Raw genomic sequence first — 70,360 nt, 5'->3', positions numbered from 1 at the left:
AGAGGCTGCACAGCAAGGTGTCCATGCAGAGACAGTCCACCCCTTTCCTCTGCTAAATGCAGAGCCACAGCTAGGGCAGGAGAGCTCCATTCTGCACAACCCAAATGTTCTGTAACTCTTCAAATGATTTCCTGTACCAAAATAATTTGGACATACATATTCAAGCATTAAAAATAGTGGTTCTGTTGTCTTTTTCCACACAAAGTGGAAGCTTGAAAACATGTGTGTTGTTTTTTTAGACAAACATCAAGGAATTATTTTCTTTTTGCTGAATTTTAAATTCAACAGCCAAAGTACTCAACCAAAACAGCAGAAAATACTAAAATGGATGTGAAAGGACAGTGCAAACCATCTCACCCTCCTTCAAGGCCTACTCGTGTGCAGTGACTCTGTGCTATAAACACGCCGTATGTTCCAGCCTCAGTTGTCAGAGCTCCTCGCTGCCTGTGCTCTGGAGACATGGGAGCAGATGGTGCTGGAGCTGTGCCATGGACGAGATTTGCACATGCGAGTTTCTAAACAGAGACAAATCAGCTGAAAAGGGGAGTTCATGTTACCCGTGGCTGCTTGGTGGAATTCTGCAAGAACTTCTTCAGGTGTTTGCAGAAAATGAGGCTTTTACTCCCACTCTGAGAGCTCTGAAAAATTTCAAGACACTTGTGAAACCTGAGAATAACCAGGAGTTTGGTATGAAATGAAATGATGTCTCAATCCTAAACTCATTCATTGTTGCAAGTCCATCAAATGGCCATTAAGGATTCTGCAATGAAATCCGATTCTGCAGTGAAAGCCAGTAGGAACAACTTCTCTGAAAGAAAATAGCTCTGTGTTTGCTTTCACCTTTGGATACAGTTTTCTCTAAAGTGAAAAGCAAGAGTTACACATTTTTTACATTTCATCTTCTTGCATGACAGAGCAAGTTTTTTAAGAATCTTTGGTGAAGGATCCCAAGAACAGCATTTGAAAATGCATGTTCACTTCCCAGGGAGGTTCATCCCAGTGTCCTCAATCCTGACATGAAATGATGGTGTTGATGCCTTGAAGTATGCCTGGGCATCAGTGTGACCAGCTTGTAGTGCCCACTGCTCCCCACATCCAAAAGGCCAGGTTTAACAGGAAAAAAACTTATGACTTTTAAACACCCACAGTTTATGAATGTGATAATATATATTGAACTTAGGTGTTCTGACACCAGGCCTTCTCTGTGATGGTGTGCCATCTCAGCAATTGGAGCTGAAGGTGGTGGTGGTGGTACTAGAGCTTACTTTTATGAATAGAAAGAAGATCAAATTCACAACTGATTAAAACAAAGCTAAAAGCAAAGTTTATGCAAGACTGACCAGAATGAAAAATGAAAGCCCAGTGTCTATCAATTTGCAGTGTTTACACACTGTTAATCATCTCCAGCAGCCAGCAAGAAGTTTTATTTTAAAATCTTTTGTGTGGTTTTATTTAAAATATAAATACGGATGCAATATGTAATGTTCAAAACTTATCTCAAAACATCTGGGAGCCACAAAAGAAAAAAATAGCTCAGTCCTTTTTATAGCTGAGCACAGCTTTGCAAATTGGCTATTGGAAAGGAGTGGCTGGGCTTCCTGGGCCACCCTCAGCAGGAGACCCAGCCACGAGGGCCGGGCTTCGCAGCTCCAGCAGTCTCTGGTCTGAAAGCACTGAACAGGGCATTTAAACCGTTCAGTCTTAAATCTACTGTGGTTTCACAGTACAAACCCTGAGCAACCAAAACAGCAGATCATTCACATACGCGGTAATTTGGATACCTGTGGGGAACGTTTGGACGTTTTCTTAATGCGCTGATAAAATATTCTTTCTTTGTGTCACTTTTAAGGATAAACCAAAGCAGTTTTTAGTTTGGAATTGACTGCAACCTGTATCTTTTGTTCTTTGAAAAGACCTTAGAACCGAGCCCCAGTAACCTAGATCTGGGCACAGCCACTGCCCAGAGCCTTGGCGCTGAGTAACCCAACTGTAATTAATGGCAGAAAATCCCCAGGGTGTGAATTCCCAGCAAGCATGAAGGCATTACAGTCCAGCCCTTGGTGATGGAATGATGGTGTCAGAGTGCACAACCTTTAAACCAATATGGTGCCTAGCAGCAAATCTGTTGATGCAGATATTAGTTTTGCACTTTTGTTGTGTCTCCATGCATACTTTTAACAGGAACATCCCCTCTTTAGTATTGAACTGTTCAGTGTTAAATAAAATTGGTGAATATGAGTATTTTGTACATACAAATTAAGAAAATCAGGATATCAAAAGCAGGAAGTAGCTGGGGTTTTATAAGATGCCTGAGAATTGAGGTTAATGCTGAATATGAAGAGTAATGCAGAAAGTGAGTAAGTACGACCGACAACATATCAGGAATTTAGTCTGGGTGGAGGTGAAAATGATAATCCACAGACTTGTGTGTTTCTTTTGCCAGCACAAAACTCTGCCTCAGCAGGGCTTTGTTCCCCTTCCTTTCCCTGCTCGCTGCTCACTGCCTCCTGGGTGCTTTGGCTGTTAACACAAGCAATATTTACCCAAATGTCACGCCTAATTGCACGTGCTAATGCTCTGTGCATGAGAGATGAGGAGCACAAAGGAGCTTCCTTTCACCTATTCCGACAGCACAGAACAGCTTAAGATGCAACCTACATTTTACAGGGTGGAACTAAGATTAAAGGGCAATTTCTCATGTAGATAAATACGCTTATCCTGTTTTATTCTGCTGACAGCAGTGTTTTCAGACTGGGACATACCTGATTGTATTGGAGTGTGGTTTAGAACATCCCAATATTCACTCCAGAAACAAGCTTTTAGATACCAAAACGCCAACGAGTATTTTTCAAGGGAAGGTAGGAACCTGGAGGCTGTGCTTAACAATGCTGTGCACGTCCTTACACTTAGACTCACTTATTTAAAGCAACAAGATAAAATCCTGGGTCTGATAAGCTCAAAAGGCATATTTTGCCAAAAAACCCAACAATTCAAACCCAAGAATGTCACTGTGGTCTATTTTTGAAAGGCTTGTCTTGAAAATGCCTGATCACCTATTGCTCATAACAGCATCACATTCTCTTTCCAGCCTTGTCTGAATGAAAACAGGTCTGGAAGGGCCTGGATATTTGCTTTTCAGGCAAACCAGCCAAGAATTGTGCTCAGAATTCTGTTCCAGTTGTTAGTACTGGTTCTATTACTGAAGAGTGTGACTTTCCTTCGGAGTGGAAGCACAGTCTCTAAGGTTTAATTTAAAAATGTAAGCAGAGCTTTCAGTAACTCATCCGGCAGACACTGGATGGAGCCCTACTCTCTGAGGATACCCGCTCCAGCTGTACCCGATGTGGCAGCATGGATCAGAGAGGAAAAGCTGCCTTAATGAATCCTTCAGGCGTCTTCTCAAGAAAATGTTGGATCTAAAAATAGTGTCTGGAACAGCAGCTGTGGCTTCCATCCTGGGCAGAGACTGTGCCCAGCCCAGGCAGGACAGGGCCTTCCTCTGGGGCCGGCTGGGAGAGACGGCAAGTCTGGGATTGGGGAAATGCCTGAAATGAAAGGGAGTGATAAAAATAAGTCCCTTCCAAAAACCAGTCAATCTGGGTTTGATTGCACTGGAGAGGGGAGTTCCTCTGGAGCTGGCTGCAAAGGGAAGAGGACTGGAGCCAGCAGCTGAAGCCCCTAGGCACAATGACAACATGTTTTGGAAAGTTCTGGATCAAGTCTTTTGTTTCTTTATTATTCTGTGGTTGAGCGTATGCCTCTGCTGGAAACACAGTTTTGCTTCATCAACCACACTTGCTTATTTATAGATTTATTTTTTTAAAAATCAAAATTATAGAGTAGCTTTGCCAGTACTTATTACACCAAAATAAAGGCAGGACAAAGCCCTTTGAAGCTACAAACATTTTCAGGCCTTTCATTAGTATATCAAGGGTTTAATTCTTAGAAAGAAAAAATAAGCATTGGAAGCAGAAAGGTAAAGTCTCCTGGGTTTTTTTTATACAAGTAAAGGCATTTTTGAGATTCCTAATTTCCCTTTTCTCTTGTCCTGCTTCCCCCAGGCAGGCAGCAGTAGCATCTGGCTCTCGTAAGAGGGGACCCCAGGGCAGTCACTGCCAGGGCTTCGGCCAGCGCTCGCCTGCCACAGCTGCAGGAACTGAACTGCCCCAGCTGGATGGTTCTTTTTCATTGGCTTCAGATTTGGAAGATTGTTTTTAAGGGGCCCTGATATTTTAAAAGTAGCCTGATGTGGTTGCTGCTTGTTTTAGTGATAGACTGGCTGACAGCTTTCTGCTTGTGGTGTTCTCGTTAAATACCAGCACTTTCACTTGGGTCTGAGGCTCAATGTGTAACCTCTTGGTGAGATTAATCTCCTTATATTATCACTGAAACACTGCCAGCCCATTTTATGGAATAGTATCCTTTTATTGCCTGGAGATGTCTTCAGATTTTAAACTATGTTGCAAATTCAAGAGTTGCACAGACACAACAGAATAATCTGTGCTGTGTCCTGTTCTGCATCCAGAGAGGAATGTCTGTGAGATATTTTCCAGGGTATTTGAAGAAAGAGAGTCTCAGCTTGCCTAGTACCACTCTCTTTCCAAGCACTGAACTTCCTGGAGCATCTGGAAGAAGCAGTTACAGACAGGAGTGTGTCAGCCACATCAGGGCTCAGGAGGAAGGGAGCAAGAGTAGATCCGCAGGAGAGCACCAGCTCTGCCTCCCATTCCTGCTCATCCTGAGCTCTGGAAGCATTCCCTCACGTTCAGGATTTAACAGAAAGCTCACGTATTTGCTTTGTCCTCTCCAAGTGCTGCAAAGTGTTTGGTGATGGTGGCGTGTAAAGGAAAGGGGCCCAGAAGTGCACAAAAGCTGTTACAAATTTCTGATCACTAAAAACCATTACATGTGTCATTCCTCAAATTCCTGGTCTCTACATGGGACCTACCAGGAGGCAGCTCAGCTGTTCATCTCCCACCTCAGTGAGACAGTCAGATATCTCTGGCAAACTCTGGATATCTCTTCAAAATAATTTCATTAGCCTAAGTATCTTCAAGTAATTAGATGTAAAAGCTATTACCAGCAATTCCATATGCCGAGCTGCAGCCTGAGTTTGGAAAACATATGGACATCCCAAACTCTAATGAGAAGGGACTGTCTTTAGAGGAGAAAGAAAAGCTGTTTTCCTTTATTCTGCAATCATGAAGTGAATGTTAATCAGAATAGTTACCATTTCAGCTAGTATCCTTTGGGATTCAGGGAAACACAAAATAGCAGCATGTCAGTCTATTCCCGGCTGGGAATACAGTCCAACATGCCACCTGGCAGCTTGCTCCTCTGGGTAGAAGATCTAGGAATATGGGAAGTACTAGTTGTCAGATTTCCTCTCATTCCTTTAGCACATTTCCTCTGGATCTCTGTAGCTGCAGTGCTTGTTGGGACATCGTGTCCTCAGTGGACTCTGCACAGGGATCTTCGTGACAAGCTGAAAGCAGAGCCGAGGCTGCACGGGGTAGCTGTGACCTGCAGTGTCACCTCCCTGCAGAGCAGCTTGGCTTTTCCTGATTTTTAATGGATAATTCACTACAGCAAAAACAACAACCCACGGGATGGCAAGGTGGGAGAGTGTCACGGGGTGGGAATCATCTCTGACTCACTGGGAGGCAGGAAGGAAGGAAGAGTGGGGATCTGCCCTCTGACAGCCCCCAGACTCAGTTCAGCTCTTTGATCAGGCCCCAGCTGAAGCCCCAGCTCATGTTCTTTTTCTGTTGTTCTACTGCTTTCTTCTATTTTTAATCATCAGGCTGACCAAACTTCCTTCTCTGGGAGGCACAGGAACCAGGGCTTCCTCTGTGCACTTGCTGCCCTGGTTTTTATTTCCAGGAAAAGTAAGGTTGATGCGGAAATCCAGGGTGAGATTTCTCATTCACTGACACTCAGTGCTTTTGTCTGTACATTCAAATTCTGTCAGGACCTGCCCAACCACTGTTTTAATTGCTCTGTGGCACATTCTATCCTTAGGGTCTGTCCCTCCTTTGAACTGAGATCACCTTAACCCCATCCCAAGTTTGATGCTCTTCACAGGCTTCAGTGCTGCCACAGGCCAGGATTAGTTCTGCTCTTATTTAATTATTTAATTACAGCATTAGTTCTGCTCTTATTTCAAGTGAAGCACTATCATTTTGTCTTTCATGGCAAAACCAAGCCTGTTTCACCTCACAACATTTTTCTGAAAGCAACTCTTCCTGTTAAGTGAATTGTGTGCTTTCTTCCATCTCCCTTCTGTGCTCAGGAATTCAGTTCACACTTACTAGTGAGTACTTACCTGTACACTGCTACTGCCAGTACTTAACACACATGGCAGATAAGTTCTCATTTGAGGAGTAAGTACACTGGATGAAAACTGTAAATATTTTTGGTTCTATAGGTGTTACTGTCGTTAAAATAAACTGATACTATGACGTACCAAAGGAATTCAGTTGCGTGGCTCCTGTGTTGGATGAATGACCACTCTGATGCTTTGCATCCAGAGGGACGACTGGCCACCTTCAGGGAGCACTAGAGGCAACTGAAGGGTATTTTCAAGCCATAGAACAGAGATAGAAGCTTGTGAGGTACTGTCCTACCTTTGGAGAGGAGCCAAGCACGATGTTGAAAATGTCTGTTTTTCTTCTGGGTACCATCCAATTGCTACAGCAGCTATCACATGAATAAGAGTAAGCAACATTTTTCAAGGTTAGCAGGAGAATAAAGAGCTAAATAAACCTCTCAGTGAATTTAAAGTGAATGCAAGGTGAGACAACAAAAATGCAGAATGAGCAAAGATCTAAATATTCCATCTGGACATTCAAAAACCAGAAGGGACGATGGTTCTGTCAGGGGAGGAGCGGTGTCAAACAGCTTGGCTCTGAGCAGTTGAGTCAGCTTCAGCACAGTGCATTTGTTGGTCAAATCCACGTTTCCCAGTGAAACTCTCTGCAGTGTGACTTGTCTTGCCTGACCAGAATGTAATGAGAACACACTCGCGTGTGGCAGTACATGAGTTTCTGTGCTGCTGTTGACAGCTTCAATGGTTATTTTCATAAAATTGGAAAATAATCATAATGCTGCCCATGTAGAAAGTGGAAATATTCTGAGAAAGCTGAATTGTCTTTGAGATCTCTACGTCAAAGGGATGGAGGCAATGCAACACTGAATTACCAAATTATTCCAGCCATGGAACAGCAGAATCCAGGGCGTGGGAGGAGGGAAAGACAGAGTTCACAGGCACTGCCTGGTAGCCTTTGGAAAGAATATCTTGAAAACCTGTCAAATGTGGCCATTCCTTCGACATCTGCAGATGCAAGTAAACGTCTGAAGACAAGTTTGGGTTCTGAATGGAACAGCTGCACTGTTATTAGAAGATTCATAAAACCTACAAAAGACCTCATGAATTTCTAAAGCCTCTGAAATGAAGAGTGTGCAGAATAACATCTGCTCATCTTTCCTGAGGTCTATTGTTGCATCTGCCCTGACAAAGAATCCCAAAAAATGTGCATTGTTTGTATGTTTTCTAAACACTTTAGGAGACATCATTTCTAACAGCTCATTTGAATCTCCAGGAATATCCTTTGACACGAATTCCCCCTGCAATCAAACAGGAAGTAAGAGGAAAATCTGTTCTTGTTTTACCATTTGAAAAAGAAATCTGCTGAAAATCAAACAAGTACAGTTGCCGGAGGCACTGATGGGAATGGTCAGGCACTGAACGATTGGTCCCTTTCTGTGATTTCCTTTGGTCACACAGAGCTTTTGGTCCCACTAGTGACTGGAGGGAGGGAGAATACACGGGATTCTCAATGCCTGTAAAAACATTAGAGGGCTTTGGCAGTACTGAAATAATTGAGTGATGGTAACAGGAGTGTTAGTGAAGAGGTTATGCGAAAATGTACCGCCTTTTTTTCCCCCCTTCAAAATATTCCAAACAATAACAGATGCAAGACTGGTAAACCTGAAAGAATAATTAATCCCCTGTTATTGATTTAGCTTCTGAACAAGCTTTATTTCCTCATCCTTCTGAGTGTTATCCAGGTCGAGGGTTATTTTGTAAGATGGAAGATTTTCTGTGGAGAAGCTTGAAAAAGACAGTGCTGTAGGATAAGCCCTATAGAATCACTGAGCTATTTGGGGATTGTGCAGGTAAAATAGAAGTACCACTGCTGCTAGAAAAGCAGTTGTCTTTCTTCACTCCATCACCAAGGTCAATGAACAAACAAAGCCTTCATTTAGTGTTAGACCAACATGATCCTGAGATTTAACAGGTTTGAAAGAGGCAATGCGAAGAAAACTTAGAACATTTGAATTTTTCTAACTGGATAATTCTGGCTTCCTTCACTATGACCTTGTGAGTGTCTTGGGTAATCTCAATGAGGTACAGGGAGTTCCGTCTTGACTGACATTTTCTAATTGTTTCATGACCTTTTCTCCTCTCTGTCTCTCTTCCTCACACTCAAGTCAGTGCTTATTAAAATAAATTCCAAAATTTTATGTAATTAATATTGATTACTGTAGGCAGTGGTGCTGAAAATGCAGTTTATTGGCTATGCTGCCTCACAGACCCTCCTGCAGGAGCTGAAATTGTAGATCAGAGTGGTGGGACGCCTTTAGAATCTGCACCTCCAGTCTACTCCAGATAGGTCCAGATGACAGGTCCAGTCTCTCAGATTGGACTAATAGGATAACATTTCAAATATGACAAATAGAGTGATAATTTTAATATAATCCAGATGGATAATATTATTTGAATGGTATTTTTAATGTACACAAATATTATTTCAATGTCATCTCTAAATTAGGCAACAGGCCTCTTTGTTACTTTGAATAATTGGTAATTGAAAAGTCTTTCCCATCTGTTTATAATAAAAAACATCTGCTCAACATCTGCCAGAGAAGAAAAGTCTTTGGTGGGAGAGAATCTGTGGATTGGAGAAAATGGTCTCTGTTGAGAGGGCAGAAATCACTGGGTACACCTGCATTACCTGCCTGTTCCGATTTTAAGTTCACTCACTTCCAGAGATTGTTTCCTGAGAGGAGGAAGGGCTGCCAGCTGTACCTCAGCCTCATCTCTACATCCCCCTCTCCAGCCATTGTCTACCTCTGCCTGGATTTAATTTATTATTATTGCAACATTAATGAGAATCACACATTCATCTGAGAATCACACCACATTTTATTTTTTTATTTAGTAAAGTCAATTTGCACTTTATTTAGTCCATTCATACTATGGAATCTTCTATTCCATCTTCCATTGGCTCACATACATGAAGAACTTTAGAGACTAAATAAACCATTATATTTTCTATAGCACATGATCCCTGTGATGGATTTTCGAAGCAGAATTACGAAGTTTGCATGTTAATCACCTGCAATCCATGATGACCAGAAGGTTGGCCTCAAAGATCCAGATAGATTTGTACTTGGAAGTGTGTAATTCATCATGTTCACATAGAATTTCAGTTTCATCTAGGAAGATCTCTTCAAAATTAATGCAAGGAAAAATTTCATTTTACCAGGTCAGAAATACCCAAACCCTTGAGATCGGGACAGTTTTTCAGTCACCATCACATAGAACTGCTCTGAGTCTGGGTGCTATATGCAGAGTTCACAGGCATTTTAGAGTGTTTTACTTCTTAAATGTAAAACTAACGAAACCCAGAGTGATGATTTTTAGCAGCAGCATGTAAATACTCATCCAAACAGAGAGTTCAGCAGCATTTTGCAGGTGTGTGCAGAGCTGTAGGGATCCTGGGATGCACTGGCACGGACAGGGTGGCTGAGCCGCGGGCGCTGCGCCATCTGGGAGGCGGGGAAGGTGCTGCTCCTGCCCAGCCCGGCCCGGCTCTCCCGGCTCCCCAGGGCCCCCGGCTGTCCCCCTCCATCCGGGAGCAGGTGGGCAGCGTCAGCACAAAGGGAACCTCAGCCATGGCTGCCTCCTCCGGGCATCTCTGCTGGCTTTGTTCTGCCTCAGCTGGGGCCAGTCTGACCTGACATCTGCCATCAGGCATGAATTGCCCTTGGAGACATTAACCTGATCAATTATTCTGTAGTTGTCTTTAATAAATTCTCATTTTGCATTAAAACTGAACCACAGCCAAAGGCAAACCACTGTTGTGTGCAGCTCAGGCCATAACAAACAGTCCATGGAGTTTGTCATGGCCGGTGTCTCTCATCTCCTCTTTGATGATGATATGGACTGAGTTTAATGTGTGTAGGACAAGGGTTGTAGCAGAAAGCTCTCTCTGCAGCCATCCTTCCCCGGTGCACAGTGAGAACCATGTGTCGGTTTGTGCCCTCAAAGCTTGTTAAATCCTGCCTGCATTTAGGTTTCTCTTCATCCCTCTCCTATAGTCACAAATGCTTTTGTTACAAATCAAAGCAGTGAGGAGATGCATCTGTCTGCACCGTGAGAAGACATGCATGTCTGAACCTCTGCCACGCAGCCACATCCTCCTTTGAGCCACTTGGTAGAAAATACCTTCAGCTCTAAGAATCAGGAGTCCCTTCTGCTGCCGAACTGTGACAAAGTTGTGCCTTTAATCAATGTCAGAGCCAAACACACAGAGGCCATAGTGGAGTAAAAGCTTTGGTAGCACACAGCACATCAGAAGGCTGCCCTGGGGCATCTGAGACAGTGGCTGGCAGGTGACTATTTTCCATGGCAGCAAACCCAGGCCAAGTTCATGGCAGGGACACTCAGAAACAGCCATCTACGGCTCCAGGTTATCATTTGCAAGCAGTGAAAACAGTGATATATGAAATGCAAGAATGTCCTGTGAATGGCGTTTGTAGATGCAACTTCAGATCTTCATTTCATTGGATATATCAAACAGCTTGAATAACACTGGCAAGGAATTATCAAACAATTACAGGATTAATTTGCCCTTTCAAAATTTGATTACATGTTTTGTGTCATCTTATCCTGTCACTCAGGGAAATCATAATTATGTTTCCCTGCAGCATAAATGCTAGTGAAATGTGCTGTCCAAGTCAATCAGTGTTATGAAGAAATTAATCTAACCCAGTTCCTGTTGCTAATGAACTTCTCCATTAGCTGCGAGCTCTTGTCTGTGGTCTGTGCTGGTCAGGCAGAGCAGCTTCAGCAGCAGTTTTGCTGCCTCTCTCTCTCCTGGCTCTGTCAATGTGTTCCCATGTGCAGAGGGCATGGAGTGCATGTTTTTGTGGAGAGCTGTGTCCCCTGGCCATGGATCAGAACATGGGCTTTTGGTGTGATGGATCTGCGGGTGTGTTTGGGCTGAGTTAGAATGCGAATACACCAAAATGAGACAGGCTGAGCCTGGCACAGTGACAGCAGCGCAGGGTTTGCCTCTCACAGTCCCGAATTTGACAGGACACTGGCAAAAGGTTTACCTACAAAGCAATTAAAGAACACAAGTTCACAGTGCCACATAATTTTGGTGAGAAATTTGTTTTCTGTGCTGGTTCCTTTTAAACCGCCATGATTTGCTGCCCCAGTCACCTGGACATCAGTGACTGGGGAGTGGTGGACGTGGAGCTGCAAACACGACAGTATTGTCGAGGGGCAAATGCTGAAGATTTGAGAGTCCCTCGCCTTTGTGACTAAGTTAGACAGAGTCCATATTACATTATACTGGTCCTTTATGAAAAGCTGTAGCATAAGTTAAAATTTGTATTATATTTGATAAAATATGACAGAAGATACAATATAAGAAAAAGTGAAGTGCTGAGGTGTAGCCCTGTGTTCCCGCTCATTACCTAGCTCTTCATTCTTCCTATTGTAGTTCCTTTCACACTGTAGTACCTCTGGTTCTGGAATTAATTATTCAGCCATTCCTCCAACAAAGTACTTGAGTGCAGAGACAGTCAGTTGCTTAGAAGATGCTTATTTAGGTGACAACTCTACATGACAGTTAAACATGAAATAAATAATACTGTGGCATCCTCACCACAGCTTCCTGTCTGAGTCAGCAAGGAGAGGGTTGGTCTTTATTGCTGTTTCTCTTTAGCATGTGATCAGTATTGAGTTTCTTTCCAAGTACTTTGCTCATGGATGTTTCATGCTGGAGTTTTGGTTTCCAAGATAACATTCCTCCTCACTGAAAGACAACATAATTTTTCTGACTTGTCTTTTCATCAATTATGCCATGACTTCCCCCTGATAATACAGGGGGAAGATATTTCATTTCCATTTTAATAGCAGAACTCCCTTATGTGCAGTGATGAATGGTTGAGATCCTGACCTGACCTGAAGTCTGCTGAAATCAATAAGTGCCTTCTCTTGGCTTTTGTTGTCTTTAGATCAGGCTGTGGAGCATGATCCTGTCCACTGATGTCAGTGGGAATTCTATCTTTGATTTCACTGAGCACTGATGAAGACATTTAATGAACAGTGCATTTCATGGTGGCAGGCTCTTTCTCTGGTAAAATAAGCTACTTGCAAAATCTGGATTTCCTGGGGACACGATGTTATAGGTGGAGAAATGAAAAGTCAGATGGTCAAGTCTAGAAATTCACTGGGCTTTTCCTCCTGTCTTTAGTGTTTCTTTATGGCCAACATGACAGCAATTGTTGTTCCAGGTATTGTTATGATAAAGCCTCATGTGTTACTCAGCAAGCTGAATACCTCATTCCCCTGAGACATTCAATTGTCACTGAAGAGTCAATCCAAAATATTTTGTTGGCAATTTGGATTTGGAGATTAATGTTAATTTGATGACAAATACAGTTTTTCCTTTCCCTTTCCCATCCAGAAAGGCTCATTTAAAGTTTAGGTACATGAGTTCTGTGAGCCAGAGGAACAGAGAGCAGGTTCTCAAAGCACTGGTTGTTCCCCTGTGCACAGGAACCACCACGTCCAGACCACAGCTCCACCAAAAATGGGGCAGAATGGCTGTAAAGTCCACTCTGCTTCCTCTTCAACATGTGGGGAGCCTCTGGCAACTGAAGACATTAACTTCCTGTGTCTATATTAGTCTTAACTGTCCGCTATGTGGTTACCATATCATCTATATGTGGCACTTGGCTTTGCAGTCAGCTCATTTCTGAGCAGCTTCGTGAGCAGCAGGTCACAGACAGCCTGACCTGGGCCAGCTGCACAGATGAAGTGAACCTGCATGTGTCTCAGAGGAAGACGAAGAGCATTTAAATATGCCAGCTGGAAAGCATGTGCTGTTTCCTTTACTCCTGCTCCGACCCTGACAGTCCCACAATGTGCATCTGTGTAGGAGCGGGAGGGTTGTGTGGCCTTAGGCCTGTTAAGCCATTTTGGCAGCCCTGATGTGTCAATAATCCCCTCCTGAATTAAAGCTGGGCAGCAGCTCCTGCTCAGCCTCTTGGGCACTCCTGCCTGCTCCCTTTGATTTGCTCGAGGTTAGCAATGGCTTCATTCGGGGTGGAATGCTTTTGGGATAGAACTCCCTGGCCAAAGCTGGTGGGAGGCTGCTAAGGATTAGTCCCACCTCCCTGTCTCAGGCAGCATCTCTGGGTAGTGCTTGGAACAGAAATCACTTGCCATTGGAACAACACACAAAGACATAACCAATGACTCCAGTTTATCCTACATGCTGGGCCAGAGCTGCCTGCTCCCTTTGGATGCCCAAGCACTCCTTTGTGCAGGCTGGACTGGGAACGTAGCTGAGGATGGGTTTATTCCACTGTCACTGGAGTTTCAGTGGTGGCTGAGGACTAAGCCAGTCTGTTTTGCACCACCAGAACAGTTTCAATCCAAAAGCTAAACCAAGAGAGGTGGATGTGTGCTCCACAGGTCCGAGTCCCTGGATCACAGCTGCCCTTGTTTTCTGGTTCTGCAGGAATGCACACAGATTTTCCAATTTGAGTTTGCTGGCCCCTCCCAGCTCAGCCCCAGATGTCAACCCTGCTCTTGGCTCCCTGCTGCCCAGGACAGCCCTCACCACTCCAGCTCTGAAGGCCCCTTCATGTGGAATCCATTGGCTTCAGCAGCAGCAAAGTCTGAGCCATGTTTTGACTTGAGAAAACTCCTTGTGTTCTTTAGAAGGTTCATACAATTCCCAACTGCCTAAAAACATGACCAAAAAAGCCCTTTCCAGCTCCTCTAGGGATGTAAGTCCTATCCTATCTCTCCAAATGAGGAAGACACAGCTGCTCCAGAACTTTAGGGGTGGATCTGCATGTTCATTAACTGCCTGGACAGTAAATTGAGTTTAAACATCCAGAGCACTATTCATTTTTATCTTCAAAGCTTTGGAAACCCATCTTGCTCTGTAATGATATGGAGAAAACAAATAAAGCAAAAGGATGCACATTTACAGAAATATAGAATATGTTGTATCTAAAACTACATTTAACCTCAGCTGAAAAATCAGAATAATATATGCCAAGATCTGCTTAATTACTCAGAATGGAAGGATAAAACATTCTTGATACATGAAAAGCAAAGCCTTGTCCAGCTTTGGTCCATGCTGGGAACTGTTCAGCAGTAACAGGGAAGGGCACACACTGCTGGGATGGATGGGAAGCAGGCAAGGTGCTTCAGATTAACATTCTGATGCAACCAGAGGGGCTCAGCACGTCTGAGTAATTGACTGCAAATTGGCAGGTGGCTGTGGTAAGAGGATTACCATGAATCCAGTTAGATGGCAAGGGTAACAAAAGAGTAGCAAGCAAAATAACATTGCTTTTTTCATTCCAGTTAAACTAAGTGAACACCAACAGCTTTGAAGCATACTTGAATGACAGCTTTTGATGTCAGCTCCGAGCTTCCCCAAAGCTCCTCTTCCCTTTCTCATCTCCTATCCTGAGCTCCCCAGGGCTCTGTCCCTGCTGCCTCCACTTGCACCGAGTGTCTGGAAGTTTGCCCTGCCGCATTGGTCTGACAGCACCTCGGCTGCTGGACTGTCACAGGCAGAACTGCCCTTGAAGGGCACCAAGAGAAGGACCTCAACATCCCTTGTTCTTTACAGCATCACCAAAAAGCCTCATGAATGCAGTGTGTCAGGCCTTGAGCCATTCCAGTGTCCCAGTCTCTGAGCATGTGGCACTGGGGCACAGGGATTGTTCACTGATGTGTGTGAACTGAGGTGGTCTGGCACCTCTTCCCTGATCCATTCAATGTCTGGTCCCATCTCCCTTCTGTTACCAAGAGATGGCACAGCCCACTCCAGACAGATCTGAGACAGCCTGAGTTAAGTTTAAAGAGCTAATCTCCAGGTTGGAAGAGAAGGTGGAAGAGAAATCATCTCTTCCTGCAGGACACCCAGCCTTGGGCAGATCATGCCAGAACCAGCTGCTGGTGGAGAGGGCTCTGTTCCAATGGGTGCTATTCCCAGCTCCCCTTCCCCAGCACCAGGTGATCCCATCCAGTTCTTGAAGCTCTTGGCATTTTATTGCACTTCCAACTGCAAGAATGTCAGAGGACATAGAGCTGTAGAACCATGGAATATCTTCCCTGTTTGGGAGGCAAAGGTTGGTAGTTACAAACGAGACATTCCAAAAGTCAGCATGTGCTGGGTGCTGAGGGAAGGCCCCCAGGAGCCACAGTTCCCTCCCTGCTATTCTAACCAAAGGAAGGCCGGTGTGGAAGGAGGCAGGTTGGTGAAGAACAGAAGGTTTAAGGTTTGCTCGGCTCCACAGACCCTGAATTTCACACAAAAACCCAGGATGGCAAAACACCTGCCAAAGAACAGATCTCTTTGGCTCATAAATAAATTACTTGATTTTTCTGTAGAAATTACTATTTAGGTCAAATCATTACCCAAGCAAGGCCATGTTATGTCTCAAGGCAGACAAGTTTTCCTACAGTGCGTGGTGCAGCATGGAGTCTCTTTGTCACATTTATCACCTGCACAGTGCTTACGTGTGCAGTGGTGTCCATGTCACAGGAGTCTGTGACAGAATGAAATAGGTGCAACATGCAGTGGTGCTTCGCTCTTGCCTGAGAGATCTCAGAAATGACAGCCTGCTTCCCTCTCTCCTGGTTGTTGGCCCTTTTGGTTTCCAGCTTAGGACTCAGTCATACCGAGATGGCTCCGTCTGTGTCTCTGTATTCCAATTGCAGCATGGGAGGGTGAGCCCACACAAGGCATCTTCTCTCTCAAACACTTGGGCCATTTTGATGTGCTGCACCCCAGATGAATTCAAAGACGAGCTCATATTGTACAGAGCAACGTGACACATTAGAAGAATGTGATGTGGCATGAAACCTGTGGCACTGTGTTGATGAGCTCTGTTGATTCCTTCATTCTCTCAGTCTCACACTAATTTTAGACCATTTCCAGTAATAAGAGTTTCCCAAGAGAGTCTGGCTTCCCTTTTCCGTCCCTTTTCTCCATTCCCATGTTAGTTCCTTTAGCTCTCACTCCACTGCTTTCCCCCCCAGTCAGGGGGTATTTCCTGGTGACTGCAGAGGGATTAGGTCTGGGAGCACGACTTTGCCTGGCTGGGGTCCCCAAGCCAAGCCCTGATGGCACCACACCACGAGGAGAGCTGGCTCCAGCTCCAGACAGGGCTGGCAGCTGCTGAGAGCAGCAGCACTTCAGTGGCAACAAATCATCCCAAACCAGTCCTGCGATGAGAGGGAGACAGTAACTGCAGGCTGGTAGGGAAGGTTTGCCAGCTGCCCGGGCAGGACTGCTAGAGCCAGCTCTATCTCCAGCTATCTGTAGTAAGGAAGGCAGCAGTGTGAGCCAAACCAAAAAGATAATCCTTGCTGTGGCAACACAGCGTGTCTGCATGCAGGCAGGGGAGCTGGCCTCTGTGAGGATAGCTGCAAGGGGGTAAATTCCCCAGGGATGTACCACTGGCTCCAAACTGCCAGAAACGTGGGACTGCTGGCCAGCAGACAGCTCGATTAAAGCCTTGAAACTGGAGAAGAATGAGAACAAAGGTATCATTATAGAAATAAAATATGTATCATTATATACAGCTTTATCTGACACTAAGATTAATGGAGATCTTTTCAAGAGTTTCTGTGGGCCCAAGCCATTCAGTCTTCAGAGGAAGAAAGTGCTTGAGATCTTGAAGGACTCTTTCTGTTCTTGGTTTTCTCCCTGAGCTGTGTTTCCCTTCAACGGGTGTCTCTGATACTTTGTGCTTCTGCTAAAGCAAATAGATCATTTTGCTTTTTGTTAGTTCAGTTTAGCCAGAAGTTGGGAGAAGGACTAAGCAGAAATAATGCAAGAGGTTTTTGCCACGGAAATGAGGCAGGAAAAGTCCCGTCCAAATGGCTCACGCAAGTGCAAGGAAGTGTCACCAGTTCCTCCTCGGGAACGGATGGCAACTGCTGCAGTGCCACTTTGTGGTGGGATTGAGAAACAGATCCACGGAAAATGCACCTTTACCAAGAACAGTTGAGGAAATGAGGAGCTGTGACACTGAGCTGTGGTTTAACTCGGCTCAGCTCGGGTCGGCTCTGAAGAGAGAAGGGTCACGGTCTGACCTGAGGGTGAGCGACCTCCAGGCCCTTTGTCCAAAGCAAGTGGGTATTCCCAAAACACTACTGACCTCGCCAGGGTGCCTCCCTCTAACCTCTCCAGAGCCGGGACTTGTCCAGCCTTTGGCACTTGAGCATGTCATTGGTTTGATCCTAATCTAAACTTGACTTTGATCCAAAGATCTTTTATGCTGATCAACTCAAGAATCCATGAATTTCTCTTTTTTAAATGTCAGAGGTGTCACTTTTCTGAAACAAAGCCTATTCTTGAATCTGTTTCTCAAACTTGAGCTTTGTGTTTCAGTATCAGAGAGCATTATCACATCAACTCTCATGACATCAAAATGAAATCAATTTACGTTCCATGCATACTGTTCTGACCATGTCCAACAATACTGGTGTGATTTCCCTGGTTGCAGTGGAGCATTACTCCCACCACTTGCATGGAGGCTGGAAAAGGAAGAATATCCTGCTTCTATTAGTACAGACACAGCAGAATCTTAAGTGCGGCCAGTATCTGCACAGATTTGCTGCTATGATACTGTCAGCCAATATTTACATCATTTCTTGCCCAAAAAATGTTGTGTTTCCTTAAAAAACACATTTGCATAGTAAAAAACAAAGGCTGGTTTTACAAGAACTCCTTCTTGGTTCATGGACTGCTAAATGTTTCCAAGAATCACATTTAGACAAGGGTTAAGTGATCTTCTAGTCCGGGCTGAAAGGTCATGAGGGCACATTGTGTTTACTGGAGGTTTATTGCTTGCCTGGTTTTGAGGAAGGAGAAAGGGCCACACAGGGCTGGATGACTCTATGAAGAGCAAAAGAAATAACAACATCCAACATGAGCACAGGAACTGAAGTCACAGATTGCAGGCTGGAAGTTGTGGTTGTCACTGAGGCAGTGACACTGTCCTTGCTGTGGTACCTTTGTGTCATCATCCCTCATGTCATCCACGAGGTGTTTCTGATTTTCCCTTTGAAGTTACAAATCCCAGGCTGCCTCATTCCAGCTGCAGCATGCAGCCCCAAAAGCCAGCATCTGTGAAAAGAAAGCTGCATCCTACAGAAAACAGGATATGCCAAAGAATCTTTGTCCCACAGCCTTGTCCTGTATCTCCAGTGATCTCACTGCTGACCCACCCCACTGCCATCATGTCCAGGGACACATGTGGCCAGCCTGATGCCTTCTCTCTTGCTCTGCTTGGTGGTCTCATTCCCCACCACACTCTCATGGAGCAGCGGGGGATATCTGGGCCACCAAGCCATTGAGGACACTTGTAAAAAGAAGGAATTGTTGGTTCCTATGGCATTGCTCTGCCTTCAACAACCCTTTGGTTTCCTTTCAAGTGAAATCTGCTTCAGAGCAGTTACCATCTCCATGGCTCTGTGGCTTCTTGCATCCCTGTACTCCCCAGCATTCAGACGCTGGTTTGGGGAGATTCAGGGCACCTGAATGTACAAAACAGTCAGTGCTTTGCCCTGTTTTCATTCTTGTCTCTGGGGAGAAAGATGGGGCTTCTTTGAGCCTTTTTGTCTTGTCTCCTGCTAAGTGACAGGAGGCCAACATTAATATTGCTGGTGATTTCATCTCCTCTTGTGTTTTCCTACTGCATCCTTGTGACTGAAATCCAAGGATCTGGAATTCATGTCCTCAATGAAGTCCCACGGCAGAACTGAACTCCAGGAAAGCAAGTCCTGGGCATAGCAGGGAATGTTAAATTGCTGACATAGTTCCACTGAGCTGTCCCAGAGGGAGAATGAGCTGGAATAAAGCAGAAGATGGGTGCTCATCCTCTGGGCTGTGTATCTGTGTCTGAATCTTCCTTGCAGTGTTTCCTACACATCTGCTGATGCTTCTTCCTGCCTTACACATCTTCAAAACCTGACTAATCCTTTGCCAATGTCCAGAGATCATCAGAGGAACTGACAAAGGGATCATAGTTTCCTTTTTCTAATCTCCACGTGAATATGACCAACACCTTAATTCTTTCAAAATTCAGCAAGAAGTGAGGCCATAGGTGCAAGAAACGCCACTGAGTTCAGAAGCTTTAAGCAATAACTAGTAACTGGAAATTGCAACTACTACATTACCCTGGTTTAATGCGCTGGGGTCTGGGCCCTGCCCAGGCCAGGAGGTGGGGCTCAGCCCTGCTGTCCCAGTGTGCAGAGAGCAGGAGCTGCTGCCCGCTCCAGCACCGCTCCAGCCCCGCTCCGGCCCCTCTCCAGCCCCGCTCCAGCCCCGCTCCGGCCCCTCTCCGGCCCCGCTCCGGCCCCTCTCCAGCCCCGCTCCAGCCCCGCTCCGGCCCCTCTCCGGCCCCGCTCCGGCCCCTCTCCAACCCCGCTCCGGCCCCTCTCCGGCCCCGCTCCGGCCCCGCTGCTCCCTCTGAAGCGCAGCAGCTCCGGGCTGCGCACGGCCGGGCTGTGGGGCAGGGATAGTGCCGACAGAGCAAAACCAAGCCGTGCATCCACCGCCTGCGGTATTGTGTAGGAGGGTACGGAACCCCAAGTCAGCCTGGGGGGGTTTCTCTCACCACTAGTTATTGCTGAGCAGGATGTAGCGTGACAGGAGGGTGACTGGGGGAGAGCAGCTCACTGCGGGAAACGCCAGTGTGGGACCAGGGCAAGGACTGACAGAACATAACTGCGACAGCCAGAGTTAGCTGAGTAAGTGAGAAAAAAGAGCCACAGGCATGTTCTCAAGCAACAAAGACATTAACTGAGGCCCTGAGGTGTGATGTGTGGGCAGGTTCAGCCCTGTTGGGGCCTTTGCACATCCTTAGAGGGTCCCTGCCCGGCAGAGGCCGTGACCTGCCTCAGCACTCCCTGCGCCTGGCACGGAAACCCCACCCGAACGCCGGGAGCAGCAGGGACATGAGGCGAGCCTTTGGAAACGCTCCGCCAGCCCTGCTCTGCGCGGATGGCCCGGAGCTGGCTGTGGCTGCACAGCTGCTTAACTCCAACCACAAGGGGAAATCGAGGCTGCAGCTACAGCTGCAGAAATTCCAGAAATTCCTGCTTCGGGTTGCCTGTGATGCAAATCAGGGCGTGAGCCCGGGAGAACCAGTGCTAATGCTGATCTCTCTCTGCTTCCTCACAAAACGACGGCTTGCTTTCCTTTAAAGAAAATGTGGCTTACCTTAAATTTATGAGAAAAGAGCAGATAATTAGATGCTATCAACCGGCACAGCTCCAAGCATTTAAGTTCTGGGTGATTTCTGCATTACCTGGTGAGAGGGACTGAGCAATCCTGCACCAGTCCCAGTCAGGCATTACCCAGTGATTAACTGCAATACTGGGTTTGAACAACCTGCATTGTTCTGATCATTGAGTCCAGTCCCCTGGTACTCCCTGAAGGACTGTCTGAATGCATGTTCCCTACCTGGAATGAAAACTTCTCTGTTTTCCAAAGGTACTGTTGTTTGGGCCTTTCCCAAATTCTAGTAAAATGTCTTTGACAGTAACTCCACAGGCAGGGACTTGTCACAGCACTTTTAGATCTCCAGGTGTATTCTTCATTTTCAAGTTCAACACATACACTGTAGTTGAACCAAGAAAAAACAGTTTTGTTTTTTTTTTTCATCTGTCATCTCTTTATCACTGGCTCTTGGTGAGTGACCAGAGAATTCATAAAGGGCAGATGCAGCTCTCAGCTCCAGTGAGATTATTTACAGTGTGTGCCAAAGCTACACCCTGGCTGCACATGCCAGGCAGTTGTTACAAGCATGTGCCACTTTTCTGAAGGAGTCTGTAATACAAACTCCTCCTGGATTTCTAGCACATCACTGTGCTCATAAATATTTCTGAGGTTAGAAATCAGATGAACAGCTCTGTCTAGTGGCACTTGCAATAACTACATCAGGTCATTATTTCTAACAGAATTCAGTCCATATGTGTTGAATCAAGTGAATCTAAAAATAGCTGATTGGCTTGCTTTTCCACATGGCAAATGCTCCAAGTACTTCTGGAGACATGGGATAAACATGTGAGGCCACACTCTGCCATGAGCTTTCTGTTCTTTTAAGAGCTTTAATGCCTTTATTTAATTTTCACCAAAAGCAATAAAAATCCCAGAGGCTTTGCCTTTCCTAAAACTATGATTGTGATTTGGAGGGCCCTATGCTTCGCTCCCCCTGAGGTGTTTGGTGCTGATGTCCCAAATCCATCCCAGCTCACGAGCCTGTTGTATGGCACAGTCACTTTGGTTTGGGTTTCGGGCGAGTTCCATGATAGTGCTCTGTGTATTCTTAACAAAACCACACAACTGGGGAAATGATTCTGGACCCTGCCAGAAACTGGGGTGGGGGAATTTCTCACTTGACCAGTTTTAAACGTGGACAGGTCCTGGTTCAGGAAGCCCCAGTTACAAACAGGACACCAGTGTACCCCTCTCTGTGTTTTAGCTCCCAGGATGTGGCCAAGTGATGAGTTACCTTTGGGCTCATTGTTTTGTACAGTGAATATAAGATGTATGAAATTGGTTATTCTTTATAAAAGCCATGTGGACAGCTTGCTACAGTCTGAAGTGTTCTAAAACACTGTAAAAATTCTAAATCACTTCATATTGTCTAAAAAAAAAGTCACAAAAGGATGGGAGTTTTTCCCCTGAAATATCAAAATTAATTATTAAAATGTTCTTCAAAAAATTTCCTTTATTCTCATGATTTTTGTATGGCAAATTCATTATGTGATGTATGAAATGGGAGCAGCAGTGCACATAGCAGCTGGTGGCTATTCTGTAACAGCTTTGGGTTTCCTATCTTGAGGGATGCTCTGAGTGTGCACCTCTGGGTGTGCTCAGGTTGGCACAAAGGCAAGAGCTGGTGTTCCACCTGGAGAAAGGGGACAGCAAGTGCTTGCTGTGTTTGCAGATGTCCTGGTATCCCAAGGTTTTGGATGCCAGCACTGCTAGCTTGAGTACCCTGAGGTTCAGGTAAGTGTGCCGTTGAAACCCGCGTGTGCTCCCCTGTGCGCAGTCGGGGCGGGGGCAGAGCTCACTGCTCGGGTGCTCCTCGTTCTCAGCAGCTCCCAGGTGTTAAGGCCTTATCTCTGACAAGTCTGAGCAGTCTGACACCCACCCACAGGCTCTGGTTTTTCTTCTCTGTCACACTGAGCTGTGAGCTCAGCAAGCTTTGGGAGCCCAGAGCAGCCCACCTGCCTCCTCCACGCCCACCCACCCACTCACTGTTATCTACCCCAATTGCTGCTTAGAAAGTGATTCAAGCATACTTGTATGTAAAATGATGATGGTAAAACAACAGCTTTGTGTCAAAAGGGGAAAAGGATGTGAAGGGAGAAGGTAGTGAAGTTGTTTGGATTAGAACTGAGTGGTTTGTGTTGGATGTGTGTGTGTGCCTCCGTGCGCAGTGCAGTACAGCTGCCTGTGTTACCTGTGTAATCAAAATTAGTGAGCATGAATAATAAAGAGATTTCACTAATTATTTCAGGGTAAAGATTCAGCATGTATCCTTGTCTAGTGACTTGAGGTTATGGGGCACCAGAGGTCAGAGCCTAAAGAGGGAAGGTGAGTGCACTGGAAGTTGCTCAAGATTTCAGGTGAGCCACAGCACAGAGCTCCCATGTGCTACCTGTGTGCCCAGGTCATAGCTGAAGAGCAGATGCTGCAGAGATCACAAAGCAAGTGGCACATTCTTTCATATTTAAATCTCTCTTGAAACAAGGATTCTACCTTTTCTTAGCAGGCAAGGCTCTGCTCCTTTACTGTGGCTAGCAGGTACAGACAGAAATAAAGCCATGACTGGCTGAGAGTCATGTGCAGCACAACTTTCATTTGGAGTCTAAACTTGCAGGTTTTTCTGAAATCTCCAATGAAGCCAACAGAATTTCCAAAGGGATGCATTCCTGTTAAATCTGCTCCTCCCTCCCTCCAGCAGCATTGCTGCAGCCCTGCCTCGCTTTGCATAGCAAAGTCTGGAGATAAGGAGAGAAGTGGTCACAGAAACCTCCGCCTCCCCTGCCCAGGAGGGATCCCAGACTTTGATTCCGTTGCCTTCTCTGACTATTGCTTTATCCCGGTTCCCTGCAAGCGCTTCTCGCTGTGTGCCCCATCACCCTGAGGTGTTGCCTTTCTCTGCCACAACCCAGATTGAATCTGGAGAAGTGGGGTTTTTCAGTTATTTCTGTCCAACATTTTGAAGCTGCAAGTCCTGGATCATGCCTCCTTTCCCTCCTTCTCCCTTGTGCTGAGTTTTCTTTCTCACATCTCCTTCTCTAGGTTCTGACTCATTTCACTCTTTGTGAGCTCTCATTTGGCATCTCCCATGCTGTCTGCCTGCCAATTCCTTGCAATCCCCACTGTCTCTCCACTATGTTACTTGGATGCCTGCCAATTCTCAGGCTTTAAACTTCAGTATTTCTAGGATCTGCTCTCCTGAGATTTTTTTTCCTTTTTTTTATTTCCTCTCCCCTTTTAATATTTCTAACCGTTTCTCCTTTGGCCCTGTGCTGAACTCTCTCTAGGCACAAGGAAAATAAGAAGGTTCTTTCGTGACCTGACTTGGAACAGATTGAATTCCAAAGGGTGGTGTAGAGATTTGTTTCAATATGCTCCTGGAGGCTTTATTCAAAGTGCAGGGGCTCTCAGCTGCCTCTTTAAAGAGATAGTCTGTAGATAAACCAAAATTCACAGTTTTAATATGCTCCAGTGATCTATATATGCTAAACACTTTCATTTTTGACAGCCTTGGGGAAGGCAAGAGATGACAGACCGCGTTATTCTGACAATTTTATTCAGTGTTCTTCCTATTTGCTATAAAGGGCATTTCCCACAAACAATCAAGTACAACTGAATGAGCAAAGCTTGCTAATTTGCAGGGGAGAAGAAATTCTGGGATGTTTTTCCATGCCAACCCTTTGATCAGTACTGCAAATTTGGAACAAGTATGTCAGTTCCAATGTGTACATCCATGCCTCTTCATGGAAGGCAGCTCCTCTGGTCTCCTTACAAACACATCTCTGAGTCTTCCTTCAAGATCAGTCCTGCTCTGAAATTCTGCTGCTGCTCTTGTGGGTCCAGTTCCTATCAAAGGCCTGGTTTGGTGCTTTTTGAAAGACAAAGAATGTGCGATATGTTATCTGTATGTGGTGCCCTTCACAAGCTGGAGCCTGACCAGGAGCTCAGGTTCCTGCTGGGCCCGTGCTGGCCCCAGCATCAGCCCATGGCTTCCCCAGCAGCTCTCCCAACCTCCCGGACACATGGATCGTGCAGGCTGATCCACACCCCCAGCTCCCAGCCAGGAGGTTTATTTATCTTTGCCTGAGGGTTCATATAAACTCCAAGTCCAGTAATAAACTGTGCAGCTTTCTCTGTCACAGGCTCTTGAATACTCTCGTTATGATTTAGTGTTTCTACAAATAACTGTTTTCTATTTACACTCCTGAGCTGCATTGACAGCAGTGGGACTCTTGTTACAGTCTGTTGTGTTTCTTATTAATGCCACATGTGTTCATCACAGCTGAAATACTGCAGTGAATACCAGAGGAATTGTGCCTTAAGTGGAGTCTGAAATGTAAATCTCAGGGTACTGCTCTCCAGTGATTCATCCAAACTGCCTTTCACTGGTCTGCTCCTTAAGTTCTTGTATTAAAGACACGCTGGTCTGTAAGAACTGTCACTGAACTGTCACTGATCTGTCACTGACCTGTCACTGAACAGCACTTGTGCTGAAAGCCCTCTGGAAGGCTCTCGCAGCAGCCTTGGAAAAGGGAGGGGGCAGGAAGGTCCCAGACCAGACACGGGGTTTTGCTGGAAGCAGGAATCTGGGGCACAGCCAGTTTGTGCAGGGGTTTGCCTGTGGATGGCTTTCCAGAAGGGAGTGGCACCAGAACTGCCGTGGATGGTGTCTGATTGCTGGGGAGGCACAGGGAAAACCAGGAAAACCCCATCCCTCCCTGTCTGTGCACTGGTAGGCATCAGCCTCGGGAATATGGAGCAGGAATGCAGGATGGAAGGCTGGAACAGATAAGGACAGTGTGCACAAGGCATCGCAGGAGTCAAAAGCAGTGCAAGAAAAAACAGTGTCTGGAGCTCAGGGTCAGTCGATGTCTTTGCAAATCATACACACGTTGCTTGTGGGATCTGTTCAAACTGGTTTATCTCTTACAAACTGGGGTTTGCAAGTGATTTAATTGCTGGTTGGGTGAACGCAAAACACTGCAAAATGAAAATAGCTAATAGTTAATGTCTAATAGCAATTATTGCACTGGGTGTCTTTGCTGCAGCTTTATTTCAGGTGGGGAGAACTCAAATGGGATTGGGTCAGCAGTAATTTAGCCCGATTAGGAATGTGGGTTTTGGACTCTTTGATGGACTCTTATTTATCATCTGTCTCCAGGTGAGATCAGTCAGATGCAGAAAAACCTCAGTGAATTCAACTTGGGCAGCTTTTGAAAACAAATGAAAAATGCTGTTAGGAATGAGTCTTAAGTTTCCAGGGAGGCTGGGGAGAAAGGCTTATCCATTTATTATCCAGTAGTTTAAACAGGGTCACTTTGGCTTTGCTGAAATTTATCTCCTCAAGGACAGGGAAATCTAAATTCCTCAATTTGCTTTTCACATTTCTCCTGCTGCAAGGCTCTTTTTTGAAATATATTATAAAATAAGGTGAAAAAAGATTGAATGTAATTCTTCTGTTGCTACTAGGGGAACCAATGACCAAGGTCAAACACTTTCACACTTTTTCCACCTTCGAAGTTTTAGTCACACTACAGTTTCATCTGGAGACTTGTAAAGGTCGGTTGGAAACAAGCTTATCAGCCTAGGAATGTAAGTCATGAACAACTTCAGCTCTTTATCTTCCACAGAATTTGACTGCAGCAGAAATAAAGGATTAATAGGCCTTGGATTCTGGTGTCCCAGATGCCTGTGTCTGTTCCTGCATAGCAGGCTGTGAGCAGCCCAGTCACTGTCAGCCTGTCATTCCTTGCACACAAATCTGCCCCGTGGGTGGCTTGGCACTGACAGCTTGGGTGCTGAGCAGGGATGGGTGCTGCTGGCTGGACACCGGGAGAGCCAGAGTGTCCTGGAGCAAGGCAAAGAAGGAAAGAACATTTTCCCTTTTTCCTTGCTAGCAAGGAAAGGACAGTGGTGAAATCATTCTCTGAAGCCACTCCAGTGGGATTTCTGATGTAGCTCCATAAACCTCCCAGCATCTGATAACGTTTCCATGAGCTGAAGGAGCTGCTGGGCACTCAGCCCATGTCCTGCTGTGCTCTGTCCATCGCTGTGTTCACAGAATGGAGCAGCTCCCTGAGGGGCCCACAGGGGCTGTGACTTGCCCACACCTGCCCGGTGCCCAGCACTGCTGGCTGAGGTCCCTCACAGCCACTCACTCTGCGAGTGGCACAGAGTGGCACACACTCACCTCTGGACACTGGTCCAGGGAAGTCTGGTCCTCTGGCTCAGGCCCTGGATGAGACTCAGAGGACTTGTTCCACACATAACTTGGGTTTGGTTGATGCATGAACAGCACCTCCTGTAGCCTGGGGACAATGCTCTGTGGCCTGGGCCACCACGGGGCCACCTGCACCCAACAAAGGGCCCTGTCTGCCCTGAGAAGGGGATGGGCCGTGCTCAGGAGAGGAAGGAAAGTGCTCAGGAGGGGATGGACAGTGCTGGGGAGGGGATGGACAGTGCTGGGGAGAGGACGGACAGTGCTCAGGAGAGGAGGGACAGTGCTGGAGAGGGGATGGACAGTGCTCAGGAGAGGAGGGACAGTGCTCAGGAGAGGATGGACAGTGCTGGGGAGAGGAGGGACAGTGCTGGGGAGGGGATGGACAGTGCTGGGGAGAGGAGGGACAGTGCTCAGGAGAGGAGGGACAGTGCTCAGGAGAGGAGGGACAGTGCTGGGGAGGGGATGGACAGTGCTCAGGAGAGGATGGACAGTGCTCAGGAGAGGAGGGACAGTGCTGGGGAGAGGAGGGACAGTGCTCAGGAGAGGATGGACAGTGCTGGGGAGAGGAGGGACAGTGCTCAGGAGAGGAGGGACAGTGCTCAGGAGAGGATGGACAGTGCTGGGGAGAGGAGGGACAGTGCTCAGGAGAGGAGGGACAGTGCTGGGGAGAGGAGGGACAGTGCTGGGGAGGGGATGGACAGTGCTGGGGAGAGGAGGGACAGTGCTCAGGAGAGGAGGGACAGTGCTCAGGAGAGGAGGGACAGTGCTGGGGAGGGGATGGACAGTGCTCAGGAGAGGAGGGACAGTGCTGGGGAGAGGAGGGACAGTGCTCAGGAGAGGATGGACAGTGCTGGGGAGAGGAGGGACAGTGCTCAGGAGAGGAGGGACAGTGCTCAGGAGAGGATGGACAGTGCTGGGGAGAGGAGGGACAGTGCTCAGGAGAGGAGGGACAGTGCTCAGGAGGGGATGGACAGTGCTGGGGAGAGGAGGGACAGTGCTCAGGAGAGGAGGGACAGTGCTGGGGAGGGGATGGACAGTGCTCAGGAGAGGAGGGACAGTGCTCAGGAGAGGAGGGACAGTGCTCAGGAGAGGAGGGACAGTGCTGGGGAGAGGAGGGACAGTGCTCAGGAGAGGAGGGACAGTGCTCAGGAGAGGAGGGACAGTGCTGGGGAGGGGATGGACAGTGCTCAGGAGAGGAGGGACAGTGCTCAGGAGAGGAGGGACAGTGCTGGGGAGAGGAGGGACAGTGCTCAGGAGAGGAGGGACAGTGCTCAGGAGAGGAGGGACAGTGCTGGGGAGAGGAGGGACAGTGCTGGGGAGAGGAGGGACAGTGCTCAGGAGAGGAGGGACAGTGCTGGTGTCCTGCAGCTGCTGCTGGAGCTCATCCTGCTGCCCTGCAGAGCCCTGCACTGCAGCATCCAGGGCAGAGGGTAAAGCAAGGAGCCTGACAGGAACTTTCTCTCAAACTGGGGACGTCCAAACAGAGCCCTTATTTACTAAAGTGATTGAGTCATCTGTTCATTTTCACTGACTGGGGTTTGGCCTGTGAATACAGAAGTTGGAACTGCCTGTTCTTCACTTGTTTTTCCATGTCTTGGACATTCTCTTTCCAGTCATGTTTTGTTCCATCTCATCCATCTCCCTGAAGACACAGTGTCTGTTTAGCAGTGACTTATAAAATAAACTAATCTTCAAGGCAGGACACTTCTGCTCTCTGTCTTACCCTTAATAGGTATTGAAATGAATGAAATAATTCCTAAGTTGTTTGAGAAGCATAGTGATGATCCCTACATGTGATTATTTTTTTAAAAGGACTCCTTTTATAATTTGCTCTTTATTAAGTGGACAGTCTTTAATAGTGTTTATCACAAAGGCACATTTAAATCTATTCTGTTCCATTTTGGCTTCTCAGAACAGTCTTTTCACTTCTCCATAGAAAATGGGAATGGACAAAATGTGAAGTGTGTGTGAGTGAAACGATGGTGCATGGCCTGGTGGAGAAACTGATCTTTTAAAAATAATATCTTGCAATCTTTCTCCTAATGGATTTGGAATGGGCCTGTTCCAAGCTCGTTAATGTGGGGCTGCCAGCTCACCTGCCTCTGTTTAGCTTTGTGAAGGGCTTTCCCTACTGTATTTTTTAAATACAGAACTAAAACCATGCTGAGCTTTTCTTTTGCCCTGACAGAAGCTTTTATGTGTGAGCAGTGGCTGCTTTCTATTTGCTGTCCTGTGCTGCAGCCCTGTGCAAAGCTCGGTGCATTTTGGGAACAGCCATCCTGGCATCACCTCTGGTTACTAGGAACTTCTGAAGGAACAACCCATTTTGGGATTCATTATTTGCCTGTCCTCCTTTTGCATAAATGAGAGAAATATCTGTCCCCTTTGGAGGGAGTGGGACAATGGAGAACAGTCCCCAGGGTAAAGGGACCCCCGACTCTTTGTCAGTGACAGGTCAACTGTGAATACTCATGGGCTGTCCGTGAGCTGCTGCTCTGGGAAACCCCCGGCAGGCAGCACAGCTGGGCAGAGGCAGGGCTGGGAAAAAGAACCTGACACAGAGGGATTCATTTTTTAATGAAGGTTTATGGGAGTATATGAGCACACACAGGTACGAGACTAATGAAATCCATGTGCTAAAAGAAGAAAAGAACCTGCGTTAAGCTTCCCTTGCTCATCACCAGGCCTGGATGGAGAGCTGAGGAATGGAATGGAGAGACAGAGCTCCCCTTCCAGCCCTGCTTCCCTCTGGGACCCCCCTCATTCCACAGTGGACTTTCCAATGCTCTTACAGCCCTGAAGGGTCTCTCAGATCCTTCCATACAGACCCTTCGTTGCTTCTGCAGCAGCCCTGTTCCTGTTTAATGGGATGTGCCTGCTTCTGCCCTTTCAGCTTTGGGGGCATCTCCCAGTGCAGTGGCACTGGCCTTGTCCCTGGCCCTCTCTGCGTGCCTTTCTCTTGCTCTGTTTTCTCTAGGGAAAACAAGATGTCCACTTGTACATATAAACAGAGATATCTAATAATGTCCCTAAAATACTCAAGGAATTCCTTAATGGAAGTGTGAAGAATAAACGCAGTGTTTCCATATTCAGCCCCAAATAATGCATCCCTCCTCCCTGTTCCTGTGCTGAATGCACAGTGATTAATGCAAGGTGTAGCACCCTTGGTGTGAACTGTGGCCACATTTCCCTTAAACACTGACAGAGTAAGGATGGGGGATTTACCCTGTCCTTGACTCTGCTGCCAGAATCAGGATGGGGACATTGTCCTGTCCCTGGCTCCAGTGGCCTCTCCTGAGCAGGGTGAGGGCTGCCAGCAAGGCCTGTGTTAGCACATCAGTGAGATTCCCATGGCAGGGATGGAGCCAAGGACTCACATCTACAAATGTGATTTAATGTTTTTAATGGATAATGGCTGTACTTCTGTTGAGCTTTCTGCCAAGGAAGGAAAGAACTACAATTGTGCTTTATGAAAACAAGGTGAATGAGCAGATTTGGGACAGTCCAGGCTGATCTTGTCAAACAGACACGACCTGTGCAGGAGCAGAGGGGCTACCAGCTGATGCTCTAATTTGTTCAAAACTGTGCAATTAATTGAAGCATGGTGGGAAGAAATTATTTGTATGGAGTTTATAAATGAAAGGTCCTGCAGGACTGAGATGGGTGAGACTGGAAAAAAAGGGCTTCCTTATCTTTACCTTCTCCCTTTCCATATCAGTTTACTGGGGGTATAGAACTCGACATAAAAACTGAAGACTTATTTCCTTGCTGTGTTTGACTCGTGCACGTGGTGACATAAAGGACAGGACAACTGAGAAACACTTATTTTTATTAGTTTTCTTTTCCTCCACAAACCTGTTTGGTTCAAAATAGGAGCAGTGTAAATAACGCCAAATATATTGGTACCTAAATCCTTCCTGCAATAATGCAAGGAGTTTAGGAAACCAGGTATGGACTGTTGTTAAAACACAATTTTCTTTCTGAAAACATAACCATGGATTAAATCAGTTGGGTAATTAAGAATTAGAATTTGACTGTGCAAAGGACAAAGAAAGGTTTCTAATTATTTTATATTAATATTGTGTTTTCACTCAGAGTAGGACTCCGTGAGAAAGGCTATTTTTGGACTGAAATTTTAGAGCAGACCTCCTTTGCTGTAATACAACATACTTCTAGTAAACCTCCTGTGTTTCAATGATCAGCTTTCCAAACTTTGTGTCCCAGGAGTTTGTTCTTTATGTGGTTTTTTCCCCCTATTGGAAGCATCTCAGTTTTTCAGCTTTAGTTTTGGATGGACAGTTACAGTGAGGGAGTTTAGTCCAAGAATATCAGTGTGATATTTTTATCACTATGATTGGGCTGCCCTGTTAATGATTTACTTAAAACAAAGAGACCTTTGCTGTGGTGTTTGCTGCCCAGTCATAACTATCTGGAGTATTTCAAGTATTCCTAGGTTTTCACTCACAAGGATAAGAGCATCTGCAGCTGTCTGTCCTTTCTAATGTCTCTTGCTTCTGCTTTAAATATTTCCCTTGGAATTCTCAGGAGCTTTGGGAATGTTTTTTTAAACTCTCAATCCCTGGCTGGCTGTAGCTTGACACCCAGCAGGCTGTTGCATCCTGTGCTCCAGGCAAAACCTGTTAAAATTGTGGAGCCTCCCTCAGAGCAGCTGGATTCTGCCCTTGGAAAGGCTGGGTTCTGCCCTTGGGAAAGCTGGATTCTGCCCTCAGAGAGTCTGACTCTGCCCTTGGGAAGGTTGGACTCTGCCCTTGGAGGGAGCCGGGTGCCGTGCTGGGGCCTGCAGCACTGGGGACACTGGGCAGTGGTTAAAACACACAGCAGGGGCTGATGTTGTCTCTGGTCAGTGTTTCTGCCTTCAGATAGAACCTGAGTATTTCCAGTTCTTGTGATGTTTTGGGGCTGAGGGCTTTCAGCAATGCAAAAAATGGCTGTTCCAGACTCAGTTTCCTCCTGCCCTGAGGTGCTGCAGTGAATGTTACCACGGATAGAAATCAAGTTAAACATCAACAGCAAAGTAAAGAGGATCAGGGTACAAGTTGAAGGGTTGTGTGCCTGTTTCATTAAGGCATATGAATGGCTTCATGATCTGAAAACACCCCATTTAATTAGTGTTTTGTTCTTCAGATCGTTAGTTCCTCTAAGAAATTATTTATTTTTATCCCACTAAGAAAATGAAGCTATAAAAAAAGCTGTTCCACTGTTTCTAATGGGTGATGGTTTGCACTTTGCTGTTTCCCTCAATGGCCTAAGGTCAGTGCTGAAGCTGCTGCAGGACTCCCCTCACATCCCAGACGGACACCAGGAACTTGATTTTTATGGTATACTGATTTAAACTTATATTTGGCATTAGCTTAAAAGCTAATTCTACATCAGCAAACTCCTGTAGGAGCATTTCCAAAGCAGCTGGGACGTTAAGAATCCTTCATTGCACAATGGGAGAGGTGTGGGCTGTGCCAAGCTCGCGCTGCACTGTCAGACCAAATTCCTTTCTGGGAGCTTTATTGTGCAGTTGTTGCCGAGTCACAGGAGCCCAGAAGGTACATGCAAAACTGCACCCAGGGAAATCCATAGAAATATCTGGATGGAAAAAATCTTGTTTGATAAAAACGAACATTCTCTCCCTTCTGAACATGTGAGTTCACCTCATGAAAGCAGTTCTATCTGATTTTTAGTATCTCTGAGCTTAAAATAATTGCTCTGTTCAAAGAGACCATATAACTCACAGTGAGATGAATAAATAATGTATTTTGGTTATTTTGCTACTTGAAGAATTGATTAATTATGATACAGAGCAAGTAGGTATTGAGCTGAGCAAACTGGCTGGTAACACGTGTTCTCTCTCTTCTGTCTTAGTGGGAAAAATGTGTTCTCTATTTCCTTCTAGTGTCTGGCTTTTATCACTGAAAAACACGAGATCATGCAGTGCATCACAGCATTCCCAAGGAATGTTATCCGTGGCTGCACTGACACTGCACCGGGAGGTGCTGAACGGGGCCTGGGCAGTGCCAGCTGAATTCAGCACCCCGGGGCAGAGCATGCCAGAAGCTGTGTCCCTCTTATTTGTCTAAATTCTTAAGCGAGAAAGAACATGTAGAAACAAGAAGAACAGGAAGCACTGAGTCTCACAGGCAAACTGCTCCTTGCAGTTCTCTTTTTGGGGTTTCCAAGCAATGAAACAAAAGGTTGCTCTTGCTTTCAGACTGCATTTGCAAACATTTTCAGTCACTTTGTTTGCCTTTCATCTCCTGAGAAACTGAGTAAAACTGTAAATGAAACAAAAGCACTTTGACACCACAGATGAATCCGGAGGTATTTAGCAGCACAGAACTTGCTAGGAAGAAGCCAGGCAACATTTTCTGAGAAAGAAATGTTCTTGCTTCGTGCCTGGTATCTTAATCCACTCCTACCTTTTGTCTTCTATACCCCAGAGGAGCATAACTCAACATTAAAAAGCCCTCCACACAAAATATGCAATAATAGCCTGTAAAAATGAAATGCAAAGCACAGTAAGGCCATGTACAAATAGGAGCAGTGCTGTAACAGGAATCATAATCCACAGGCTCCTTCTCATCACTTGGAAGGCCACAGAGCACTGTCGCTGTGCTGTGCAGGCACTGTGGGGGTTCAGTCCTTTCAGATGACTTTCTCAGCTCCCCAGAGAACACAGCCAGCCCTGCCAGGGACAGCCAGCAGCGCTGATGGTGCTGCTCAGCCTGGTGGATCCTGCAGACACGGGAGCTGCTGTCCCGGCCATTCAGGGCAGCGCCTCTTTTGTTTCCATGGCCACCACGGGGATGCTGCCGTCCCTTCGCATTCCAGGTACTTGTAAGGCCTTTGCAAAGCCAGCGGAGCTCGGTGTGTCCTCATGCTCCGAGAGAGGCTCTTGCCTGTTGCAGCTCTTCCCAACTAGGTAAAGTATGTGGAAGGACTCTGCCCAGCCTCTGATCCGTGCCGGGCCCAGGCTGGCCAGCTGATCTGCGGGAAGAAATCATTCTGCATGGCTCTCGTGCCAAGTTTTGTCAGAGTAACTTGAAAAGCATTTAAACTCTTTATTAACATTTATAAACCAGTTTATTCTCCATGGCAGTGATGCTGGGCAAGGGTTCTGCTTATTTTGGGTGCAGCCCTGCCTCTCTGGAAGAAAGCCTTTTGCAAGGTCTTGATCACCTTCAGTTTGATTTAAGGAATGAAATCAGCCTGTGACTAATTTTGAAACCAACTAAAAAGCAATAAAATTGTGTTGTCTCTGGGGACTTATTTCACTGATAAAATGAATGGTCTCAGCCAGATTTACTGCACAGGCAGAGTGCACTGGCCATGCTGCTGCATCAGAGGCCTTGGCAAAGCAGGACTTGCTCTATCCACTACTTTTTTCCCCCTCCTTTTGAAACCAGAGTTCCTTTCTTTTGGGAATCTGGTTTTGGCTCAGTGAGTGTCTCTACCCCCCTCTTCTCTCTCTTTTCAGTCTTGTTAGAAGTGCTGTATGAATTCTCAGACTCTCACTACTCCTGACGTGCTGCTGTTCCAGCTGAAGGGCCTTTCTCTCCTGCAATATCCTCGTTTACACACCCCCTCTCCTTTTGTCCTCCTCAGCACTGCACCTATCAGGTCTAGAATTTCTACCCTGTTCTGTGTGGTAGGTCAGGAAATAAGTCACGGTAAGGTGAAGGATGAAAAAAGGACTTAGATGATATGACAGAAATTATTTCCAAATGAGAAGAACACTGAAGTGACTTCTAGAAAATCAGAGCTTGGCTCCAACTGGAAAGGAGACAACTGAAGAAACTGCGATTAGAGAAACCATAGTGTTGAATTTTGGCACGTCCAACAGCAGATCAAATCCCACTAATTAAAATGTAGTTGAGCTAATTAGTAGGAGCAGAGTTGAACTAGGAACACTTTTAATAGCTTGGAGAGAAAAGATAGTAAGAGAAGTGCCAGTTTTTCAAAATGTTTAGGAAAGGAGCAGGGGGACGGGGAAATGTGAGAGAGGCCTCTCGCTAAGCAGATCAGGGAATTCGGTCAAACTCGTGGTTATTTAGGTCCAATTAGGCCTAATGCAGCCCAAACCCCGGGCTTGTAGAAGTGAGTAATGAAAGTCCCCCAGCCCTTGGCAGGCCCAGGCTCTGCATGCATCCATGCATAGTTTCCACTGAAGGACTACAGCCAAGTGAGGCGTGGAGTCTGGCTGTGGGGAGTACAAATGGGAAACTGGAATTTAAGGGGGAAAGGCACACTTCAGAGCTTCAGCTCATTAGAGAAAAACAGACACAAGCTTCCCTGCCTCGCACTCCAGATTTCCTCCCTTTCTGATTCTGTTGCTATGGCATTCATAAAATTCCAGCATTTCAATGCAGCAAAGGGGAAATCTGGCACATAACTGCATGTTAATCAGTTGTTTGAAATTAAATCAGGTTCAGCATTTCTAAAATCACCCCAATTACAGAATCACAAGACCAGTTAGGTTGGAAAAGACCACTAAGATCATGGAGTCCAACCTCTGACTGATCTCTACCTTGTCAACTAGAACTGAGGTGAGCCATGCAATCAAGGCAAGCCATTCCCTGGGGCTCATGCATCTCACCTGAGAGAGTCAGGTTTGTTCACAGCAGCTGCCCCGTCTGCAGAGTCCGAGGGGCCTGTGGAGCCCCCAGGATGGCCAGTCAGCAGTGGGTACCTGGAACCTCCTGGGAAGGGCAGGGCTGGCCAAGCCCAGGGACACCACAGGGGCTGGGGAGCCACAGCCTGAGAGGGGCTGAGAACAGCTGACTCTCCTGCTCCCACTGCAAACAGTGGCAGTGATGTACCACACACAGAAATTACTGCCTATCAATAAGGAAACAAATAAAAAACATTGGGGTTCTCTTTTTCTTTTTTTTTTTTTTTAATTTCTGTATGGGCAGAATGTTCATTCCTTAAGAAAAAACAAAAACAAAACCACACCAAAAAAAACCAGCAGCAACCAAACTTAGGGAATAAGCAGCAGCTCCTTGGAGACTTACCCCCTGTCCCCCTGTCACTTGCTCAGGCATTTCTGTGCACAAAGGGAGAACAAAGCAGACCCAGCAATCCATCCTTGAGCTGCACAGACTGTCCGTGCTGGCTCCCAGCTTGCTTGAGTTTCTAATGGCAACCACAAAAAGTCTTCAGCTATGGCAAGCAGTGCCATCTTTTTGTCAGGAGATGTTTGAAATCCTGCAAACTCTTTAAATAGCAACATCTTATGAACTACAGTGCTCAGATTAAAGAGGTTTTATCTACATTTTCTAGGACTTTCTCTTAACTGTTCTCCTATGGAAAGAATGGTCTTTGAATTACTGAGAGGAAATTCACTGTCAGAATTTCAAAATGGAATTGTAAAACTGGAAAAAAGAATGTATATAACTAAACTGGAGGTGAAGGGACACACTTCCCAGTTTCACAATTCTCCTTTAATATTCAGATTCACCTCATATTCACTGAACAAAAATTAGAAATAGGTGTAACTTTTGGAAAGTTTGATAACCTTTGACAGAAATTTCCTACTTTACTGTTAGACTGACCTAATCCTATTGGACCTGATTATCTACCCTGAAGCCTGTGGGAGTTTTACTGGTGAAAGTGTTGGGAGATATAAATTGTGTTGGAAAATTAAAAGGAAAATCAAAGAAGGACATATAATTCAAACAAGGCAGGAAATGTTTTTCGCAGCAAAATATGAAATACTCACACACAAAATTTGGTTAACATATTGAAATCTCAAATACTTCCTGTTGGAAAATTCCCAATCAGCTCTATAAATGATGGAGCTGCCAGGTACCCTCCTTCTCTCACAGAGGAGACAATCTCTGCACCCACCTCTGAGGCAGTAAAGGAAGAGACAGGATCAGGAAATAGTGCTGGTAAATCAGCCGCGAAACAAGTAATATCAGTCTAAATATTAGCAAATACAAAATTATTTTTACAATAATATAGACAAGAATTTATAACTTCCATGACAAGAGTGACAGAAGCAGCAGTACCTCAGTCCTCAGTTGTGTTTCTTGGGTACACATTCTTTCTTACTCTTTTTCTTTTCATCCCAGTTTAGCAGTAAAACAGCATCTTGTTTCAAATTTGATGCTCCATGGGCATTACCAGGTCCTTTATTCCTGCAGTACAATGAGATGTGGTTTTCCCCTAAAAGCTTTTAGTTAATGCTGCAAAGCTTTCTGTTATTGCTGAATATTTTAGCAGCAGCAAAAAACAATTAAGAGGAAAATAGGAATAATTAAATGTCTTCTGCCATCTTGGATTGATTTACAGTTAAAATTTGGCAGTGTTCAGAGTAAAGTCTCTCACAGCCTACATACAGTTGTAGAGGAAAGAAAGAGGGGGCAGGAGGTTGGAAGGCTCGACCCTTCCTGAGTGCTGTGGCTGGCAGTGCTGTGGGGCTGCCTGTATTGCTGCAGTAACTGTGTCCTCCATGGGAAAATCCTGCTACTTGCATTGGAAAGAGGCTCCACTCCCTTGGTTCACGTCCCTGCAAAAGCAGCGAAACCAGTGACAGAAGGATTTCACCAGTGCCTGGCTCTGTCACACTGACATCTCGTCTTTTCTTTGCTTGTGCTGACCCCTGTCACTCCTGTGCTTAGGGAGGGTTTTTGTGGGACAGAAGGAGCCTTATTCCCCCTGCATGCTAATTCTGGGACCGAGACTTGCTCTGAGCCGAGCACGGCTGGGTCTTCTTTAGCTGCCTGTGAACAGCCAGGGAAACAGAGGAGTTAGAAAGAATGTTATTTATATTGCTGCTCCCTAGCTGGCAGTTAATACAGACGGGATGTACAGCGATTCCTTCGGGGATTAACCGGCAGCTGGGCACTTCCCCTGGAGCCATTCCAGCCCTCCCCTCCCTGGGAGGCACAGAGGGGACGGATGTGCTGGGAATGCCCCTGGGGCGGCTGGAGGCAGTGGGGATCGGGCCCCAACCAGCAGCTAGGGTCACCTGCACAGCGCTGAAGCTGCAGGGCATGGCCAGGACCTGGCTTTGGGAAAGGTTCCAAAGAAACACAGCTCACAGCACATGCACGGGAATTCTCCTGGCTGCAGCTTCCACGGCACAGACTCTGCTCCACACCTCCTGACACCCCAAAACTGGCTGGGGGATAGAGAGAACTGATCAAAGTGGGTTAAGAAGTACTGACACCACAAACAGAGTAAGTCAGTTTAGTTAGAAGCACTGAATTACAGGTGTTTGCCCAACACCTCCAGGTGTTTGCAGGATTGAAGAGCTAATGCCCAGCACGCACCAGAGACAGCCTGCAGCTGGACAGTACATGTGAAATGGTTCTGAACTTGAACATACAAAGTGTCCAAGGACTTTTCTTCCTTTTTTCTTCTTTGCCAGAAAGTACAGTCCCGATTCTGAGTCTTTTTTACATCTCCTGTAAATTACTGCATGAACATTTAAATCTGATTTTTACATTAAGATCTTACACAAAAGTATGCACTCAACCCTGTAATCTTTCCAAAGCTATGTTTAATCTGACTATTACTCGTGGGCTTGTCATCTTGAGAGAATCTCTCATTTGTTCTGAGCGACAAGATACCATTCTGCTGTACTGATTTGGAGAGAAGAAAATGGTGTATTTCATAGACCTAAAATATGTAGAGTATGACACTGATTGCACTGATTAAAAACTATCCTACAGGACACAAACAGTGAGCACTGTGTTTGAGACGTGAAGCATTTGGGTCATAAAGCCAGGTCTCACTGCTGGTTTTGCTCTTTGATTGCACAGAGAGGCAAAGTGTGCTTTTGATGTGGATGCAGGGAGAAGATGAATAGTCCTCCATTTTCCTTGGTAGATTTTCAGGCAATAACCACATTCCCCACTGAACTGTGCACACCCTCGAACCTCCACCTGCCTCATGCTGGTTATGATAAACGTGGGCTTCTGGACATCACAGAGCGTTTGGCTGCAGGCAGGTATTGAAATGCTTCTGGCTTGGTGCCAATTTCTGACACCAGCTTTAAGGTCTTGTGGCTGGGAAATGGGAGGTTCACTTAAAACTCTCCCTCATAAATGCTCAAGGTCAATATCTGGGTTAACTGCAGTGCTGTGAAGATGGGTGGAAAGCTTCCCTGCAGGTTCCTGCCCCCCATCCCAAGGGTGCAGCACTCCAGGCTCTACGCTGGGCAGGGATCTGGCCCTAGGGAAGGATAAGCTGCCCTGCCTGGGCTCTGAGCAGCTCAGGTTTGGGCACTGCTACACAAGAGCCTCAGTGATTTCACAGTGACCTGGCTTTGTAGGAGGGCTTAATACCATGTTTACATTTCTTTCTTCTCTTAAATTACAGAGTTGATTTTACTTTTCTTACGATGGCAATTTTATTGTAAGGTTTTATTTCTCTTCTACTTTGTATGAAATGGAACACTGAGGTGGCTGTTCAGGAATCAAAATTACTCCTGTAATTGCAGCACAGTGAATAAGTATGTGCAAGAGAATAATCTTGTAAAAGCTGATTACCTCGATTATTAATAATTAGGATTTATGAGTTAAGTAATATGCTGCAACTGTATCCAATTCCTTGGCAATTTCATGTGGAAAGTTGAGAGATAATTTTAGAAATAATCCATTGTGAAATCCCAAGTGACAACTAAACCAGCATCTTAGGTTCTGCCTGTAGCTTCTCCCTTCAGCTCTGGCTGTTTGAAGCTGAAGTGGCAATTTGCAGTCTCGTCTCATTTGTGGCCATACACATTTGTTCATTTTAATTTCTTTGTGCGTTGCTTAATTTGATTCTTAGCAAGATTTTTTGTTTTATTGGGTTCTCCTGGCAGAAGAATTAATAATACATCTGAGTAAGTGCATGTACGCAGGGTTGGCTGGTCCTTACATTTTCCTCTATATTTTTTTCTGATTGTTGAACAGATTCAGTATAAATTATTTTTTTCACATATTTAAAAAGATAAGGAATTACTTTCAATCTACTCTGATTATTTTTTTTCCCCGATTCAGTGATATATGAAATCTGGCAAATTCAAGTCTTGCAAGTATGGAGAGGACAATTACAAATCTAACAATCTTTTTTCTGTCCCTTCTCCCTTCAAGTTCAGCCAGGAGCCTAAGTGGTTGCCCATCCTTAAATAAGCAAGTCATTTTGTTGAGCACGCCCCAGAACTCTCTTCTCCACCCCCAGGAGGTGTCCAGCTCTCAGCAGCCAGCGCTGCGCTAGCCCATCCCTGTGTGTGCAGCTCTGGGCATTGCTTCCAGTTCAACTCCGCCGAGAAGCCACGTTTGCACCTTGCAGTAAAGAAAGCCAAGTGCGCTCCCGGCAGGTGCGGGGCACTGCCCTGCCAGCAAAGCCCTCCCTGCCGCAGCTGCGGCGTTTCCTGCGGGTCACTCGGAGATGAACGACCCGGCTGTTCCACACCGTGGCTGCAGGGCAGGGCTCACAGGAGCCACCTCGCGCCGAGTCCTCCAGCATCTCCGAACACTCCAGCTCTCGCTGCTCTGCCAGTCCGGACGGAGGTGTTCATTACACAGGAACACAATCACACCTAGAGTTTGCCTTTCATGCGTTTGAGGGAAACCTGACAAACAGTCCAGCTTTAGGATTCAGTACTAGGGAAGCATTCGATATTGTATTTTACATTCCTAGCCAATGAGGCATTTCATAGTGGTGCTAATTCCTCATGTAAATGCTCCCTGTGCTGTGACAAGATGGCTTTTAAAACATAGGGATCCTTATTTTTTTCCAGTGGAAGCAGAGGCAGATTTTAACTGCAAAGGAGCGGATAGCAAAATAAAGGTATATTGTAATTACTACTGAATGTAACAGAGCAGAAAAATGTCTGTGTCACTTTATTTTAGTACTCTTGTGCTGAAGCTCTCCCCTCCTGGGAGTGCAGGGATCCTTGGCTGGTCTGCTGGAGTGGGCAGAGCTTGCGTCCTGGCACAGAAACATGAGCGTATCTTTTGTTTGGCTTTTTAAAATCTACTTTGTTCTCCTTTGATGTATGTTTGAGCTGTATGTTGTCCCAAAGTCACAGCTAAGTTTCACCATTTTGACAGACACAGGTTTTTCAGGGTGATGTAGTTTGTCAGAATTCCCAGCAGATTCACTGTCTATGTCCAATTTTTTACGACAAAGCCCCTCCTTTCCCAGCTTTCTCCCCGCTCGCTGGCAGGCACCAGGGCAGCTCCAGCCGGCCAGGTGCTTCTAATGAACGAGCAGGTGCAGGGGCACAGGGGTCTCCGCCCGGGCCGGCACAGCCGCTGCACACCGCACTGCCGCCCGCGACTGCCGCCATGGCCCCGCGTCCAGCCTAAAATCAAACACGTTCTCCGGGAGGCCACTTGCGGATCCCTGCCTCAGAAAGCCCGGGGCTGTCGCCGCTGGGAACCGCAGAGGCCGGGGAAGCGCTGCCCGTCCTGCCCGCGGCTTTCCTCGCCCAACCCCGCGGTACCGCCCGGCTGCTCCCGGCAGGCCCCACCCCGCTCCCCCCGCGGCCCCCAGGCACGGCCGGGACCCCCCGCGGGCCCCGCTACCCGCGCGGGGCAGGGGAAGGGCCCGGGACAGCTCGGCCCCGGCAGGCGCAGGGGCTGTGCCGGCGGCGGAAGCGCCGCTCCGCCCGCCCCCAGCCGAGCCGCAGGTGGGGCGGGCGCGGCCGGAGCAGCGCGGGAGCGGCCCTGGGAGCGGGTGGTGCGAGCGGGGCGGCTCTGCCCGGCCCTCCCCGGCCCTCCCCCGCCGCCCAGCCCGGCCCGGCCCGGCCCGCGCTGGCCCCGCGCCCGGCGGGGCTGTGGCGGCGGACGAGCCGCGCTCCGCGCCCGCCTCCCTCGCGAGCGGCGCCGGGCGGGCGGCGATGGACGGGCAGCCCCCGGCGGGCCCCGCCGCGCCGCGCTGGAGGCGGCGAGCGACCCCTCGCCCGCAGCCCCTCGCCTGGAGCAAGCCGCGGCCGCAGTCGTACCAGAGCCCCAGCGGAGTGCTCGTCACCGACTTCCCCGTGGAGGACAGGTGCGCCTTCTCCGTGACTCAGCCCGCCGGCACCGGCAGCCCCCCGCCCGGCAGCCCCGCCATGGGATCGGTGTCCAACGGGACTGTGCGGCCGCCGGGCTCCTCCGCGTTATCCCCGGAGGGGCGGTCCCGGGTGCTCCCGCTGGCTCCGGACAGCCCCGTCGGTTCGACCGCCAACGGCACCATCTCCCCGCCGGGCAGCGGGCAGGGCCGCCGGCCGCCCAGGACCGCGGGGCTGCCCGCGCTGACCCCGCAGCAGGAACGGATCGTGTTCGGAGCCAGCGCTCAGCCCGCGCCGTGCCCCCGGGCTGCCGAGCCCCCGGAGGTGCCGGGGGGATCCCCCGCGCCGTGCCCGGAGCCCCCCGGGAGCGGCCGGGCCGCCGGGCCGCCGGCGGTGCCGTGCGCGGAGCCCCCCGCGCTGCTGAGCACGCACAGCCCCGCGGCGCGCAGGGTGGGCTCGCAGCAGCTCATCCCGCGCAGCCTGGCCGAGAGCCGGCCCGCGGGCCGGGCCCAGGGCCACGAGCGGGGGCTCAAGGTGCGCAGCCTGGTGGAGGCCCCCCGGCTGCCCCTGGGCAGCGACCCCGAGGACGAGCCCGAGGGCAGCCCGGGCAGCCCGGGCGCGCTGCGGCGCGGACTGCGCTCCACGTCCTACCGCCGGGCCGTGGTGAGCGGCGTGGACCTGGACGGCTCCGCCAACTGCAAGAAGAAAAACAGAATGTCCCAGCCCATCCTGAAAGCGGTGGTTGAAGATAAAGAGAAGTTCTCGAGCCTGGGGAGGATAAAGGTAAGGTGCGCTGATGGCTGAAGGTGTGGTCTCCGCGGGAGCGTGGCCTGCTGATTCTGCATTTTCCATAAATGCTGGGGGTTTTCAGTTTGTTTTTTTGCTATCACAAAACTTTTCGTAGTTACTGTGAGCCTTACAAGTGCTGTTTTCCAAGCGAAGTGTCGGAGACAGCAGGGACGCGGCTCTGTTGAAATTCAGGAGGTTCAGAGCCTTTCCTGACAGATTCTCCAGTTTTCACAACCGAATCACTGGCTTAAAACCTGTGTCCCAGAAAGGAATAAACAGAAAAAAAAAAAAAAAGGGACATTGTCTTAATGAAGTCTTCATGCTGGAATAGAGACAGAAAAATCAACTTTCTCCCTCACTCCTCTATCTGAGACATTACTTTTAAAGTATTTTTAAAAATCACCGAGTAGTTTTTAAATTGATAGAAATCACTTTGGGTATCTTAATTTTAATGCCTGGAAGTAAAAGCAGCATGCCTGTTTTTAAATTTTGGTTGTAAATCCCTTAGAAACCCGTAGTAGACTTATATTGAATGCTAGTGTATTAAATTATAAAGACATAGTGATAGTATTCTTTTACTTATCGTATTGTAATATTGTATTTCCTTATTTTAAGTATAATTTGTTACTGTATGATATATCTTTGTAGATTTCTGTGGAGTGCTTGGAATTGTGCAGTTCAGGCCAAGAGCTAATGCTGTAGCTTTTAAAATAATTATCAGCTTTATGGCAGTTTTCAGCCAATTTGAAATTGTGGTAGTGGATGCTCCTGTGAAAATACTGCAAGCAGTGAAATAGAAATCGATGAAATTGCGAACAGCTGCAGAGTGTGGGGTGGTTTGGCTTGGTAGTAGACTTAGAACAGTGGCTTATGTTTAAGATAGGAGGACACGGTGCTGTCCTGTCCTTACAGAGCTCTCTGCAAGTAGTGTTTTATTAAATAGACTCTCGGGCCCTAGTGCTTGTTGCACCAGAACAGCTGTTCTATTTCAGAGATTTGTTGTGCTCTCAGAAGGCTCCTTTACAAAGAACTCAGAGTGGTTGTTGTTTGCAGAGTGTGGAAGGGCAGCCTCAGTGCTGTGCCTTCGCGGAAAGCCCCGAGACAGTGGGATGAGTTGCAAGTTCACTGAACCCTTCTCAAGCCAGTATAGTGTGCTTTTGAAACACAGGGAAAACACATATAACCAAGGCATGAGAGAAATGAAACTAGAGCAGCTTTTCACTTTCTGTGGTGACACAGTTGTGTTCACTGAACTCCTGTCCAACATCTGAAGTTCACAGATTAGGGCCTGTTGATTCGGAGCCCAAGTCTTGAATAAAACAGAAGTTCTTGTTACTGTGATTATTTGGCATTCTCCTCCTTCTAACGTGTTTCTCTTTTCTGTTAAAACTATCTGAAGAAGATGCTGAAAGGACAAGGGACATTCGATGGGGAAGGTGAGCCCTGTTCTGTCCAGACTTGCTAATAACTTCCAAGGGAAATGAAGTTCAGGATTGTTTCGCACACTTCTTTGTATAGAGTCAAAGACTCAGTACCTTGTTTTTCAGTAAACTGATTGCAGTATGGGACCATAGTTTTGGCACTAGACATACCTTAGGGATATTTTAAAGACTATAAAATACAGGCTGAAAAGGTGTGTCAAGGGCTTCTTTTCCGCTTAAGCTCCTGTCCCTCCCAAAAAGCAATCTGTTGGGTGTTTGCCTCAGCCCTGACAGTTCTGTGCAGTTCCATAGTGGGTTCCTCCATGTGGGACTGCCTTCCTGCCTGTTCCCTGGGACTCTGCCCAGGTGCAGGACATTGTGGATCCCTTATGGGTTTGGGGCCATCCCTGCAGTGCACACCTGAATCGTTACTCTGGGCTGGTGGTTCACACAGCTGTTTCTGCCTTCTCATCAGCTGAGGGTGCTGGGGTGAATCTTTGGACTCTGTAAGCATTTTCTTTTCTTGCTACCTAGGCTTCAAGTTTAAGTGCCAGAAAAACACTGTGGATCTGTATTTTTGTGTTACTCATTAATTCTGGGCTTTGCCAAGTTTGCTGCTTTTCCCAGTATTTCAAAAAGAAAAACATCTGTGATGAGTCCAGAGAAGTTCTGTTATAATAACTGCTACTCTCTTGGCTTTTCTCTGCTTAATGCGTCTTTGAGGTTATCTCAGCTGCTGTGTTACCTTCCTTTTGTTTCTGTTTTCAAAGCTTCCCACTGTGTTCTCTTTGCATCATCCCCTTTCCTACTCTTTATCTCTTCTCACGCTATCTCCTGGTGATGGTTTTTAGATTCTCTTCCGATGGCTCCTTTCTGTCTTGGATGATCCCAGCTAATAACTTTTTCTGTAATGCATCCCAGAACTCAGTTGCTGTAACAGTTTCCTCTGTTAAAAGTGTATAAACTCTGTAGACCCTTCCCAAAGAACTGCTCCAAAGGCCACACCTGTCTGGCACTGGGGCAGGGCTGTAGGTCTGAGCAGGTGGGACAGACCCACCCAGCCAGGTGTGGGACTGCAGGAGTTGGGGCCATGCCTGGAGCAGCCAAACTTCAACTTCAGTTGCCCTTTCTCTTGTAGGGGAAGATTGGATGTTATCCAAAGCCTGGCCCATCTGAAAGTACCTTTCAGAGCCTGCCTGCTTAATGGCTTCATGCATCTGTGGGTTTTTGTGGTGTTGAATTTCTGCCCTTGCTCACTGCTGTTGCGAGGGGTGTGTGGCCAGGGAGGTTGGGCAACAGCAGGAGTGCTCCACGCCTGTGTTCCTTTGCCACTGATAGTACTGAATTAATGATGGCAGAACTCAAGTACATGATGAGTGTATTTGGTCTTAAGGTTCATAGGTCTCATGCTTACTCAGGCAAGTTTTTAACTTCCTATTTGGAATAGTTCTAAGCTCAGATCTCTGAAATTGGGAAACAGTGGAATGTGAAGACAGCATTTAAAGTTGACAGAAGAAAGGTTGACGTGGGCAATGTGCTTTTCATGGACATGACAACAGTGAGAGCTGCAGATCAGTGACTGCTCCACTGACACACAATCCCATTTTTTATTTGCTGGTTAATTACAGAACTGGGTACAGCAAACCAAGGAAGAAAAAATTGTTTGCTATTTTTTTTCTTGACAAAGGCCACATCTGTTCTTTAATTCGGTCTGGGAGGATCTTTGGGTAACAGTGATCCATTGTCACTGTACTGCACCATTGTCCAGCCCAAATCAGATGCTATCTTTGTCTCTAGGAGTGTGAGCAGCACAGTGACACTTTGGTTTCTTTCATTGTTTAAATGTTACTTTAAATTTTTATGAGAGCAACTAAACTAACTTTCTAGCAATGACTGACATACTGTTATTATTTGACAGAAAATGCTGTATTATATCAGAACTATAAGGAAAAAGCTCTGGACATAGATTCTGATGAAGAGTCTGAGCCCCAAGAGCAGAAGTTGGATGACAAGGTTGTTTTTCACTATAAGCCCCTGAGGTCAACGTGGAGCCAGCTCTCTGTGGTGAGTTGTGATCCTTGTCTGGCCTGAGAGAGGATCTCAGGGTGGGTTGAAGCAAAGTCTTCTCTTACTCACTGCTGGAGTTTTTGGCTGAAATTTGTCATCATCTTTTTCATCTCATAAGAACAACATGGAAGTCCCAATCAGTTACTGGCCTTTGTATCACATAAAAACCAATGAAACTGAGGTAATTTTAGAGTCCTGTATTTGGCAAAGACACAGTTTTACTGATCCATTAAAAAAAGGGTTGTGTGAGTTCACTGAAAGGGTGAGTTGTACTAAAGAAAGGCTTCAGTTAGTTACAAACAAGTTGCTGCTGAATTGTTCTAAATCACTCCACACCAGCTCTTAAGCTGACTCAAGTGCAGATGTTTAGTGGAAAGCATTTTGAGAAGTGGAGAGGGGAGCTGGTGGTGCTGTACTGTCCCTTGCACAGGCTGGGAAGCATCTGCAGGGCTTTGGCGGAGCAGCATCGTTAAACAAAGTAAATTCAGCTGTTCCCTCAGTGCTGCAGTCCTGCTGCCTTCCCGGCTAATAACCTGACAAATTACTGATAACAGGTGATACTGCCACAGCTCTTTCTTGTACGCATAATTTTGGGACTGAAGGAACCATAAAAATTCTGTGTTTATGTGGTTATTCTTTGATAATTTCTGTGGCTTCTGGAGGGATATCCCTGAAATGAAGGGTTTGGGGTTGTTTTTTGTTTATGTAACTTGTAATGTTGTAGATCCTCATCTCTGGCATTAGAGAGATGATGCTATGACAAGATCACCTGGAGTATTTGACCATCAGCTCTGTATATGCCAATAAATGAGGGATTAAGCCTCAGGGAGATCCCCTAAGGCTGGTTAGGTGGTCTGAATAGCAGAGCTGTCTTAGAGATGCTGATGACCTTTTGCAGTTTAAAGTATTGAAAGATGAATCTCTCTGATTTAGTAATTACAAAGAAGACAAGACAATGCGGTTTTGAAAAGAAGTGCTTTAATTTTCTTTTTTTCAACAGTCAAATACTTTAAATATAGTTCATTTGCTTCATGTTGCAAAAAAAGTGTTTGTAATGGAGTCAAATTGTTTTTTCTGCCTTCTGGGCAAACTAGCAGTTAAATGTTCAACAGCTGCGGTATTTTGGAAGGAATGCTATCTAGTAATAATAATGATAATTTCAAAACACAAATTTGCTGTGAGACAAAAATAGCATGAAGACCATCTCAGAAGGAGAACTGTTCTGTGCTTCTCTTAGAGAAACTGACTTGTTCTTTACTGCTCCTTGCACAGAAACTTGTGCACTGTCTGTATTTGATTTGCAGGATTGGAAGTGGGGAGTATGTGGGAAAAGGTGGTGCATGGAGAAAACAAAATCTGGGAATCTGAGACTCATAGTGACTGTGTTTATAACTCTGGAAAAATTACATGCTGTCAATGTGTATTAAAAAGTTAAAAAGTGAGTCTGGAGTTGTCGCAGGAAGTCAGCTGGAAAATGTCAGTCCTGGGTTCAGCATATGTTAGGAGAGGAGGAGGATAATGTTTCTGGTGTTTGTTAGCAGTGCCTGTGCTGGGAAACCGAGGACAGATGCAGAGGGATCCCCTCTCTCTGTAGGAGGTTTCCCTGCCAGCTGGTGCAGCTCTGACCACGCTGTGTTTGAGGGGTAGTGCCCTTCAGGTATGGAATTGTCAAATTCTTTATGATAACAGTAATAAAAAAGAGTGTTTCTGTCTTGCTGAAGTGTATTCACACATGTGAAACAGAGATTGATCTTGGTTGTGACTGGTTTCTCTTTCATGTAAAAATCAGCTGCTGTGAGTGGCTTTATGGAGCCACAGACGGGGGTCACTGTCCAGGGCTGCCTCCTCTCCGTGGCACCAGCCCAGACCCCTGGTGTGACTGTGGGGGCCTTCAGGGCTGATCTCTGCATTGGCTCCCCTTTCTCTCCCTGTATCAAAGGGCTTATGTTCGCTTTGGGTATGTGCAGCCACTCAGTAGATTTCTGGTGAGTTCCCCCCTTCAGCACCTCCTTGTTTTGAAGAAACTTTTTGTCCCTACCTAGAGTTCACCTGTCCTCCTTTCATCCTTTGCTCGTCATCTCCATGGTTGAATCAGTTATTGCTGGGGAAAAGCCAGTCCAGTGTGATGACAGACAGCTTTGGTAGCTGTGTTGTTGGGCCTCTTCCATTCCTTCTGGTCATATTCTTAGCTTAAATGAAGTTTTTGTTTGCTTAGTATCACATGTGACATTTTTTAGGTTATTTCAGCTTAAACGTTTTGGAGATGTCAAAATTAGGTATTGAATTTTCTTTCACAAAAATGCCCACACTAGTCTCCATATCTAGGCCTCTGTCTCTTTGGAAGTGTTGCTGTTGATTGGGAGTGTAAGGCTGGGCCCTTGGCCTGTGAGTTCCTGTACCATGAATTCATGTGTACTTGGTGAGACACACCCATGTGTGACAGCAGTGACCACACAGCACAGCTGCGGTTTGGAGCATGAATTCAGCAGGTGCCACATGGACCTCCCTGGACACTGGCAGTGTCTGTGTTGACAGGGAGCACTGACATCTGGGGGTTGTATTTGTAGGTATTTCCTGTGTTGGTGTATTTTTTTGAAAACTCTTGCACTGCATCCAGAAAAAAGTAACATTGCACCTTTCAGTGCCACTGCACTTCCTCGGGAATGCTCTGAAGCATTCGGGCTGCTGATTGAAATGTACTTTAATTGTTTAATAGAAAGGCATCTAATTCTTGCTCAGCATCCAGAAGCATCTCCTTGTGGTGCCACGGGAATCTGTGACTTGTGTTCCACAGGACAGTGGCTCCCACGCTGGAGTGTTGATGTTCCTTTACCTGTGAGTCTGTACTTCAGTGTGCAGCCCAAAGTGTGCCACCTCTTTATTCCTGCTGTCCAGCATTGTGGGGCTTGGTGTGCAGGAATAAAATGAGGAATAGTATGTCCTTTAAAATTCCAGGGAACAGGTGGAGCAAGAAGAGAAAGCTGTTGGTGAGATTGTTAGGCGCTTTTGGGGAAGACTGACAGAAATGGGAGGAGGGAAGTGCATGTGAGGTCTTGTGTCTGTGATGTGTCTCTGCTCCATGAAGAGAACAGGGCCTTCCACCTGTGTGCTGCTGTGGCCCCTTCCCTTCCCTTCCCTTCCCTTCCCGTCCCTTCCCTTCCCTTCCCTTCCCTTCCCTTCCCTTCCCTTCCCTTCCCTTCCCTTCCCGTCCCGTCCCTTCCCGTCCCGTCCCTTCCCTTCCCTTCCCTTCCCTTCCCTTCCCTTCCCTTCCCTTCCCTTCCCTTCCCTTCCCTTCCCTTCCCTTCCCTTCCCTTCCCTTCCCTTCCCTTCCCTTCCCTTCCCTTCCCTTCCCTTCCCTTCCCTTCCCTTCCCTTCCCTTCCCTTCCCTTCCCTTCCCTTCCCGTCCCGTCCCGTCCCTTCCCGTCCCGTCCCGTCCCGTCCCGTCCCGTCCCGTCCCGTCCCGTCCCTCCTGATCTGGGCTCTTGTGTTTGGCACTCCTGTAGAGCCAGGCCCTCCTTGGTGCTTCGCTTTGTGGGTTTTGATAGTCCTGTATCTCTTTTTAATCACATTTTCCCACAAAAGGTATTAAAGATATTGATTGATTTATTTTTTTAGGTGAAGAAGAATGGATTGTCAGAAGCGATCAGCCAGGAGGAAAGGAAAAGACAGGAGGTACTCTCTGTGCTTTGGGGCTGATTGCTCAGGGCTGCACTGCTCGCCTGGGTCAATGCTCTGTTTGTTGATAAGGAGACATTGATAAGAGCCCATTGCTTGGCTTCCTGCCCTCCAGTGAAGTGTCCTCTCTCCTCAGGGAATAAAAATAAACCCAGTCTGTGCTGAGGTGCCTGTGTCCCTGCCAGGGGCTCCTTGGGTGTTCCCTGCACCAGCTCCAGCCCGGCAGCACCAGGGTCGCTGCTGTGCCAGGGAAGGGGTGACATTAACCTTTAGCTCACAGAGGGAGGAGGTGGCACGTGAATTTTTATAGCAGTGAGGAGCAAAGAGCAGCTTTTACAGAGTCCCTGTGAGCAGTGCTGGGCACGTGAGCGCCGTGTGCCTGCTGGGACCCAGCTGGTTCCTGTGCCCTGGAATGGGGCAGCAGCAGCACTGGGGTGTTTGTCTGTTCTCTCTCTCTTTCCCCTTCGCTCATTTTGTCCTCTTCATCCACTTTCCTCTCCCCCTTTGCTCCTTGTGTCCCCTTCATCTGCTGTACCCTCCTTCCTCACTACAGGGGCTATGTCAAAGTGAATGAGAGGTGTTGAAAAGCGTAGCCTGGCCTAGGCAGCTGTGTCCCTGCAGCTCCTTGCTGAGGTATGTCCTTCCACAGGAAACACAGGGCTTTAGTAGGAACACTGTAGCATTACCTGCCATGGGAATTTCCCCCAGTATCTTTATTCCTCTTCAGGACATACCTCAGCCTCCTCCTGCTGGGAAGCTTCTGAGACAAGGCATATATTTCAGTAATATCCTTTAGGAGCCTTTAGTCTGTGTTTCCTGGAGCCATACTTGCATCCTTTCAAAAAGAACAGGTTCTTTGGATGCCTTTTAAATGTAAAGTCTTTAATGTTACCAAAAATGTTTTCAGGCCTGAGGGGATTTTATTTGAATTTTAGAGGTCAATTCTTTCAGAGGGAGCCTGAATAAATCTTCTTAAGCTGTAGTTACATTACCAAGTCATGCTTTTGCTGTATTTCTTTTAAACTGCCTTCTATCATTTATTCTGTATCTGTTCTTTAAATTGCTTTTTAGAGCCTATTAGATTATTTTGTAATTATATTATATACATTGTCACTGCAGAAAAATATATTTATTGATTTTCTGCCTTGATTAATGTCCATGTCCTGTCTTCATACACATCCCATCTTTCAGAATCTGTTAGTGAGATGGATCTCTGTGCATATTTTGGCTAAAGAAAATGTGTCACAGATTGATTTGAACTAAAATGATTTTCAGTAGATCTTTTCTTGCAAGCTGAAAGTACTTGTGTATGTGTGTACCAACTGCAGGGTGCACCCTGGCCCCCTGAGAGTGTTACTGTGCTTAGGGGTTCACACATCTGCTGACCCTGATCTCGTGCAGACGAACCCCAGTGTGGCTTCAGGTGCCACCCAGGGATGCCCAGCAAGCACCAGGGAGCTGCCCCCAGCCCCTGGGTGTGTGTCAGGCACCCTTCTCTGGTTTTTATTCTCCAGAATGTGTTTGGATCATGGTGAGATGAATCTCTCTCCCTCCCTTGCACATCAGAAGCAAAGTGTTTTTGCCCCATTCCTGCCTATGCTGATGACTTCATTACCAGTGTGGGAAGAGTTGAGGGACCTCAGCCTCGTGCCTGCAGCCTCACTCCTGTGCTGTTGGGCTCACACTTGTTGTCTTCAAACTCCTGGTTTGCAGTTGCATTGAAAACTCTGAATATAGACTTCTTTAAAAAGACTCTTTTTTTCTAGTATTAAATAATTTAATTCTAATTAATGATGCAGCTATTACAGAGATGAATATTTGTCATAAACTCTAGCTTACATCCAAAACTTTGCTTTGCACCCCTGCTCAACATTTTCTTTTGTTTTTAAGGAAAAAAGCCCAGTCACTAGTAAATCTCTTCTTTTCCCCCTCCACTTTGCAGGCAATATTTGAGGTGATATCTTCTGAGCACTCCTATTTGCTGAGCCTGGAGATTCTGATCCGGATGTTTAAAAATTCCAGGGAACTGAGCCTCACAATGACCAAAACAGAGAGCCACCACCTCTTCTCCAACATCACGGATGTTTATGAAGCAAGCAAAAAGTAAGCGTGGCATTTCTGTAGTTAACAGAACTGTACATCCTTAAACATAGCAGCAGGTTTCTTTTTGGAAGCTGAGGTAACCATTTTAGTGGTGACCATTTCTTCCAAAACTCCTGCTGGTTTGAAGAGGGAAAGTACAAGTGGCAGAGACTGGAGTGTGAGAGCCTCACCTTTAATGGGGCTGGCCTGGGATTTGTCTCTGAAAATGGGGAGGGAAGGAAAGCACAGAGTGAATTGTAGTGGAAATCAGCATCCTTCAAATCTAAACATTTCTGAGCTAAATGCTGATACATCAGGCATTCCAACCTAGTCCTTCCAGTGCATCAAATAAAGCTTAGTCTGCCTTGTTGAGCTGTTAAAAGTTGAGCTGGAGTTTCATACTTGCCCTGAGGAGCTGGCTCTTGCCAGGTGGTGCAGAGGGTGCTGTCCTGAGGCCACGCTGTGCTCTGGGACTGCCATCCCTGTGTGAGCACCAGGGCCTGGCTCTGCTGCCACGGGGATGAGCTGCTCTGCTGCTGCTGCTTTTGGGCACATTCCTTCAGCCTGAAGCCAGCAAGGGAAACAGACACGCTACAGATAGTGCCTAAAGAGGAGGAAATGGCAGATCTTACATGATACAAATGCAGAAAAGTCTTGTTTGTGGCTGGTAATTACTGCCAATGTTATTTAATCCAGACATGCATATGTATGTACTCTCAGAGTACTTCACACTCTCTTTCAAAAAAAGTTGCTTAATGCGGCTTTGCTTCCTTGCAATTTGTTCTGCGTTCCCAGCAGCAAGTGGATTACTGTGTTCTGCATAACTAAAACATCAAAATGTCTGGTTTGCTTTTCTTATCCCTGATTTCCAGTCTGAAGTGAGCGTAGTGGCTGAAGGTTGCACGTGGCCTAGTGAAGGTATGGAGTGGTCCCAGCTGTAACTCTGTACAGCTTTACACAGATCTCTTTACCTGTGGAACAGAAATACTGGCCTCCTTTCAGAAGGGGGGCTGAAGGTTGAATAAGGATTCTGAATGTTTTTTTATTTTGTTCCCCCTTCTTTTGTCCCCTTTGTAGCAATTGCAAAATTCTGAATTCTTTAGCATTTAACCCTCATTTACTTTGGTGGAACTTGAGAAGTTCCATGTTCCCAGTCATGATAAAGTAATTTCTTGACTTTTTTCTCTGAGACACCACAAAGTCTCTGGAACTTGACATTGTTGGGCAGCAGTTCGACTTTTGTCTTCTGAAATTCATGCAGTAACAAGATCTCATTTCATGGAAGCTGATGTGTTGCGTCAAGTGCAAACCCAGTTCAGGAGCTACAGAGCAGGAGTACGTTTGGGTTGGGTTGGGGAACCTTGCTTTCTCCTCCCCGTTCCCCTTTCTTTTTCTCTTGCAGTTGAGGTTTTCTGCCAGAGGTTGGGGGTTGTGTGGCCCCAGAGCCGCCCCAGTCAGGGGACTGCAGCTTATCAAAGTCTTTATTTTCAAGGAAAAGTTCCTTTTAAAGGTACTCCTTGCATGAAGTATGAGGTGTAAAAGTAAAGGATAATGGGGGTGGGGAGAGCAGCACTCGTAGGAGAACTCTTACATCCCTTTTGATTAATAGTCTTCAAAGGAAGTGGGAGGGGGAGGAAAAAAAAAGAGTGCAAAAATACCACACTAGCCTAGAATTATAATCTTATTCTTTCTTGTCTGTGAAGTCTAATGGTTTAAGAACTTGGTTTTTTATGACTTGGGGTACAATCAGAAGTCGTAACTCCTTTTTAAATTTAAATGAAAACACAGTTTCTTTCCGAAGTTGTGCAATACTGTTAAACTAAACCAAAACTTTGTGCTGGCTTTGAGCAACGTCATTTGTGTAAATAATGGAAGTGATTTTAAACCAGAAGCCTCTTTCTTGCTATCTCCAAATTGTTGCTTTCCATTTTCAAGATGTTTCAAAGTAGCAGAATCCACCCTTTTGTTAGAAAATGGAGCATCTCTCCCATTTGTCCATATTTTAAGCCGATGTTGCTTGAAAGTCCAAGACCTGGGTATGAGTGTAGTTACCAGTGGTTTTGGTTGCTTGGACAAAAGTTTGGTGAGCCGAAGAACTTGAGCTGATAAAAATACTTTATAAAAACCTTCAGTCAAAACTGCTTAAAGCTTCTGTCTAGGAACTTTGACTTGGATCGTGTTTAATGGAAACTCTCCAGCAACACCAGGACAGGCCTGTAGTGCCTGACAGGGCCATTCCTGGGGAACAAAGCTGCCTTTGTTGGAAGCAAAATGCAGAGAGGTCTCTGCTTTTGGGAGCTCCCTGGAATGTCTCTGACAAAGGGGACTGGAGAGGACCAATCTGTGCAGCACAGGCTGTGGGTGTTTATGGAAACCTCTCGGAAGGTGGCTTCAGACAGCTGGAGTTCCATTGGCCCTTGTGTGATGTGCAGCTCAGAAGTGCTGGAACCCAAACTCACACAGGTCCAGCCCTGGTCAGGAGCTGTTGGGCTGGGCTGCTGGGGATGCCAGGGAACAGCTCAGCCAGGAATGAGTCAGGAATGCAGTCTGAGAAATCCGTGTCAGGGTCTGGATGTGGGGCAAGAGAGGACACAGCTCCCCAGGAGCCTCTGGGGAAAGAGGAGTTACAGGGAAATTGAGGAGCAGTTGGTCTGCAGGGTCAAATCTCCAAGTTTGGAGGAGAAAGGAAAGCTGTAGCATTTGTGCCTTCTCTGCCATTAGGCCAGCAAAAGGCAAATGCTTTTGTGATACCAGATCAGCATTAGCAGAAAAAGATACTAACAAAAACATTTTAACAGGTTCTGACTGTTTTTAAACGCTGTGTCCTAATGCTAGAATCACAGAACATGAACACCCTGGCTGTGATGGGTTCATGACTTACCAAAGACGTTCCCATTTCGTTGTTCCAGTGTCTGGGGGTGCATTTATTGGCTGAATGGACATTTGTTGTCCTGCAGGTCCCACCTCTGACCAGGTGCTGTGGGCACCTTCTGCTGTCTCGAGTCTCTCTGGAACAGGATATCTTGGCAGGGCTGCTGTGGCCTTTCCATGGCTCTGGATTTCTGCCAGGGCACTATAAATAGCTGGAAAGGCAAGTGGCTCCCCAGTGGGACAGGCCCTGGGGCATGGGCTGGCCCAGAGTTGGTTGGGTTACAGAGGGAAGAAACAGGCTGCAGGATCGGCTTTTCCTTGTTTGACTCTGTAGCTGCTCTGTGGATATTGCCCAGTAAAAGGTGTTTTATGGGCTGTGAGTTTGCAGGGTTTGGTGTTATATTTGTGTGTGCAGGTACACGTTGGTTTCCATTATTGAGACTGTGGAAACTCACCAGATAAACTGATTTCAGTTCAGCACTTCAATCACCCTCTCTTCAGCCTTTTTTTTTTTTTTGGTAAAAACTGATTTTGATTCAGCATAAAAATTCTATGGAAATAAGTTTATTTTTCCCATTTTTACTGTTTTAAATCCCACTCCCCTTCCCTAAATAACAATAGTGTTGCAGATGTTCAGATTCTGTTCCTGATGAGAGGATTCAGATTTGGAGAGGCTAATCAGAAATCTTTATTACTTCTAGTTATCTCCAGTTGGCAGTTGTTACTCCAGTGCCCCTGTCTCCAGGGAGAAGCAGCTGAATTCTGCTGGCTGCCACTCCGGTAGTTTCTGTCCCTGGATGGTGTCAGTAGCACCCTGGAGCTAAACCTGCATTTCTGAATTTACTCCTTGGCCTTCAGGAGTGTTGCAGAGTGCATGGTTCTTTTAAACAACATAAGGGCAAGATGAGGGAAATCAAATTCTGTCCTATGATGCTGTTTGACTTTCACTTAATTGGATCTAACTTTAATCAGAAGAGTTCTGAATTTAACAGAAAGAGATGTTTGAAATAAATCCTGCTGGCATTCAGCAGAAAAAGCTGCACACATCACAGCAAATTCCTCATTGGTTAAATTGAATGGAATCATTTCATCTCTCAGTCCTGAGCTTTATGACACAATCTGTCCTAAAATTGTAAGTGAAAGGGTTTATGATGTGTCTGGTTCACTGATTGTATCTAATAATTAACAGATTAGATGTGGAAAACCACAATTTTTGATTCAAACATTGATGCAGGATTTCCTTATAGGACATATTCGGAGATGGGACTTGGATTTGCTGCTCCTCTTTGTCCCTCTTTTCCCTTTTTTCCTTTCTTAAGTCTTTTGCTCTCCCAGATCTTTACTGCTCTTACAGTGGCTGTCTCTGATGATGTCACTGATGAAGCACCAGATAAATTCTAAAGGTGGAAGTTGTGGCCCAGCAGGGTCCAACACCTTGTCAGTGTGCCATAACACAGCAGGAAATGTTGGATTTCCTCATTTCCTGAGCAAAATGAATTGGCAGCAGTGGGAAGTTCTCCCAGCCATAAACATGTCTGAGCAGAGAGTAACAAATCCAGTGTGGCAGTTCCTGGTCAGTGGTGGGGCTCTGCTGTGGCTCCTGAGACACTGCAGACTCCACACTTACAGGCTCTTTTTTAGTTCTTTGTTTTGTTTTTTTTTTCTTTCCTGGACCCCAGTGACACTTCAGGGAACTCTTCCCTCCAGGGTTTGTCCCTGTGTGCTGGAGCTCTCGGAGCAGTGGGTGGGATGTGCCCAAAATCCACAGCACAGGACAAGTCTGAGTGACAACTCAGAACATGTTGTGCCTTGGAAGAGGCTGCGTGGGGGACAGAAGGGTGCTGGAGGACTCTGCCTTCAGCAGGGACAGGGAAATGCCCTTGATTGTCGTGGCTCCGACTGACCCAGTGAGCGCCTGGCAGCCACTCTGTGCAGCAGCTGCTGTAAGCACACCTGGAGAGCGCCTTAATTTAGCTAAGCCCTGATGCTGCACGTGTGGATGATCAGCTGCTGTTTGTCCTGTTCTGCTCCTCTCACGTTTGAGGTGTGTTTGTAAAGCAAACTATGGAGAACATCACTTGAAAAAAGGTGGTAGATTTGAAGAGCCACTGTTAGTGATGAAAAAATGGAATAAAGGACTGAAATTAAATAAAGCAGATTTCAAAATATTGGAGCTTAATGTGAGCTTATGTGTTCTAAGTATTTCCTTAATATTTTCTGTGCTATATGAGAATTTTTTTATGAGCTTGTTGACTTCAGGGAGTTGAGGATTCTTGCAGTGAATGCTGATGTACAAAGGCTGCAGCTAGAACAGCTTTTCATGTGTGAGGAGTGACCCGCAGAGCTGATCTGTGAGCTGTTCCACCCAGACAGTGGGGGATTTCCAGTGGGCATCGTGGAAATCAGGGCTTGTGCTTTGGGAACGTTGGGAGTTCAAAAAGCAGTGGGAAACTTCCAGTGGCCAGAGACTCACATGTGGAACAGAGCAGAGACAATAGGGAAGTTGTCAGAACAAGCATGGTTAGGGGAAGAGCCAGCTCAGGATTTTGGGTTCTGTGCCCATTTTCGGTGTTTCCAATCTGTGTTTGGTTCCAGTGGAGGATTGGAGGATGTGGAGCACCGTGTCCTGCTCCACCACCACCTGGCTTTTGTCCTTGGCTCAGCAGCCACACATACCTGTATTTCACTGAGCACTTCTGGTGTTGTGCTGCCTTTAATTGCAAGAGGAAATGTGTTAATGTGTGTTTGAAGTAGTTTCATTTCTTTTCCAACCTCATTTCTGGAAATTCTGGTCTGACCAGCTCAGTGATGCTGTTTGGTTCTGGCAGTGGGAGAGTGGGAAGTGCCTCTGCCAGCGCTGCTGCTGAGCTGCCAGGGGCCAGCAGCACCCTCGGGCCTGTGTCCTGCCAGGATTGCCCTCACTGCCAGGCCAAAGGAGGGATGATCTCATCCTGTCACAGACCAGTCCAGCTGTCATTAGTTGATAACACCGTGGGTTGTGTCATGTGAGTGTTGTGAGAGAAAGATGCTGTATGTGTGTACAAGTGAGCAATTGATTTTTAACCCCACAGGTTCTTTGAAGAACTTGAGGCAAGGCACCAGAACAACATTTTCATTGATGACATCAGCGACATCGTGGCGAGACACGCGGGCTCCACCTTCGACCCCTATGTGAAGTACTGCACCAACGAGGTGTACCAGCAGAGAACCCTGCAGAGGCTGCTGTGAGCATTGCAGAGCCTCCCCGCAGGGCAGCCACGAGTGGGCCGTGCGCTCTGGTGCCAAGCCCGGGGCTCCCAGCCAGGCGTGTGCTGCCGTGACAGGCTGGGCTGTCCCTGAGGGGCACCTTCTGTGAGGGGACTGGGAGCTCTCCTGGCTGCACAGCCCCATCCTGCCACAGGTCATGGCTCACATCCCCCTTCCTCCATCGGTTCAGAGTCACACAGTGTGACAGTGGCCCTGTGTGGCACACCTGGGTCTCCCCTCATGGTCAGGGGTGGCAGTGCCTGAGGTTTGATGTCAGTGCTGGGCTGGTGGATCCAAGGGAATAAAGCTGAAGGCTGGGGTGGTCTGACTCCTGCAAATCACGCTGCCTTTTTAATAAAATAATGGTTTATTTAAAATTTAGTAAAACTGCACAGTTGTTTGGTAAAATATGCCATCTAATTCTTTCATCCTCTTTCTCCCCAGAGCCACAAATCCAGCGTTTAAGGAGGTGTTGTCCCGGATCGAGTCCCACGAGGATTGCCGGAATTTGCCCATGATCTCCTTCCTCATCCTCCCCATGCAGAGAGTCACTCGTCTCCCCTTACTGATGGATGTGAGAACACCTTTTTCCCTCTTTCCTTGCTGCATGTTCTTGCAGTGGTAACATTCTCTCATACTCAGTTCTGGTTCACTCCAGTCTCTTCACGTCTTCTCCCTCACACCAGTCCTGGGCTGTGCATTATGAAGTCCTGCTGCATTTGTTTGCTGACTGGGACTGGATCCTCTTGCTCCCCCATTCACAAGTTAAATATTTGGATATTCTAATAGGAAAATTGTACAGTAAAAGGTCAAAATGGTTCTGAAACTCAGGAGGAGCCAGCACAGAAATTGTATGTAGTGCTAGAATTGAAATGAACCCTGCAGCTGAAAAACAAGACCTGCTGTCCTGTGGGTTGGGTGAGGGCGCTTTGGCAGGGAATGCCCTTGGGAACCTGAAGGATGGACTCCATTCCCAAGGGAGCTGTGTGTGAGTGGCACTGAGCTGTCCCTCCCTGTGCAGTGACCCGAGACTTGGAGAGAGCAATGGAAGTGCCAGAGGGAGTGTTTGTCAGGCAGAGCTCACACCAGGAGTTGTGGTATTTCAGTTAATGTGCCAGAACTAAATGAGGAGCCAGCAGGAGTGCAGATCGTGATCAGGCTCTGGTTCCAGCACTGGTAGGAGCAGAAACAGAACTGATCATTTTGTTCTGTATATTTTTTAATTGAGCACTCATTAATTTGATCACCTGGACAGTTCATTCACGGACATTGAATTCTCTCTTCTTCGCAGTACATTTCCAGGTAAATGTAATAATCCAGTATTCCTGCAGTGTGTAACTGGGGGTGCCTTACCCTTTTGGGTTTTTCGTTCCTACACCTCCTTCCCCTCTTTGACTGAAATCTAAACAAGCAAATCAAGCATTTTATTTCCCACTCTTTCAGTTTTGATTTTTGTTTAGAGATGGTTCTGTAAACCTTATGTTGAGAGGTGCAAAGCATCACTTTGCTCCCAGAAGCTTTCCAGAGAGGCATTCCTCAGTGTGACCAAGTGGCCAGTGTTCCCTCTTAATCCCAGTTCACAGCTGTGATTCAGCTCCTGGATTTCAGTTAAGATGTGAAATGTCTGTGGGTTGCAATCTGTGCTGCTTGGTCCTCTGAAGTAACTGATGTTTTATTTCAGACTATTTGCCAGAAAACCCCCAAGGATTCAACAAAATACGAGAATTGCAAGCAGGCTCTGAAAGAAGTCAGCAAGGTATGTTCTCAAGTTATTAAGTTATTCCTATGTACTTGCAGGGAAAAATGGATGTTTTCCCTGCATAAATAATGCAGGTGGGAAGAGCACTGAAGCATAAAAGCTCTACATTGCTTTATTCAGGAAAGGCCTTGGGGATTTGGTTTGTACAGAATTACTGGTTCTTACTTGGGAAAAGATCCCAAACTGGATGATACTGTGGTGGTTCCAGGTTTGTGTGTGGGAGCAGTGTGGGAAGTTAATCCAGCTGGGAGGAGGGTGTGTGTTTGGAGCCGATTGTCAGCCTGGATCAGAGCAGCGGCCCTGCTCAGCCAGAGCTTGGGCTGAATCTTTGTTCCCCCTGGAGAATCACAAATTATCAGGGCCCTGTGGGATTGTTGGGGTGAGGGGAATCTCGGAGCGGTGCAGCTGTGGGGCCAGCCCTGGTCAGTGGGGCCCTGCAAACCCCTCGTCGTGGTGGACGTGCCCCTGCTGGGGGTTTGTGCCCCCTGAAGTGCCTTTTCCAAGGCAGCAGCAGTTTGTGCTGGAGGCTCAAGGCCCCAGGCCCTGCTCAGCCCCTGTCTCCTTTGCAGCTCGTGCGCCTGTGCAATGAGGGCGCCCGCAAGATGGAGAGGACGGAGATGATGTACACCATTAACTCCCAGCTGGAATTCAAAATCAAGGTAGGCTGAGGATCGCACAAGGGATTTTGAATAAATACTGAATGAAGGGTACTCCTTGCTGTAAAGATAAAGCTGCTGTGACGATTTTGGCATTAGGAGAGAGGCCAAAGGCTGCTGCTCAGTGCTGAGACTTGCTTATGTACCTGATGGGAAAGGTGTGCCTGGGAAAGCACTTCCAGGCCGGGGAAGGATCCTGGGAGTGTTTGTCCTTCCCCTTAAGGGTGGGATATCGCAGGTTTCTATTAAAAACAGCCTGTACAATCAGTCTTTTGTTGGAAATAACAACAGACCCAGTCATAGGTAGGGGAGGTTTATTGGACCTTCTTCAAGTACAGTTATTGTTTCTATTCAATGTTTGCTACAGTCCCGTTTCTGTAATTGATGTCTGACACTGTTACATAATGAGGATTCTTTTGGGAGAAGATTGTTTCATTGTCAGGAATGCAGTGAGTGGAGGTTCATGGTTTTCAAAGCACAGCTCTTGAAAGGCTCTGGAGGCAAATGCTGCCTCCAAAAAGACATGTTCAACTTGCCTAAAGTATTTTTATTCTCAAACTTTGATTAAAAATTGACAGTAATAATATTTGCTTATAGCAACAGCAACAACAAATAAAACACTTCAGGGCAGGTGACATCAGAGCATTTTCTGATGGGTGGTAACAGACTCAAGTCTTCAGTGAGTCCATCCCAGTGTCAGGGCTGAGCTGCTCTGTGGTTCCACTCAGATCCCAGGAGCCTTTTGGGATCTAGGCCTGCAGGGTCTGGAGTCCCTCACCTTCCCCCAGGAGGGGACGTGCTGGTTGTCCCTCCCATGCTGTCTGTCCCTGTCCGTCCCTCCCAGCTCTGTGGCTCCTGGGTGACCCACCCCACCCCACCCCGTGATGAGCAGCTCGTGCTGGTGCCATGGCAGCAGCAGCAGCTTTGGGGGCTTTGTCTTTCTGTGCTTTTGTGTGAGATTTCCCTCTGTGCATCCAAACCCCAGCCCTGCAGTGGGTCAGGCCCTGGCGGGACGGGGCAGCCCCACTCTGGTTAAATGCATTTTTCACTTCTGAGAGCCTGTTTTCTGCAGCAGGGACATGGTGCAATTAAGGAAAAATTAAAGTAAAACCAAGCTGCCTCTGGAAGAGAGTCAGTTAGGAAAACGGGATGAACTCATTTGGAGTACAGATTAGAGGAATTTTTTGTTCATCCTCAAATAGAACTTTTTAAAGTATTTTTTGCTTGTAAACCAATCATCGTGGGACTGTAATTCTGTTTTATAGCCATTATAAATTAGTTAAAGTATTTCTGTTCTTGCCCAGCCTCACAGAGTTTTGGGGATTTGTTTATTATTTTGTTAGATGTAACTGTGGAGAATTTCATGGGAGCACAAGGGAAGTGACTCAGATCTTGTCTTGCTTTTGTACATGGCTCAACTGTAGAACTAAATTTTTAATTAAGTTTCAGCGGTTTTTGTTCTTAAATTTTGCGTCTTTTGCACCAGAGAAGTTGTGGGGGTTTGTTTTAGGGAGTCTATATTTGTTCTCCAGCAGCGAGGTCTCAGTCCCAGCGCTGGGTTGGGGTTTGGCTCAGCAGGTACAGGCAGGCTGCAGTTGGCTCAGCCAAGGGATTAACAGATACAAAAAGCCAGCTCATGCAGAATAGGGAAGGCAGCTGACAAGCTGTGTGAAGGGATGTTTATTAAAAGCATGTGAAAGGTGCTTAAATGAGGGGAAAACAGGCAGTTGTGTTCATTAGTGTGGACTTGGTCTGCCTGGAGCGTCTGTCTCGGCGCAGCCTCAAAGGGATCTGTGTGACCAGGACAGTCCCACATCTCCCTCCACTTTCCCAGCCCAGAGAAACAAAAAGTCCTCCTTTGCTCTCTGTGTCTCCTGCAGCTGGGAATAATTTGGATTAATAAAGGCACATCTTCAGGCAGCTCAGATCCTTTGGTGTCTTGCTGCAGCTGCTGCAGGTGTTGGTCCTCACCTAGAGAAAAACGAAGCTCCTGCTCCACGTGAGCTGGATAAAGAGAGGAGCTGTAGGATCCCTAATTATCCATCTGAACCAAAACCTGGCAGGTAACTGAGACACTTCAGGAGCCCCTAATGAGAACAGCAAGGCCATGGAAACATTCCCCTCCCACTGCCGAGGAAGGGCATGTCAGAGGTGTGGGGAGGAAGGAGGCTATACCTGCACCTCCCGGGGGAGGAAGGTTTGTGCAACCCTGCCCGCCTTTCCTGGGTGACACCGGCACAGGGAATGTCACCTCTGCTCCAAGACGAGCTGTGAGGTACCAAGGACGCTCCTGTGTCCCCAAGTGCTTCAGGAGCCTGTCTCACCCTGCAGAGCATTCCTGAAGTCAGGCTTTGCTCTGTGCCCTCAGGAGGTCTCACAGTGTGTTCCATCCCCAGTGTGACAAGTCAAGTCTGTTCACTTCTATTTTCAGTGAGCGGTGATGACAGGTGCCCGAGTGATTCCCAGGTATTTGCAGCTGTTACCTGTGTGTTGTAGCAATGATGGAGTCCCTTAAACTTTGGTAACCTCTTCATGTTTGTAATCTCTGACCTTTGAGTTTATTCAAGCATTTTTCCCAAATAGATTATACTCTGTTCTCTATTTTTAAAAAATTCTCTAATTTTGAAGGATTACAATGTGATTTTCTTGCCTTGCAGCCATTTCCATTGGTTTCCTCTTCACGGTGGTTGGTGAAAAGGGGCGAATTAACAGCATATGTAGAAGACACTGGACTTTTTTCCAAAAGAACCTCTAAGCAGCAGGTGTACTTCTTCCTCTTCAACGACGTCCTCATCATCACTAAGAAGAAGAGGTAAGAGCTTCACCAATATAAGGCTGCTTTTGTGTTCAATCCTTGAATCACAGTGACTTTTAACATGATCCTGGCTGTGGAATGAGTTCAGGAGTTATTTGAGTCTCTATCGTGGGTTACAAATAACAAGTAACTGCTTGTTAATAAACAGGATTTACTTTTAGCAAACACAGTTAAGATTCCAAATTGTCAGACGAATTAAAAAGTTCATTCTTGATGCCCTAGCAAAGACAGAAGTTTGGGAAGGATAAAGTACTGGGAATGTCCTTCCCCTTCCACACTTCCCACGATTCCCAGAGCGTGAAGCTCCCCCTGCCAAGTGCCAAAGCTCGTTTACAGTGCTGGAGCTCTGGGTGAGCTGTGTTCCCACCCACAGTGTTGCCATGGCACCACAGCAGTGGACAGAAATGTTTGTTGCTAGTTGAGGTTGGATGTTTGTGGTTTTCCTTGAGCAGTTGAATCTCAGAAGATTCTTAACATTGCACTAAGACATCTCCCCTCACTATGTGCTAAAAATGGCCATTTCTGAGGCTGTGCTTTGGGCTTTACCCAGAGTTCCTCTCCAGCCCCTGCTCAGCAGCCTTTGCCTGGCTCTGTCCCACCTCTGTCCCGGCCCTTGTGTGCTGGAACTGCTCAGGAACTGTGGCTCTGACCTGCTGGAGACCCTGCAGAGGAGGGAGCCAAAGGGCTCTGCAGTCACAGGGCTGCTCCCTGGGATTGGGCAGGAGGGGACATGGGGACTTGGGATGTGTCGCGGTGCACAAGGCTTTGAAGAGGGATAAAAATCTGCTTTTCCCCACTGCCCAGCTTTTAGTTTGTGGGGAATGTTTCTTCTGCCAGTTGTCCTTGTAGCCCCTCCTGTGTGTAGGCACAATCTGATTAAAAAAAAAAAAGACAAAAAGACATAATACTTGCCAAGCACTACTGCAGTGTCTTGAGAGGAGCAGTCAGTGCCAGCAGGTGCTGGGATGCTGGATCCAAGGGGAAAGGCCAGCCGAGGTGTGGCTGGTGCTCGGGAAGGGTCAGCCCAGTCCTGCTCACAGACCTGGCTGTGGGTTGGATTAGGGCATGAGCTGAAGGGTGGGGGCAATCAGTGCAGTATTGATTCCAGAGGGCTCGCTTGAAATGCACTGTCTGCTTTTGTATCTGTTTAGAGTCCCTTTAGCAGGAGTCTGATCCAACTGGTTTGTGGGATGGAGGTGAGGAGTAGGAAGGATTTGTAGAAGTTTATCTGTTGATTAATTAGTAAGAAATGCTGTTATGATTAGCTGTGCACATGTACAGACTAGTTGATTAATTCATAAAAAATGCATTTGTTATTCATTGCACAAATGCATAGACACATTTCCAGATGCAAGATTCCCAGGTAGGGATGGCAGCAATCCCAGCTGGGATTGCCAGTTTTTCCCTTGGCTAAGGAGTTATTCAGACTAAAATACTGAACTAACTTCTTTAAAAAAAAACCACACCCCCAAAAAAACCCGAACACTCAAACAAAACCAAACCCACCTGTCTCAAACCAAAAAACCTAACCAACCCTTTCCCTGGTTCAGAGCATCTGAGCAGGATTGGTTCCATAAGAAGCATGTTCTCTGTCCATTGTTTGGGAGTGCACAAAGCTGTTCTGGAGAAAGACCCCAAAGCCGTCTCAGTGTTCAGTTCACAGAACACCAGTGAACATGTACCCCCACCCAGCTGAAGCAGGGGCTCTGTGTTACACCAAACCCGCTGGCAGAAGCTGGTGCCCCCCGTGCGGAGCTGTGAGGTGCTGGAAGAACTGTCCCTACGTGGCATTAGATGCAGTGTCTGTGACTGCGGTTGCTTCCAGACAAAGTGAATGGGAACTAAACTTTTCCTGGTGTTTTCCTCCCGGCTGTGCCCTGCAGTGAGGAGAGTTACAACGTCACTGAGTACTCCCTGCGGGAGCAGCTGCTGGTGGTGCCGTGTGACGGGGAGGAACCCGGCTCCTCTCCCGGGAAGAACGCGGCAGGGATGCTCCACTCTGCACGGAATTCTGCGTCCCACCTCTTCAGGCTCGTGCTCCTCAGCAACCACGCCGGGGACAGGGTGGAGATGCTCCTGGGAGCAGAGACTCAGTGAGTACAGTTACTTCAGGGATTTCTTCACCTGATTGTCTCCACAGGCTGCCCCTCTTGCCCTGGCTGAAGTAGTAAATATTTATTTATTTATTTATTTATTCTTATTACTTGTTCTAGTTTATTACTTTAAACTACTGGGTAAGGCCTCGATTACCCTGCCTGCAGAGATCAGTGTAGCCTGCCGTGCCTCAGGCAGGTTCCTGTGCAGGGCCAGCCCTGTGCTCACGGCCCTCACCCCGAGGGTCCGCACTGCCGGGTGGGTGTCACCGTGGGGCTGTGCGGGCACAGCACCAGGATGGGGCACAGGAGTGTCCCCAGGCACACCCAGAGTGCTCTGGGCCTCAAGCAGGGTGCTGTGGGTATTGGTGGTGATGGCTGGATGGTGCAGCAGTGGGAGCAGAGCAGGGTTCATGCAGGAGGAGCCCTGCTCCGTGCTCTCTTGGGCACTGAGGAGTATCGGGCCTTAGAAACCAGCAACAGCCAGTGCCTGCTCTGAGGCGCACACGTGCCATCAACTTCCACGTGACCTCCCAGCACTGAAAGAGTTCATTTGTTCTGGGGGAAGCTGGAGGTGGGACAGAGACATGAAAGGGAGTGCTCCAGACATGTCCCTGCCTGGAAAATTTGATAGTTTTAGGTTGGCTTTCAAAGTTTAGAATAACCGTGAAAGGAACTAAAAAGATCATCAGTGCTTTCTATTAAATATCTCATTATGAAGGCAGCAGATGATTCAGACTTGTTTGGAAATGCAATTTTATTGGGGAAAAAATGCAGGACATTTTTAGTTGTCTGGGCTTTGTATGAAAAGACATTTTGTTCTGCAGACTTATTATTGATTTGTTCTATGCTGTTTGCAGTATAAATGGCAGTCCAGCTGATCATCACTCAGAGCAAGAGTCTGAAAAGAATTCCTGTATTTTAAGTTACCTATTTTTATACTCTTATCCTGTGCTTTGAGAAGGATGGGAAGGGAATCTTTAAGGCCAAACGTTCAGAGAGTTGTGTGCCAGTTTTGTGCAGGTAAAACTGAAATGTTTTCTCTGACACAAAGATTTTTAGCACAGTTTGGTCCTGTTTTGTCATTTCTGTGGCATGTGGGTCCCAAGGACAAAAGTACCAGTGTTAGGTGAGAACTTTCTATTGCCCTGTGAAGAAGGCACAGACTACACAGAGGCGATGATACACAGGGGTTACTCACAGGTGCTGAAGAGAGAGATGCTGGCACTGGAAGAAGTAAGGGCAGTCTCAGTGGTGGCCATTATCCAGGGCCTGAGTCGGGACACTGGGTTCTGCTTTGCAGGAGTGACAGAGCCCGCTGGATCACGGCACTGGGCCAGGACAGCGACGGGCACCACACGGACAGGACCAGTAAGTTACAGCTGCTGGGACCTGTGCGTGCTCTGCAGGGGAACAGCACCACCCTCAGTGGGGGCTGGGGTGGGCTGGGACTACCCTAAGGGATGGGGGGGGAAGTGTAAAGTGGAAAACTTTTTAATAAATGGTGATGTGTTGTAATAAAAGCTCCTGCCCTGTAACTGGTTTAACTAAGCCTGGCTTGCTCCTCCCCCAGCACTGGCTCAGGTGGAGATCATCAGAACGTACACAGCCAAGCAGGCTGATGAACTCTCTCTCCAAGTCGCTGATGTCGTTTTGGTTTATCAAAAAGTGAATGATGGTGAGTGAGGATTTTGCTGTCAGTAACCATTTGTCACCTCTGCAGGGGGGGATCCAGCTACAAAAACTTGTTTCCTAATAGCATAGGGCTTGCAGTGAGTAGAGGTTCAGCTTCCAAGGAAAACGTGAGCATTTGGGTTCAGGTTTCTAAAGGAAGAAGCAGATACAACCAGCTGCAGAACCTGGCTGCTGGCCAGTTTTGGCATGGGAGGTGCCCACAAATAGGAAATTGAATTTGTCTAAAAACATTTTAGTGAGTGCCAGTGTTGTCCAAGAAAATCATCCCCAGTCTGTCATGCCGTGGCCTGGGCTTTCCTGCTGCTACAGCTCTGGCACAGAGTGGTTGCTGAGGTTTTCCACAGGATCAAGTATTGCCCAAGATCAAAGTGATTCTTGCCTGGACCTGCCCACTGATAGCACCAAGGGCTGGCTCAGGGATTCAGGACACTGTCAGCACCTGAGGAGCTAAATTCTATCTTTCTGTTGCTCAATTACCTGTGAAATCAGAGATCCTGTCACTTGTGCTGCATTGCTCTCTTCAGATTACAGCACTATAGCATTATTTCGAACTATATTTGAATGACAGTATTTTAAAAAACAGTGAAATTATGCAATACTTTGCACAAACTATTTCATTCCTGGTCTGGCTCTATAAAAAAAATCTGCCAAAGCTATCCTAAACTGGTACTTGATTCCCAGCCAGGCAAGAATGTATGTGATGACCATCAGCTGGGTCACCTTAGTGCCACCAGCCAGGTGTGTGGGGTCAGCTGCAGAGGTGTCACTGTTGTCCCTTCCCCACAGGCTGGTACGAGGGGGAGCGGCTGCGGGACGGCCAGAGGGGCTGGTTCCCCTCAGAGTGTGCCAAGGAGATCACCTGCAGGGCCACCCTGGACAAGAACATGGAGCGCATGGGGCGCCTGCTGGGGCTGGAAACCAACGTGTAGCCTTATCCTCGCCCCGCACCCTGGAGGCTGCACCAGCTGCCGTGGGCTCCGGCTGGGACAAGGGACACCAGAGCCACAATCCAGCAGCAGCACACTGGAGACTCACGATCCCTTCTCTGCTGGCATTCTGAGAGCTCCAGACTGAACCCTGCCTCCACCAGGAGCACACTACAGCAGTGTCTTGGGCACTCTTTGTAGCTCCTCCATCACTGCCTCCTTACACTCTTGCTCCATCTGGTTTTGAGCATCTGAACTTGTTTTCAGCAGAACTCTGTAGGGGACTGGGTCCCCTGCCCCCACACCCAGAGCTGGTGGTAAACAGCAGTGCTGGGTGTCCTGCTCCTAAGGAGCTGCAGTGCTACAGCCCCAGCCACTGTGTTGCAGGACACTTCCCCTTGTGTCAGCACCTGAACTCGACTGACCAGCTCTGTACTTTGTAAAGGCTGACCTACCTCTCCAGTGCAAATCCAGGGATGTCCCGCCTGTCACAGGCAGAGCTGGCACAACCTCAACAAGGAATCCAGAGCTATGCCTCCAGTGGGGGTGGTCTCTGATAGCATGAAGCTGCTCAGCCTGGCTCCAGGTTCTGTGGGCAAAGGATTTCTGAAAGCAAGAACAAGGTACCACACTGTGCAGAGTAGGTGCTGCTGATCCATCCTAGCACAGGTGTTTTACTGCAGAATAGCTGCTGCAAGTGGGGGCAGTTGTTTCTGGTTTCCTCAGGAATCTAAGGAGGTCTTGCACTTCACTTAGTGTTTCACAGCAGGGGTGTGATGAGGAGAACGTGAAATGCACTCACTGCTCTGGGAACAAATGTACTCAAGTGTGAACAGAGTTCAGAGCAGGTGTCTGGAGAGAGGTGTGAGTGTTTGTACGATACAAAGCCTCCCTTTAAAGGACCAGCTGCTGACGCAGCAGTGTGGAAATTGCTCACTAGAAATGAGGGGACAACTTGTAGTACCAAGGCTTTCTTCTTTTCCCATCCTCTGTGAAGAGGATGGATGCTGGTTTTTATCCTGCAAGATGCTGGTTTGAGTGGTGAGTGAATTGGGTGTAAAGATGTGTATCTCTAACAATTTACACTACAGTAGGAAGGCAATAATTTTGTACAGAAATACTTACCTGGACAGTGGTTATACAGCCTTGCAAATTAATTTATAAGCGGACTGATAACATAATGAGAAACTGTAAATTGAAGAAAGACTTATTTAACATAGTAAAAATACTGCTACTGTTTTAACAAATTTTATTGTATACATGCAGATGTTTAACGCATAACTGAATGTATAAATCCAAGCATTAATTTTATTCAGATTTTTTAATACATTGTATATATTTTTCATACCTACTTTTTCCAAAAAATGCTGTAACGTTTTGTAAAGACATTTTTCCTATTGCTGGACACAGTTCTCCAGGAATTAAAAGACTTCTATGATTTTATAGGACAACAATCAATAAAATTTCTTTTAAATCCTTACTAAAAGAAGTTTGATTTTTTTTTTTAAATACCATAAATACCATTTTGGTCAGAGAAATTAAATCTCTTCAGTAAACACTGACACTTTAGATTTTCCTGTTCTGTAAAGATAAATAGCACGATCCTGTGTCCTACTACTTCATCTGCCATAGATCCCATTTACCTGTTGGACGTGGCCTGGGACAGCATCTCATTGCTGAGACAGCATTAAGAGGGAAGTGAAAAAAGAGTCTTCAGTTCCCTCTGCTTCCTGTAGTTTGGCACAGGTCAGCTGGAAGGGACCTACACCCCTGTGCAGTCCAACCCCCTCAGGGCTGACCCAGTGTTAAATCCTGTTCTTGAGGGCCCCCAAAGCCTCTTAAACACCCTCAGCTGTGGGGCATCACCACCTCTCCAGGGTACGTGTTCCTGGGTCTGTCCATTCCCTCAGTGAAGTCCTGCTTCCTCGTGCTCAGTCTGAATCTCAGCTTTAACTATTATTCCCCAGCCTCCTGTCCCTGGAGCCCAGGGAAGGGGAGGCTCAGCCACTCTCATTTAGCCATTCCACAATATTTTCATTAGCCAAAAAAAAAAAAAAAAAAAAAAAAAAAAAAAGTAATTTTGAACACTGACTTTTCTATTAGCACTGCTATTGCAAAGGAAATCATCTAAAAAACTCAACACCTTCACCAGCCCCTGTGCACTTTGAACACACACTCTCTTTTTTAACTGGAGGTGGGTGTTACACCAGTACCTCCTTTTTAATTAAGAGCCCAGCAGTGACAGAAGGCAGCTGGGAGTTTGTTACTGTAAAATCAGCTCTCATTTTTGCAGGACATGGAATATGTGTCCCCTTCCTTCTGTAAGTTCTGTAATCAGGAAGCAAGTTGCCAACAATAAAAGGCTCTCAGTTGCCTAAATCAAGTCTCCAAGTGAGTCGAGGTGCCCCCATGTGTCTGGTGGCTCC

General features: G+C 46.9%; 1 protein-coding gene and 1 long non-coding RNA gene across 4 annotated transcripts; one reads left to right on the top strand and one right to left on the bottom strand.

The window, feature by feature from the left end:
- Positions 1 to 30,650: 30,650 nt before the first annotated feature.
- Positions 30,651 to 42,001, bottom strand: LOC125330554. Its single transcript, XR_007205603.1, has 3 exons — positions 41,792 to 42,001; positions 35,862 to 36,989; positions 30,651 to 33,834 (listed from the first exon to the last, which is right to left on the bottom strand). It is a non-coding gene; the product is annotated as an uncharacterized LOC125330554 (long non-coding RNA).
- Positions 41,655 to 69,116, top strand: ARHGEF26 (Rho guanine nucleotide exchange factor 26). 3 transcript variants are annotated; one of them, XM_048313757.1, is made up of 14 exons: positions 41,655 to 42,622; positions 44,031 to 44,064; positions 45,968 to 46,113; positions 49,732 to 49,788; positions 51,734 to 51,894; positions 57,816 to 57,968; positions 58,435 to 58,564; positions 59,672 to 59,746; positions 60,319 to 60,408; positions 63,063 to 63,217; positions 65,104 to 65,313; positions 66,617 to 66,684; positions 66,887 to 66,991; positions 67,795 to 69,116. In XM_048313757.1, exons 1-14 carry the CDS (start codon positions 41,687 to 41,689, stop codon positions 67,935 to 67,937), a joined length of 2,463 nt encoding a protein of 820 aa, XP_048169714.1. In that variant the 5' UTR covers positions 41,655 to 41,686; the 3' UTR covers positions 67,938 to 69,116. The 3 variants fall into 3 exon arrangements, with proteins under 3 accessions (XP_048169714.1, XP_048169715.1, XP_048169713.1); XM_048313756.1 differs by having other exon boundaries at positions 41,656 to 42,622; positions 44,028 to 44,064; XM_048313758.1 differs by lacking the exon at positions 49,732 to 49,788 and having other exon boundaries at positions 44,028 to 44,064.
- Positions 69,117 to 70,360: the final 1,244 nt, after the last annotated feature.

The sequence above is a fragment of the Corvus hawaiiensis genome, chromosome 10 (genome assembly GCF_020740725.1).
Source record: "Corvus hawaiiensis isolate bCorHaw1 chromosome 10, bCorHaw1.pri.cur, whole genome shotgun sequence".
Lineage (NCBI taxonomy): Eukaryota > Metazoa > Chordata > Aves > Passeriformes > Corvidae > Corvus > Corvus hawaiiensis.
This window is presented reverse-complemented; position numbering and strand designations above follow the sequence as displayed.

Coding starts and splice junctions, on each gene's coding strand:
- ARHGEF26 (XM_048313756.1), top strand. CDS start 41,687: ATGGACGGGCAGCCCCCGGCGGGCCCCGCCGCGCCGCGCTGGAGGCGG. Junction 59,747..60,318: donor CTCTGAAAGAAGTCAGCAAG/GTATGTTCTCAA, acceptor TCTCCTTTGCAG/CTCGTGCGCCTGTGCAATGA. Junction 63,218..65,103: donor ATCATCACTAAGAAGAAGAG/GTAAGAGCTTCA, acceptor TGTGCCCTGCAG/TGAGGAGAGTTACAACGTCA.